At 36.7% G+C, this 72,089-nt stretch overlaps 5 protein-coding genes and 1 long non-coding RNA gene across 8 annotated transcripts; all 6 read left to right on the forward strand.

The window, feature by feature from the left end:
• The first annotated feature begins 5,835 nt into the window (after positions 1-5,835).
• LOC143543213 (uncharacterized) lies at positions 5,836-9,053 on the forward strand. The gene is made up of 5 exons (XM_077035584.1): positions 5,836-6,334; positions 6,416-6,493; positions 7,378-7,459; positions 7,573-7,715; positions 8,449-9,053. Exons 1-5 carry the CDS (start codon positions 6,089-6,091, stop codon positions 8,647-8,649), a joined length of 750 nt encoding a protein of 249 aa, XP_076891699.1. The 5' UTR covers positions 5,836-6,088; the 3' UTR covers positions 8,650-9,053.
• Positions 9,054-11,989: 2,936 nt separating this feature from the next.
• On the forward strand, positions 11,990-14,291 carry LOC143543214 (BTB/POZ domain-containing protein At1g63850-like). The gene is made up of 2 exons (XM_077035585.1): positions 11,990-12,919; positions 13,141-14,291. Exons 1-2 carry the CDS (start codon positions 11,990-11,992, stop codon positions 14,071-14,073), a joined length of 1,863 nt encoding a protein of 620 aa, XP_076891700.1. The 3' UTR covers positions 14,074-14,291.
• A 3,180-nt stretch (positions 14,292-17,471) lies between these two features.
• Positions 17,472-18,291, forward strand: LOC143543197 (uncharacterized). Of its 2 annotated transcripts, XR_013137034.1 has the most exons (4): positions 17,472-17,630; positions 17,734-17,856; positions 17,963-18,007; positions 18,105-18,291. It is a non-coding gene; the product is annotated as an uncharacterized LOC143543197 (long non-coding RNA). The 2 variants fall into 2 exon arrangements; XR_013137033.1 differs by having other exon boundaries at positions 17,472-17,856.
• A 3,822-nt stretch (positions 18,292-22,113) lies between these two features.
• On the forward strand, positions 22,114-25,184 carry LOC143543215 (uncharacterized). Its single transcript, XM_077035586.1, has 2 exons — positions 22,114-23,895; positions 23,979-25,184. Exons 1-2 carry the CDS (start codon positions 22,157-22,159, stop codon positions 25,003-25,005), a joined length of 2,766 nt encoding a protein of 921 aa, XP_076891701.1. The 5' UTR covers positions 22,114-22,156; the 3' UTR covers positions 25,006-25,184.
• A 14,702-nt stretch (positions 25,185-39,886) lies between these two features.
• LOC143543198 (homeobox protein BEL1 homolog) lies at positions 39,887-43,257 on the forward strand. Its single transcript, XM_077035569.1, has 4 exons — positions 39,887-40,553; positions 41,203-41,585; positions 42,140-42,200; positions 42,407-43,257. The coding sequence occupies exons 1-4, from the start codon at positions 39,978-39,980 to the stop codon at positions 43,070-43,072; spliced, it is 1,686 nt and encodes a 561-aa protein (XP_076891684.1). The 5' UTR covers positions 39,887-39,977; the 3' UTR covers positions 43,073-43,257.
• Positions 43,258-45,762: 2,505 nt separating this feature from the next.
• LOC143543216 (golgin candidate 6-like) lies at positions 45,763-51,137 on the forward strand. Of its 2 annotated transcripts, XM_077035587.1 has the most exons (19): positions 45,763-45,819; positions 46,038-46,091; positions 46,225-46,277; positions 47,014-47,141; positions 47,224-47,273; positions 47,356-47,502; positions 47,601-47,674; positions 47,752-47,821; positions 47,896-47,949; positions 48,028-48,123; positions 48,222-48,272; positions 48,352-48,438; positions 48,533-48,646; positions 48,711-48,782; positions 48,874-49,059; positions 49,139-49,242; positions 49,350-49,398; positions 49,482-49,547; positions 49,618-51,137. In XM_077035587.1, exons 2-19 carry the CDS (start codon positions 46,068-46,070, stop codon positions 50,947-50,949), a joined length of 2,757 nt encoding a protein of 918 aa, XP_076891702.1. In that variant the 5' UTR covers positions 45,763-45,819; positions 46,038-46,067; the 3' UTR covers positions 50,950-51,137. The 2 variants fall into 2 exon arrangements, with proteins under 2 accessions (XP_076891702.1, XP_076891703.1); XM_077035588.1 differs by lacking the exons at positions 45,763-45,819; positions 46,038-46,091; positions 46,225-46,277; ... (1 more) ...; positions 47,224-47,273; positions 47,356-47,502 and having other exon boundaries at positions 47,600-47,674; positions 47,759-47,821.
• Positions 51,138-72,089: the final 20,952 nt, after the last annotated feature.

Consider the following 72,089-nt stretch of genomic DNA (forward strand, 5'->3'; position numbering starts at 1 on the left):
CGCCTCTCCGTACCTTTAGGCTCAAGAAAACCCGTAAGTACAAACTTCCTTTATCTTTTAACTTCATAGTTTAATATCGTTAACACTTATCTTCTTTACGCAGGCGTGGATGTTGACGCATTCCAGGGTGGAGCGCAGAGGAGTACCTCTCCGCCAATGACGGTAGGCTTGGTCAGCCTACCTGAGGCGACGACCCAGGCGCCTGCGCCTGCTTTCGTTGGTTCAGTTGCTCACTCCTTTGAGCCGACTGTTCCAGCTGAGATGACGTCACCGCCGGCTGTGAGTGCTATTTTTACAGCATCTTTCACTGAGCCGGCGGTCACTCTTGCTGCGGATTCCGCGGCACCGACCGCGGCGGCTGCTACCATGCCCCCGTCATCGGCAACGACGGCCGATCCATCAGGTACGCATGGGGCTTCTCGCCAATCTCTGCCACCTTCCCATCTGCCTGACCTCTTGGATGGATTTCCCTTGGGTTCAGGTGATGGGTTCGGCGGCTATCGGCCTGTTATTGACCCTACAGGTGCGTAGGGTTCTTTTGGCCCTTTTCATATTTTTTTATCATCTTTTCCTAACTGCTTTATGTTTTTTGCAGTGTCGGATTCCAATGAAGTGTATGATCCACGATGAAACATTCGCCGAGGAACAACCATTCGCACCCCTGTAGAGTGCATGGAATGGGCTCGTCACGCTGCTCCCAGTGGTGCGTTGGGGGAAGCCATGGCTAGCTACCAGGAGGGTAGGCTAACCAATGAGCTTCGGGTTCTCCTGGCCCGGATGCAGCCGCGCGTCGAGCTGCTTTGTCGTGAAAACGACAAGTTAAAAGCAGCTCGCCTTAAAGAAGTGGCTCAGGTGCGGGCTGTCCGGGAGGAGAACCAAAGGCTTTCCGCAGTGGCTACGGAAAAGGAGAAGGCCTTCAAGGCCCTCGAGGTTGAAGTTCAGGCTCAACTCGAGGCCCGTTCCAAGGCTGCCCAAGCTGTTAATGAACAGCTTCGGCTGGCTAAGGAGACTGCGAGGAACGCAACCGAGAGGGCCACCAAGGCTGAAGCTGTTGCTGAGCCTCTACGCGTGGAGAATGAAGAGCTTAAAGCCAAATTAGAGGCTCTCCAGCAGGCTCATGATGCCTTGGCGATGGAAGACACCAAAAAGCTCCAGGAGATCTTGGACCAGAGGGGGGTGCTTGACCATACTGAGCGGAAGCTAAAGGGCGTCGAAGAGGCTGCGGCTAAAGAAGTGTTGCTTGCCAACCTCAACAAGAGTGAAGCCGAACGCGCCCGTAACGAAGCTCAAGCTGCCCTCCAAGAAGCTCTGGTTGCCAAGGAATGGCTTCTTCGAGAAGCGTTGTCTCAGGTATGTTTTCATGTCCTCACGCTTTTCTTTGTAAATAGAAAAGGTTTTTGACACTTGTATATTTTCTTTTGTAGGTTGTGCATCGGGTCTTCTCAGAGACATCTTATGACGATGCTATGAGCGCAGCCCTCAACGCTTCTCACGAGGATGGGGAAAAGGCCGGCTTCCTGCTTGGTCTAGGGTTCGTTGAGAAAGGCATCCCGCCTTCCAACTTCCCTTTATTCGATGTAGATACTGAAGCTGTATACGACCAAGCAGTAAATCAATACGCCGCCTTCCCGCATCCGGTGGTGGAGAAGGTAAACGAAGTTGCTGCTGCTGATGATGGGCTAGCTATCCTTAAAGCTTTCCTTGAACTGCCACGCTCTACTGATGGTGCTGGTCCAAGTGGAAGTGGCCCTGAAGCCTGATCCTGAAGATCCCTTCCCACTGCTAGGATAGATTTAGCTTGTATAGATTTATTTTCTTGTAGGCGGGTAGTTACCCGGCCATTCTTGTAATGATTCATTGTGAAATATAAATCTTTTTGCGGGTAAGACCGCTATTTTCTTTGGATTCCTTGCTTTATAAACGTTATATGACTTGCATACTTTAGTTTAAATTAGCAATTTTCCAAGTGTAGAATAAGTTAACCTTTGAACGTGGTAGATAATAGGTTGAAGTTTTGCTTCCTCTTTCGTGATTGTGCGGGTAGGACCGTCACTTGCACTTAGTAGGATGGCTAAACTTTACCTATATCTGACCTGCGTGTAGGTTTTCCTCATCTTTTTTGAAATTTCTAAGTGTTTAGGATAAGTTAACCTTTGAACGTGGTAGATAATAGGTGTGAAGTTTTGCTTCCTCTTTCGTGATTGTGCGGGTAGGACCGTCACTTGCACTCAGTAGGATGGCTAAACTTTACCTATATCTGACCTGCGTGTAGGTTTTCCTCATCCTTTTGTTAGAAATTTTCTTGAATAACCGTTCGACGCGCGGTTGTCAATAGGTTAGTGTTCAGTTTCCTCTCATGATTCATGCGGATAGACCGGCACTTTCATTTAATGGGATGACTGAACTTTTCCCCTTCGACTGACCTGCGTGAAGGTTTGCCGTTTTTTGGGTTTATGCGGGTTTTGCCGCCTTCCCCATGCAACGACTTTCCACGTAATTATGCGGTGAAAACCGGCATACCCGTGTTGAATAAATTAACCGTTCGACGCTTGGTTGTTGATAGGTTAGTGTTCAGTTTCCTCTCATGATTCATGCGGATAGACCGGCACTTTCATTTAGTGGGATGACTGAACTTTTCCCCGTCAACTGACCTGCGTGAAGGTTTGCCGTTTTTTGGGTTTATGCGGGTTTTGCCGCCTTCCCCATGCAACGACTTTCCACGTAATTATGCGGTGAAAACCGGCATACCCGTGTTGAATAAATTAACCGTTCGACGCTTGGTTGTTGATAGGTTAGTGTTCAGTTTCCTCTCATGATTCATGCGGATAGACCGGCACTTTCATTTAGTGGGATGACTGAACTTTTCCCCGTCAACTGACCTGCGTGAAGGTTTGCCGTTTTTTGGGTTTATGCGGGTTTTGCCGCCTTCCCCATGCAACGACTTTTCACGTAATTATGCGGTGAAAACCGGCATATCCGTGTTGATAGTTCATAAAAGTATAAATGTAAAATCATCAGCATCGATGTTTTAAGGAGAATCATTTCCATTAGAAGTGGCTCTTGGCCTTTTCTTTACAAATTTGGAATTGATTTACATGCAAACTGTGTAAATGAGCTCCCTTCCATGTTGTTGGGATGGGAGTGCCATCGAGCCGATACGCACCTGGTTCGGGATCTCGTTCTTTACGCAGCATGTAGTCTCCACATTGAAGCTGGAATTTTTATTCGTGTTTTCCCCAGCTGGGGTTCTACACGCATCAGCCTGCTCAGCGTTCATTGCGCCACTAGGTGCGCGAGCGTCCCATCTCTGACAAATGCTTCGACCATGTCTTTACGTCTATGCATTCTTCGGTGTTGTGGCCTTTTGTCCTGTGAAAGTCACAGTATTTATTCCGATCAGCATTGTGACGATGTCGGATTATTGGAGGCTTTGGCCATGGGAGCTCCTCAGTGGCGAATATCTCGGTGACGCTTTTGGTGAGCGGCGTCCATCTGGAGTTCTGGTTCGACCGTACGTTATCCCTTCCGCCTAACCGATGTTGCAAGCCGGATGAGGTGTCAAAGTTTACCCTTGACTGCCAAATGCCTAGCTTTCGCTTTTTGTTTAATCGGGCGGTAAGGACGTTGTCTTCCCTTGTTTTCTGGGTGTAGAGGTTTGTGCTCTGTGGGAGATCTCTACCCAGTTGCTTTTCCGTTTCCGCAAAGCGTTTTGCTGCTGTCATGATGGCATCCCATGTGGATGGCATGCCATCTTTACCCGTTAAGGTGCGGATGAGCTCTGGGTCGTTCGCGCCCTGAATAAAAGCAGCGCGAACAAGATCTTCGCTAATGTTACCCAGACTTAGCTTCTTCGAGTTGAAGCGAGTGATGAAGTCTAGCAAAGATTCATCTCTCTCTCGAATGCATTTGAGGATTGTCCATTGCTCCTCGGTATACTTTCTTTGCTGGCTGAAGTGTTGGCTAAACTTCTGTTGGAAGTCTGCCCAGTCGTAGATGTGGTTGACCGGTAGACGATCGAACCACGCTCTAGCAGCCCCAACCAGCGTCATTTGGAACATGTAACACCACGTAGGTTCCGTCCAACTACTGACGGTTGCCCCCGCTATGAATCTGTTCAAATGATCATCTGGGTCAGATATACCATCATATGTGCCTATGCTGGACATTTGTTTGGCACTTTTTGGGGCGATTGCTTCCGCAATGTCCCTCGCAAATTTGGACGTTCCCGCATTTGCAACGTTTGGTCTGAATGTTTTGGAGAAGTCACGTGGACTTCCACCTGTGTTTTTTGGTTTGAAGGCTTCTCCAAAATGCCTTCTCGGTTGGGAGTCCGTTTCCTTACGCTTCCCTTTTGCCCTATGGCGAGGGTTCGCGTCGGAGTCGGATTCCTCCGAGTCATCGTCCAAGTACTCTTCGAATTCGTCAGCCTGTTGGACGGAACGCAAGCGTTCGTCCAACTCAGCTTGGAATTCCTTTTGACGTGCCTCCGCCCATGCCTTAACTTCATCGAGTGTTTGGCGGGGGAGTCTTGTTCGTTTCTCTAACTGGGTATCGGTGAATCCCAGTGAGCGATTATTTACTGCACTTGCCTCAGCTTGGGTAACTGGGGTAGTGTTCGTAAAATTTACTTCACTTGCCCCGGCTTGGGTAACCAGGGTAGTGTTTGTAAAAACTGTGTAGCCGGTATTCCCCCCAGTAGCTGGGGTTGTGGTTACCGGAGTTTCTTTAACCATCTTAGAAGTTTGAAAAAACTGGAGAAAAATGTTCTAGCTTTATGCACGGATGGCGCCAATGAAGAAACACTTACCGGACCCATGACAGATTACGGATAACCTGAGGGTTAGATAGATGTTTCCCACGAGGGGTTAGACCCAGAGAAGATGGTTCTTCTGATAACCTGCAAAACAGACACCGTGAGCTTGTCACTGAGAAGGGGGGGGGGGGGTTCCTCCTTGTGACCACCCTCCGGCGTGAGAATCAGACTAGATTGCTCTTTAAATATAAATGTATATTAAGAGATTGCTAGAGCAGATATCAGGTATATATGATGATAATGTGATAAGATATGATAAGATGAGATGGTCATACCATTTGTGGTATTTATAGCCGAAGGTAGGTTTCCAAGGAGGTGTGGCCGGCTGAATAGTATTCATGTTCAACCAACAGTGGCCTACGCACGTGCCCTGCTGGTAGTTGGTGGGTAGGCAGCGGCTGATAGTGACCAGGCCTGCTGTGTACCATTCCTTTTCCACCAACTGCCGGCTATGCACGTGGTATGGCAGTAGTTGGTGAGTAGGCAGCAGCTAATAGTGACATACAGTAAAGGAGCATGCTGCTCGCCATACTGTTGTCAATAAGCTGTCGTATCTTTAGTCAGATCTTTTGCCCATACCTCGTCAGGTACAGTACAGAAGATCTTCCTGTATCGTACGGACTGGCTTATTTGGGCGGGAGTATTCCCCCTCCCGCCACTGTGCGGGATTGTTCCCGGCTTTGCTCATTCCTTCAGGTGACACTGAGTGATTGAGAGCTAAGTACCTTGTGCGTGTAGCCTTGCTGCGTGGGTGGCCTTCCCTGATGGCTTGTATCCGAGGCTGCGGGAACAGGCGGAGTCCTTCACCATTGGGAGGTATTTCCTGCGGGAACAGCTTGCGTACTGCGCGTAAGGACGTCACGTCTCTGAGCATGGTTGGTCCTGCGGATCCAGTTGGTTTCTGCGCAGACGTCCCTCTTCAAGGTGCGTCTTGCGGGTCCAACTGGGCTCTGCTGGGACCTACCTCTTCAGAAGTTTTATACGATGACTTTTTATTTTGTACATATTTCGGGTAGGTTGTTTGTACGCTAAATTGACCGTTAATCAATCAACTCTTACGAGAATTCGACAAGTGGTTGTAGATATTTTTAACAGATATAGACAGAATCTCTATGTGGTGGCTTGTGAGTCGTTAATTCATATTTGCTTTCCTCTGAATCATCACCTAAATCATTACCATTATTATTACGTCTTTCACTTCAAACATTCTTCTTCTTATTATTATTATTGTTCACTTCACTTTATTACTTCCAATCTTTATTCAATTTCTCAACCATGAGGCTGACCACCAATCCCTCAAGACCAATCTTGTTCACCCCTACAAAGTCCGGTTCCAAGGTTAACTGGCTCTATGGCCGTTACCGCCCACCGGGTGTTAGATTGCCCATGATGTGTATGGCCACCAGCTCTACACAAGACACCCATTTGCCCATGAATATAGCCGAGGTTCGTTCTTCAACCAAGCGTCATAACTCGCCCTTTACGGGGAAATCGCAACGTTGGGAGGAAACAATTGAGAAGGTCATAAACTCGTATTCGATTTAATTATAGTTGATAGGATAGCATGATGGTTGTGTTGAAGATTATATGTAATTGGTGTAGGTTATTTATAATTGCCGGTTCTTGGCTCTTTTTGCGGTTATGGGATCGTTAATCGGGTCTTTTCTGTGTTTCATAAAGGTATGATACTATAACAATTTGGTACTACCGTTATCATCATTCGTCATGTGGATGTTAAGTATATGAATCGGACTTGAAGAATTTGAAATTCGATTTTAATCAAATTCGAATTTGAAAGTTTGAATTCGGTTTTCAATTATTCGATATTTAGTAATTGAATTTCGAATAGAATACGAAATTATGATTTTAATTTTTATTCGATTTAAAATTAGTATTCAGTTTAATACATGTTCTAAAAGTTGGAAGTTCAACATTTTGGTTATTAATTCATAATACTTTTGTCGGTTGCTATTTACAGATAATTGGACGTTGTCGCTTTGAATAATTAGAGGATGTTTTGGATGTTGCAACTTTGAATAGTTTATTTGCTTATATATGTTTTTTTAGATTAAAAAACTTAAATTTGTAGTGGTTTTGAGATTAGAAGTACTTTTTTTCCCTAAATTCGAATTGAATTGGTCGAATCTATTTCGAATTTGAATCCAACTTCGAAATTTCAAATTCGAAAATTCAAGTCAAATATTCAAAATTCAATTCATATATTTGATTGAACAACTTTTTGTGTTGTTTTATGATGGTTTGGCTAGCACCACATACACACTTTAGACACCACTTATATGTCACACTTTAGACACCACTTATATGTTATATGACTTGATATGAGCCATATGGCATGCGAATCATACGACACATATAACCTATTTGACATATACATAAATGACTGATACGACACTGATAGTGACAAATGGCCTAGATGGCCATTATTTGCCCATATCATATAGCTTGTTTGACGTCATATGATGTGACAATATGTCTAGTGTACCCTTTTGGAAGTGTTTGTATAACATCGACCTTTTTATGATTGTGCATTATATGCTATCCAGGGTTGTGCCTACGTTGTGGCATCATTCCAAGAGTACTTTGTGAGACATAAGCCAGGGATCTTCCAGCTAGTGGAAGCCATTGGTAATATTTTCAAGCATATCAAAACCAGCCTTAAAGACCAAACTGACCTTTTGAGTTTTTACATAATATGTATTAACGTGCTATGTACATATCTATGGCCTTTTCTTAACCAGATGTGTATCTATTGGGAACTGTGATGTTGGTTTTTGGCATGGGTTTGTATGAGCTTTTCATCAGCAATCTTGACACTGCAAAGTCGGGATCAGATAGAGCAACTACTCGCAGATCTAATCTCTTCGGCTTGTTTGTTCTAAAGGTTTGTTCAGGGCTATATCATATAAAATATACCCAATTCATTAAAAATAATTTAATAAATGACCATTCTACGCTAAAGTTTACCTAAAACTTTATAATTTGATATAGGCCGATTTATTTATTCATTTTTAGCTTAAATATTTTTTGTACCCATTTTTAACTTCTTGTTTCTTTTTTCCCACAAACAATTTACATTTAAAACAAAAACGAAAAGAAGTCGATAAACAAATGTGATAAAGCGATGCAATAATATGCCCTAATGTGATAACCAGATGGATACATATGTGATTGATTATACTTGGTTCGACACTGATTAATGTTAGATTGCTTATCATTCGATTATACCTGGTTCAATTATCTAATTCAAGTTTGACTTACCTAATTTGAACATACAAGTTCACTTGTTCGATTATCTCTGCCGCAGAGAGAACATTAGAGGAGTGACGACAGTTTGGTTCGTTTGCTTATCGTTGATGTCCATCAAAATCCAAATAAAAAAGACGTAGGGTTTAAACAACTATATCAGAAAAGGGTAGAATGGTCATTAAGTATAAATACATTGAAGTTGGGGTATATACGAAGTTTTTACTTTTGGTTGGGTATATATGAGATTTATCCTTGTTCTACTGAATGAAATTTTTAAACGCAAATCCAACACTTTCACGCCTTATATGTTTAGATCTTTCCGTGTCATATACTGACCGGTTTTGTACTTGCTGACAATATTGTTTCAGGAAAGACCAAAATGGTTGGAGATAAAATCCGTTAACGAGCTGAAAACAAAGCTTGGTCATGTGATAGTGATGCTTCTGTTAATCGGATTATTTGAAAAGAGTAAGAAGGCAGCCATTCTAACCCCTACAGATTTATTATGTTTCTCAGGCTCGGTGTTACTATCTTCATGTTGCTTGTATCTGCTGTCAAAGCTTCACTAGACTCAACTTGATCCCATGGGTCAGCCACGTGCACTAAGGCAGACTCGTTCTCTTGTTTATGCAAAATGTATTCCATTATGTATAGTATATACAATATATATTACTTATTAGTGTCCTTACATAAATAAGTTGATGTTCTGTGTCCTAAAAACTATGTTGGATGTTGCCAATACAACAGAACCAACATGTTTATCCAGGCGATCTCTGGATCCCTAGGAACGTATGGACCGAAAAGAGTAGCATGCCTTTGAGGCGAGAGGATTGACCTTGTGGTAATGGGATGTTGTCCTCTTGTAAACATGACAATGGGGCGGATTTGGGATAGATATTGGTTATCAGAGATTCATACCTGATTGTAAAGTCATGTTCCATACAAGGCCAATACCCGTCAGGTGTTGGGTATACACATTTGCGTGTTAAAAACTACATGTTGATGTTTCTAATAACTTTTATACTTTTTAAATTTTGATATAACTTTATTACCGAAGAAAATTAATTATAGAAACTAAAAATTAAGGAAATAGTTGATTATACTATTACCCAATAACAGAGAAGAATAAAAATATATATATAAAATGCTTACGGGTATCATTCGTGAAAACGGGTATGCATGTTTCGGGTTATCGGGTGGATATCCCTTGATACCATACTCGTTATATGTGAAGGCCAAAATCTTATTAAGCTCGATCAAGTAGCAAGTTATTAGCCTGGCAAGAACAAATATTTCAATTACTCTATCTAGTTTAGTTAACTATTTACAAAAGGTTTGATCACAATTATATAATTTTGTAAATTGAGTAAAAGGAGTTTAAGAAAGTGTTTAAGCAACTTTATGAAACTTTTTTTAAAAGTTGTTAAGAAATTCAAACATGAAACAATTATGTAATCTGGTGGTTTAAGAACATTTGTAATGATTTTACTAAATAGTGTAAAACGTCTTTACTATGTCACCTTTATGTAAATTTCATTTGAAAAATGTCCCAAACTTCTAATTGTATAATGATTTCAACAGGTTTCATTTTTATTTTATTTGTTTTTATTTATTAATAAAGGAATATGATATGGTGGTTTTTTTATTAGTTTGTGCAATAAAATAAACAATTAAACACACTCTTTTGCATCCAACTCCTATTTTTCGTTCCACCCTCGCGGCCTTTGTGCCTGAAAAACGTTTACCTGAAATGGTCTGTGAGATGTTTCTCAGATAGTTAGCAGAGGTGTTCCCCATTAGGCCATTATTGATGGCCTAATAACTTTTAAAGCACTTTCTCGTTAATTATTAGGCTGAGTGTGGTGGGCGTGGGCTTAGGCGACAAACGGGCGCGAAGGGGCTAGAACACCCCCCCGGGGGGGGGGGGGGGGCGATAATTGGGCGAGAAGGGACGGGGGCCGGTTGTATTTGTCGCCGGTTGGAGAAGAAAATAATAATATTATATATAAATGACCGTTTGACAACGGTCAAATGTTAAAAAAAAATTATTTAATTTAAACTATGTATATATATATATATATAAACATACACCTTGTTCTTCATTTCATACACAATCCATACTCAAATTCTTCAAAAAATCTAGCAAAATGAATACACAAACAACCCGAACCAACCGAAACTCGTGGAACTCACCGCTGTCATGAGAGAAACCAACAAACAACAAGAAAAAATTGCCGCTATGTTGGAATTGCGGGAAATGAGTGAAGAATACGAATCCCTCAAAGCGGCCGGGTTACACGAAGAGGTCGCATTATTGCAATGACAACGAATTGAAAAAATGCGCGAATATTATGGATATTAGTATTTTTTTAGTTATGTATCTTTTTTTAGTTATGTTTTTTTTGTATTTCTTTTTAATTTTAATGTATTTTTATTTTATTATTTAAATAAATTAGTTTTTATTTGATTAGTTTAATTATAAAAAGAAAATAATAAAAAAAGATACTGTGGGCCCAACTCTACACCATTACACCCCAAAAACAAATTCGCTCGCTTTGCTAACTGGGCGCCACGAGTCACAATTCGCCCCCATTTGTAGCCCCTCCACTACACATAGCCTTATATTTCTTTTTTACTATTTAGTATTTGAAATTAGTTTGTAATAATTAAGCATATTTAACTTTTATTGTTTAAAAGGGAAAAAGTTGATATGATAATTATTCCTAAGAACATGCAAGGTATTAGGTAATAGGTATGGAAAAAGTGTGCCAACTATGTTCTTACTTTTTGAAACGGTGTTTATTGTTTCCTTCACTTTCTTCATGAACCTCCTTTATTAAATTGTGTTATGTTAAGATAAAATGCTGAGCTAAATATAACTTGGATTGGATATGTCAATCGTGTTAGTTTAGTAGGTTGAAAATTTTCAAGTTGACAGGCTACCAATTGAATAGATCATGCCGAACCCAATATATATATATATATATATATATATATATATTAGTGTTGTGTTTAGAGTCAAATATTCTATGATGATTTGCGAGTATGGGTAATATTAATTTAATCAATTTGATTACAACAACCAGACTCAATGAACCATTTTATGTAAATAATGTCTTTTCAAACTCTTAATTATTTTTCTTTCTCTCTTATTTACATTTAATAAACTTCAATTTATATATTTAGCTTGAATTATATGAATCAAATAAAAAACATTGAAATAACAAGAAGGTGAGAATGTGCAGTTGAGACTAATAAACACGGTTGATAATAATGAGAAGTTGGTGAAGAGTTCAAGAGAAATAATTTTCCTTTTTAAAATCAGCAACCGATTCAAAACATTGAGTGAAACCAAGTCACAAGCTTGATTTAGTCTTAACCACTTTCAAATCAGTCCGGTTTTTTCCCTCTCATAAACTCGTCTCTAATCCGATCCACTTTTGACTTTCTCTGACTCTATCATTGGACGGTAACGGCAGTAGTGTTACACACTTGCACCAGGGAATACAATATTACAATGTATCATGTATGTTACGTTGTTACTATGTTAGGTCTCAATATTCCAAAAAAGAAGTAACTGTTGAAATGGTCCGTCAAACTTATTATAATCTTGTAAAAAGGTTTATTATTGTTGATGATGACAACATGTATGTATGGATATGTATGGTAACTATGAGTCTATGACCTGTCTGTCTGTCTGTCTGTCTGTCAGTTTCTCTCTTTCACACATAATAACATAACATAACAACACACACTTTCTTGTATCAACCGCCATTAACAAACAACAACTACTACTACATTATTATTTCTTTATGTTATATTATATGGTAGTACAACTTTGATGCCAAATTAACCTAAAAGACGACAACAATATAGTAATATACCACCCACTCATATTCATATATTCATATGCATATGGCAGCTGCCACCACTGCCTCCTCACACCCCAAAAAAAAACCCACCATCAGATTCCGCCGCCGCCGTGTTATTAAAGAAACCACCATCTCCGCAGCCGCCCACCACCACCCCGCCGCCGTCTCGCCGGAAAACACCTCCTGGTGCTGCCCTCCCGCCGTCTCTTCCTACAAACCCACTTCAACTCCGCCGCCGCCACCACCGCCGCCGCCGGAAAAGTCGCCGGAATTTTTTTCCGTCGAAAAGTTTCAACCTTTAGACTCAGAAAAAAATCTTGGGAAACCCCAAAAGACACCCAAAATGCCTACCACCACCGCCGCCGCCGTGCACGGCGGCGCCGGCAACTACCAAGAAACATTGTCGCCATCTTTTACCCAATTCAACTCTGCACTAACTGCCGGGCTTTTGAACCCGATATCGTCACCGCCACCGACCCGATCCAGCCCGACTCTATTCGAAATGATGGCGAATGAACCCGATTCGAAGATCACCAACAATGGGCCAATTACAACCCTTAAAAGACCTAGTAATGGTCACGTGATCGGTCACGTGATGGAACAAAGATTGTTGGACATATTGTCCTGTGTTAGCCCTGGGAGTATGTTTAATGACCCGGTTTCGAGTGATGTGAAGCTTACTTTGAGCTCTAAAGATGGGTTGAGTGTTTGTATGAATGTGCATAGGCAGATCTTGGTGACTCATAGTCGGTTTTTTGCGGATAAGTTGGTGGATAATCGACGAAACGTTGGGCTGCAAGGGCAGCAATTAAGAGGGTTGATTGATAATAGTAATCCTTACATTGTTGAGATTGCTGATTGTGATGATATTGAGGTTTATATCGAGTCGATTCGGTTGATGTATTATCAAGATTTGAAGAGGAAGCTTATGAAAGATGATGTTTCTAAGGTTCTTGGTATTTTGAAGGTAATCTTATTCAATTTAAAATCAAGTAGTGTAATTATGTAATTGCGTTGTAGTTTAATTACACTATGTTGTATATATAATTACAATACTTGATTCTTATAGTTAGCACGTTAATTTAATTTGTATTTGATCCAAACCTGATTTAACATATACCTTACTATAGTTAGTTTTGAATAATGTTTATAACATGTAATGGGTCTTTACATTGTAATATAACATAGGTGTCGGCAGCAATAGGGTTTGATGCGGGGGTTTTATCTTGTTTGGAGTATTTAGAGGCGGCTCCATGGGCCGAGGACGATGAAGAAAAGGTTTCATCTTTATTATCCGAGTTGCAACTTGAAGGGGTTAACGCGGGAGAAGTTTTAACACGAGTATCATTTGATGTTACACATGGGAATGATGATAATGGTAGTAATAATAATAATAATCAAGAAATACTTCTTAAGCTTTTAAATGTAGTTCTTGAAGGAAAGGATGAAAAAGCAAGACGCGATATGAAGGTTTTGGTCTCGAAAATGCTTCATGAGAATTCATCGAAAGATGATTTGAAGAAAGAGACGTTATACTCTGCGTGTGACAAGTGTTTAAATTTGTTACAATGTCATTTCTTGAAAGCTTCTAAAGGAGATTTGCAAGATGTGGATCAAATCACACGACAATCGGGTAATTTACATTGGCTTCTTGATATTTTAATCGATAGACAAATATCAGAGGATTTCTTGAAACTATGGGCATCACAAACCGAGTTATCTGAAGTGCATTCTAAAGTGCCTGGGATTCATAGATATGAAATTAGTCGAGTTACTGCAAGATTGTTTGTGGGTATCGGAAAAGGTCAACTTTTGGCTTCAAAAGAGTCAAAATGCTTGCTTTTACAAACATGGTTGGAACCCTTTTATGATGATTTCACTTGGATGAGAAGAGGGTCAAGAGGGCTAGACCGTAATTTAGTCGAAGAAGGGTTGAGTAATACTATTTTGACTTTGCCTCTTGATTGGCAACAAGAAATCTTGATGTCTTGGTTTGACCGGTTTTTGAACTTGGGTGATGATTGCCCGAATATACAAAAAGGGTTTGAAGTTTGGTGGAAACGAGCGTTTTGGAGAAATCCCGAGTTGCGAAAAGGGTTTGCGAATGGCGGGAACTCGTGAGGTTCGGGTATGTGGGCTTCTTTGTTTCTTCTTTTATCATATAGTTTAGGTAAAATGATATTTGCATTTCTAAGTTCTAACTTAAGGTTATATGGAGAGGATGATTTATGAATAAAAGAAGTCATTTGGTCAAAGTCAAATCTTTTAAACATTTTCCTTTTTGGGGATCTTTTGTTTATTCATGATTTGACGATTTGTGGGCTAAAAATAGAATTGTTATTTAACTTTATTTTGGTGTTCATAGTTGTAAAACACACTTGATATTAAGTTTGACACTAAGGGATTATGTATTTATTGATATGTGGTTGCTCATGATACATAAAAATGTTATAAGTTGCTATGGATAATGACGAAAGTTGACTTTTCAACAAGTTCACAATAAATTTTCTTTTTTTATAATATATATTTAATATTTAGCTTAATTTATGTATCGTGACAATTTTACGGGGACTACACGAAGAAAGTATTTTTGTTAACCTTTTTTTTAGAGGTGGGCAAAAAAACCTCGGTTTCAAACCCGACCCGGAACCGTTCCTACATGAACTGCGGGTATTAACCAGGTTTTGACTTCTTAGAAAAAAACGTATCCTGACATGGTTTCACCTCTGTCCGGTCAAAATCCGAACCTGACCCAGCTAAAACCCAACAAACCTGGTAAAAACCTGAACATATCCGGATGCAGTTCCTACCTTACCCGTTTTTTGACTTTTGTTAACTATACCCAAAATTCGTTTCTTCCAGATTTCGGTATAAAAGCGTATCCGGATCCGGTTTCACCTCTACCCGGTCAAAATCCAAACCTTCCCCCAGCTAAAACCCAACAAACTCAGTAAAAACCCGACCATACCCCGATGCAGTTTCTACGCGACCCGGTTTTTGACTTTTGTTAACTATACCTAAAATTCGTTTCTTCTCGGTTTCGGTTCATGAAAATAACTTTTTTATGCGGCTCTACCCCCTTTTCTAATAAAAACGTTGGCCAACTCTTGTGGTCCCTCTAGTTTGGCCAATAAATTTAAGTTGATTACCTTTCCTTTCGGCTCATTCGTGATGTATGTTATGTCTAATTACATTTACAATGACCATGTGGGCTAGTATTCTGTTTGATTTGAATTGTTTCATTTGGGCTCAAACTATTGTATGGAATAATGGTATTTGTATTCATCATTTATTTTAATACCCTTGCTTAATAAATTGACACATACTCACCATATGTGCATTTTAATAAGAAAAGAAATTCAACTGAGGTGACCTAATTTGTTGCACTTTAAAACCTGCCCATGTCAAACAAATATATTGTTTATAGATGATATTAACTTTTTTTAATTTTTAAATACTAAAAGATTAAAGTTTTATGTGTAACCAAAAGAAAGCTTTATGTTCAAACAAAAGAAGTCTAACAAGTCACTCAAGTCAGATTAAGATTACAACTACAGATAAACTAGGCCATTTCTCTCTTGCATAATAGCCTTCTCCATAGTCCCTCATCAGTCATCACCCTCATGGGATCACTAGACATCACTCTCCATGTGCTAACAACAGAACTGATTAGGCGATAACAACGTTTAATCTGGATAATTTTGGAATTTTAGGGGGACGGGGTGGTATAAGTAATTGTCACTTAATCAATTGGCTCCAACCAATCAAACTATACCACCTCATCTCTAGTTCTACACTTTTCTTGGGTTGGGACGGGATAGTGATCATCACTTGATCACTTGACTCATTCCCAATAAATTCCCTCTATATTCTTCTCCATTACACATGTAATCACCATCACAAAAATCACCTATCAATTTATATTAAAATAATAAGTTTAAAATTTAAAAGGTTGAAAATAATCTAAACTACATTAAAGAACATACAGACACTTTATTTAGAAATAGTTAGGTAATTATTTGAACAATATGGCTTTATTCATATCAAGTTATAAGTTATTTTTTAAAGTAGTTGATGGAATTTAAACTTTTAACTTAAGCCATGTTAACATTGAAGTCAAATGGGTGTGTGTATACTATATATTATATATATATATTTAAAATGCATTCAAGGTTTATCTCACATATATCCCTGTTCATTCCTTTTACAAGCCATGATGCTTAGTGTACTCATTTTCAATGCACACCTATACATACACCAATACATACATCTATTACACATAGTCTGCCACTGAACACGTGTTTTGCTCTGTTTACAAATCAAGAAGCTTCCTGTATAATGATTTGTTTGAGATGCATACTAGGTTAAATAGAAGTAATGACATTGAGAATTTTGTTTGTTGTTGATGTTTTGGGTGCCTGCCAGGTGTTTGATGAAATGCTTCGTCTATGTTCATGAAATATATTCACTAAAATTGGTTTGTTTTAGATTCATGTTTACATTTTTGACGTTGGTGGTGCACACATAATCGGTTCTTTTGAACCTCTAGCAAGTAAGTAGGGATGACCTCGGGATGGTACCGGTATGGACGGGTACCCATCCCGAAAATCCAAAATTTTAAATATTTGGTACTATCGAAATGTTCGGATCGGGATTGGTACCGTTATCAGTTCAGTCATGGTACAATGCCCGGTTTGGTACCGGTAATTCGTCCTTAATTCGAGAAAATTTACTATATGAGGTAAATCTGTTGTAACACAACAAAGTAGCAAGCTATCATACACATTATAAAATAAAACACATATGAACACAAAACACCAATCGAGCCTTCAGGACTTATTGATTATGCATGTTTGTTGGTAACCATTTGCAAGCTTAGTTTACTTATCTTTAAATCCATATGCTGCCATGAATAAGCTGGTACGTTTTTGAAGCCCTGCTGGTTATTTACATTTTGATGAAATCAAATAGCACATGTCTTCATTTGTGTGTTCTCCGTTTGCTTTAGCTTTGTAGTCGGTATATACTCTATGTCTCAGGTTAGGTATCACTTTTGTTTTATGTTTCAGATTAGCTCGCACATTTCTCTAATTGTCACATTTGTCAGAAATTTCGTTTTCCAGTTTTGATTGGGCCTGTCGGACCGAAAAATAAAAAACTTTGTACCGGCAATCGGTACCGAAAACGCTCTTTCCTACTACCAAGTATGTAGCCAAAAACAAACAAACACCAACAAAACATCCACCCAAAAACAGCCAATGGTATTTTTAACAACCAACAAAAACTTTTCCAAGCCAAACTTTAATTACTTTTGTCATTAAGAATTAATTATTTTCGACATTAATGTTGGAAATCATATTTTATTTATAAAGTGGCTGCTGTAACAAAAGCAAATTGTTACTGCTGTTTTGATAATCTTAAACACAGTTCTATTAAAGAAATGTGACCCTTTGCTTTTACCCTCATTATTGAACATTTGTACATGTTTATATATATATACATACACTTCTGTTTCCTATTTGCATGAATGATATACTTTCTATATTTGTTGTTGCGTTATGTGCTTACCATTTTTTTAATCAGTTTGGATGTTGAATTATGCAGTTACTTGCATTCCCTTCCTTTGCCACACACGTTTATGTATTTTATGTTCACGAATCCCATTTGCTGCCAATGAGGTATTGTATTTGATTTATCTTCTTCTAATTTCAGTATTAGGTGCGGGTTTTCGAATATCGGGTAAAATTCATAATATTAGAGTTTTGGGGTATGTTTCTGCAGTTTGGTAAGGTGATGAGCACAAAGCATAGGTGGTAACAGTGACCATGGAGTATATCACTACGGAAGCAAATGATGGTGGTGCCATTAAGCCTACATACTGATTCACCTAATTTTGCTTGAAGGGTATTTTGGTCGTTCTTGCAGTATTGGTTCTGAAACAATTGTGGGTATATTATGAGTTTGTTTGTTTTGATAACTGCCTGTTTATTTGGCTGCTTGATTTGTGCAGAACCTGAAGAAGGCAGGTTAAAAGCTTTTCACAAGATAATAGAATGTATGTAATCTTTTCTTCTGCTTTCCTATTTTAGTTACTCCATTAAAGTGTGTATAAGCATGATTTGGATTCAACTATTTGATTTTTCTGGCTTTAGGTAAGTAAATAGTCCGCAAGATTTGAGAGAACCCCTTACTCGGATAGGAAGACACAAGACAATGGAGAATCACTATACCAATATCTCTTTGAAGTTCATTGTTAAAAAGTTACATTATAGGTTAGGTTACATTTTATTGATTAAAGGTCGAATTGACTTGGATTTTGTATATAATTGTGTTTTGTTGGTACATGTCAAATTGAAAATGTTGAAAATGTACATGAACAAATTCTTCATTGCCTTTGACGTGCCCCGCCGCAACTCGCGGGTACGATTACTTGTTTCTTTCAAATTGTTGACCTTTAGTGTTTCTTTCAAATTGTTGACCTTAAGTGTTTTTCTTATAGTTAATTATTTCCATGATTTTAATTATCTTCTTTTATTATAATTATAATTCAATTAAAATACATTATCATCGTCCAATTTTCGATAATTATTTTCGATAATTATTTTAACCCATGAGTGAACCCAAAGGGTGTGTGGTTCAGACAAACTGAAAATGATGGGCTCGTATTTTGTTGACCAACTCAAACTTTTGAATTTTTGATGGATATAAAATCTTTGTAGACTTTAATACCAACCTATCAATCATTAAATATGACTATAATGGAAACTTTGAAAATAATGTGTTATATTAAAAAAACACAGCCGACTCAATGGTGGTGTAAAATTGCAAGCTTAAAATTAAATTATTTGGTATGGGTATTTATTTATTTAACATGGATATCATTTAATAGGTTTCATTTTTTTTTTCTTTTGCTAGTTTATGATAGTATGGTATTAGGTGACACTAGAGTCGCTTAATTATCAAAACTTGTTTACCACCATCACGATTGCAAGTATCATTTTCTTTTTAATACCAATATAAAACTATTATTCAAACATTACCATTACACATAGAATGTAAACGAACCATAAGTTGTGTTGTTACCTTTTTTTAATTGCAAAACTAAGTTTTTTTTTTAAAACAATATTATTCTAAAGTCATAACGTTACTATGATATAAACAATATGTAAAAGTTTTAGACCTTTTAAAATATAGAATTGTTACTTGTTAGAGATGTAATTGATATTGAATAGTTTAAGTTGCTTTTCGATGGCTTTCAATTATGACCGAATAAACATCCTTACTGTTAAATTAATAAAAAACACATGAAAAGGTTTTTAATTAAGCAAATTGACATGTTTAAAAGTAATTTTAAGTTTTTAACACAACCTATTACATTCCTAAATGACATATAACCAAGTTTTAGGTAAGTAAATAATATCTGAATAATTTTCTTTTAGAACATTTAACTAACAACTAATCTTACTTCTAGATTTATATTTACCATCCTTATTAAAACACTACAATGAGACTTTAATCTTTGGGAAAATTCCCAAAATAGCATAGCTTGATCCAAATTTTTCAGAAATAGCCTATATTCTACAAAAATATCTAAAATAGCATAAAACTCCTGTTGGATCCGACGGAAACAAGAAGAACTTATCCGACGGATTAGTATAGCCTATCAGATGTTGACACGTATCCAAATTTTCAAGTGCATCCAACAATTTTTTAATCTATCCGACGGATTCGTGTTCTAGGCGACCTAATAATAAACAGTCGGATCCGACGGATCAGCTCATGCTTCCGTCAAATTTGACCATTCAACTTGACCGTCGAACCCTATATTTTCAATTAAGAGGTTTTAGTCTTTTAGATTTAGAGTTATAGAGTGAAATTGAAAACTATGGTTGTGTTCTTCTCAAAAAAGCTAAGCAATTTTCCTGATTTTGTGAAGAAATAAGAAAGATAAAGATTGGTTATGGAGGTTTAGGGTTTAAGAAATACTACCTTAGACTTATTAAATTTCCGCATAATCCATTAATACGTTGACACGTTGACAAGTGGTGCGATTTCAAAAGTCCACGAATTCCGTCGGACCGTGTTGAAATTCGGTCGGATAAGACGGGATTTTTAGGCCATTTTAAGAATTTTTATAGAACATGGGCTAGTTTCGAAAATATTAGAAATTTTCTTTACTTTTATGCTGTAAAAGAAATAAAAAAAAATCAATAAATGCAGTTTACTTATTTATAGGTTAAACAGTTATGTCGTTTGACTAGTAATAACAACAACACATGGTGGGTCAAACTCTTGGTAGTTGCGACAACATATCGTAATTCCAAAACCAACCCAAGGGCAAAACCGTCAAACAAATTAATTAATAAAAAAAAGCAATGACGTGGTTATTGGCGAATACACGCCACTATAGATACAAAACCCACTGTATATATATATATATACACACACAGAGACACATAGCGATAAGCTTACTTTTATTCCCACCTCTCAATTACTGGATTCGTTGCTTCATTTGTATCTCACTGATTATTTGATTTTCATTTTCATTTCGATTATCTTACAGGTATACAAAACCCTACTTTATTATTATTATTAGTTTGTTCATATAATTAGTGTTGTACGGTTGAGATTTGAACAGATTTGGTGTTTATATCCGTTCGATTAATAGATCTGTAATGAATTAAGTGACGGTTATTGGTTCGATTAACTGTTTTAGTGACGGTTTTGAACAGAGATTGATGCGCATGTGTATGATTTAATTATGTGAGTGTGTTGTTTATGATATTTTGTGGTCAACACTGCTGGATCTGCGATGATCCGTTGATTAGATTGGATGTGTTTGAAGGCTGTAACATTTATGGAATTTAATATTCTTAGGTGTTGGTTGAAAGCTATTATTATTATTATTATTATTATTATTGGGTGCAGAGTTACTGTACGAAAATGCTTAACTTACATTAACGTACGCTAGACGCTCAAAGGCAAAATACAAAGGCAAAAACCTAAAACGCTCAGAAAACTCTCACAAAACCTTAAACGCTCGTTAAACGCTCAAAAAAAAGTGAAAAATTGATCGATTAACCATCCAAAACTGTTTTTTTCGGTGAAGCAATGATTGATTGGATATGTATTGACGATTCCGAGATGTTTGGATGTGATTTCATAGATCGATTCGCGTACGTATTTTTACGTTAAGCATCTTCGTATTGTATCTTTTCACTATTATTATTATTATTATTATTAATTAACTATTAACTCTTGTTGAAGCAGTTAATTAACTATTAACTATAGTTAGGGTTTTTTGGTTGAATGATTGTGTATGCGTAAGTCGAAAGTCGGTGACTGCCAAGTCAAATTATATATGTTTTGACTTCGTATTAGGGAATTCAAGTTATGTAACTTTATCTGTTATGCCAATTGTTTGTGTTGTGTAGCGTTTTGAACGATTGTTTTTTGATCTGAATTTGCAGATTGACCTTATTTAGAAGAATTTTTATATGTTTTGAACCTATTAGTCGGCTTTATAAAGGAAGAAACTGTTGATCTGTACAAAAGTTTGTAAGAGATCATAAAGGAGGATTAATCATGGATTCAAAAGGGTTGAAATTGCCTGTTTCTGGATCTGACAAGGTGAACATCACGTGGTCCGACTAGTTTGGAATTTGGATGAAGGCTTGTTGATTATGTTGACTGAAAAGGTTGACTTTTAAACTTTTGTTATTGTGCTGTTTCTTTTTAACTGCAGATGGAAGCGTCTGTTCTTGGATGCCGTTTAAGTGAGAAAGCGGAACATTTACCGATCAAGAAACGGAGATTCTTGTTCATGAATTCGTCACCACCACATAACACCGACGGGACTGAAAGTGTTGCAGCATGTCTCCAATCTTCTGTTCAGGATGTTCATCCGAAACCGGATGACAATTGCCCACCTGCTGCGTCTTTGAAAGTTGCTGACTTGTATCTAAGTGAGAGTAGTGGTAGTAAACTGGATGTTCATCCGAAATCAGATGCCAATTGCCCACCTGCTGCATCTTTGAAAGTTGCTGACTTGTATCAAAGTGAGAGTAGTGATAGTAAACTGGATGTACAGAAGCTTATTGTGTATAGTAAGAAAACTATCGAGAAAGAAGGTATTGGTACTACATCTGTAACTCCTGGTACTTTAACTTTAGAATTGAAAGCAAAGAATGTGAAGTCGGAGAATATGTCTGCTAAAGAAACTGATTTCTGTATACCATCAGCTCCTGTTAAAGATGTTGCCTCCTCTTCGGTCGCTAATTCGACACTGAATGAATCTGCATTAGATAGTTCTTGCCCACGTGCTCATTCTGAATCAGAATGTACCAAGAGGGATCAGGTAATAAGTAATACACAACAGTTTGCTGCTTTGGATGATAGATTAAAGTGGGATTTGAACACTGTAATGGCATGGGAAGAACAACAAGAATGTGAATCTGGACATTATAAGCAAGGAAAGGAATGTGGAAGCGTTTCTGAAAATATACAAAATGAAACTGCGCCTGATAAGTTGAAAAATTTGATTCCGAAAGTTGAGCGATCAGAGCTGGAAGAGTGTAAACCGGTCGGAAAATTGTTGTCTCCTGTTGTTAATATTGATCATCTTGCTGTAATCAATAAAATAAGATCAATGCATAGTCAACATGCTGAAAGTTGTATTCCTGATACGGTTTCTAGTGCTCTCACATTGGGGAATCCAGTGTCTAAAATTTCTGCAAATCTGGCGAGTGTAATGGCCGCTGGCACAGGTTTTACATTTATGCCCTCAGGTTTTGGTAATGGTATGAGCATGCGTGAAAATGTTGTTTCATCTAAAACCAAAACCGTTGGTTCTGGGAGTAATGCTAATAATCATACTCTTGCTAGTGTGCAAAGAACCGAGAACGATAAACTTAATTTGTCACTTGTTACTGCTTCCTCTCTTGAAGATGATAAAGCTAATGTCAAAAGACTAATAACTAGCAATAGGGCTGCTATGGAGAATATGGTTTACAGCGGGACTGAAAGTTCCCAAAATGTACCTGTTTCATCTAAAAGTGTTGTTACTGGGAATAATGTTAATCATGCCATGTCGGCTGTACAAACAATTGAGAATGAGAAACTTAATTTATCACTTGTCACTGCAGCCTCTACAGATGTTGTAGCTCATCAAAGTGGTAGTATCTTTGATGATGAAGATGATAAATCTAAGGTCAAAAAAGTAATCACCAGCAAGGGGATCACTATGGAGAATCCACCGGCTGCAGTTTCTTCAATGCGTACTGTTGAAGTTCCACTTCAATCTGGAAAATCACGCACCGACATTTCCAATAATATTATTAATAATAGTAAAGAGGCTTGTGATAATGAGAATTTTCCAAGCGACATTCAAGCAGGAAGTGAGGTTGATAATGTAGATGAAGTAGTCTCATTCGGTTATGAGGATTCACAATTTGAAGACGGAGAATTTAGGGAATCAAACATACAAACATGGGAAGGGAACGAAGATAGACAAACTGAACACGGTTTAGAAAACAAGGATGCTTTTGGTACCCATGAAAACGGTTCCTTAAAATCCACTGATGTCGGGTCTCAAAAGGGAACAGATGAAAGTTCTAGTGTATTATTGCCTGAAAAACTTGACAGCGGTGACCAAATAAGTTCTGAACCAAATGTGACCGAAAACTGTACAACAGAAGTTACTATGAAAGATGCTAGCCAATCAGATCAATGGAAAATGAATGATTCAGAATCCGATCTCCAGCCCGAGAATCACAGCTCTTCAAGTAATGTAACTAAAATAAAAGATTTAAGTGGTATAAAATCATCGTCATCTAGGGTAGCTGAAGATCTTGAAACAAAAGGTGAACTTCCAAGACTCTATAGAAGAGAATCATCGACACGTGATGCATTTATTAGTAGGAGTAGATTCCGTATGCAAGGGAGGTAATTCAACTTGATATTAGTATTAATTATTAAATTATCATGCTTAATAAATAATGACAAAGTCACAATTATTATGTTTGCAGTTGCAGCAACCCTGATGACTCAGCTTCCCAGTCTGTTAGGGACCCAGGTGTCGTAAGGTCTGTTAGACATGGTAAATACACCGGTGGCGGCGGCACGTGGGACCGGTCCCCACCTTATCCCGGCTCGTCCTTCCGTCGTTCTTTACCAGAAGATGATAATTTGACAGACAAAGTCGGTGTTCGTGTCAATCCAAATGTGACACGTGGATCTTTCAGAACCAGATTGACAGTGAATTCTGAAGAAGACGAGTTTCGTGCGCGGTTAGGGTTGAGACCAGTTGGTGAAACGTGTCATAACCGGTTTGTAAATGTAGGACGGGGGAGATCGTTGAGATATGGTTCAAGGCATAATGATGTGGGCCCCAGAGACCGATATTATGGACATCCTGCAAACGATGAACCGCCAATGGAATATTCGCATTCTTTTCCCGCTAGACAACGTTTCTTCCATTCTGGTTCAACATCTCCTCCAAGATCCCGAACCCGCTCTCCAATCGGTGAAGGTTTTAGAACACGTAGCAGATCTCCTATGAGACCTGATACTAGAATCCGAAGGGAACCTGGTTATCGACACAGTTTTGAATCAGACCATGCCGGTGGATACAATATGGAACAATCTAGAAACAATAACTCCCCTCCTAGTACACGGTTTTTAAAGTACAAACGCTCTTTTGTTTTCAACAGATCACCGCCACCACCAAGTGGAGAACGAGAACGTGAACGTGAACGAATTGGTTTCTATGAATCTTCTAGAAAAACAAAACTGAACGAAAACTATAGATCCTCACGGTTTTCTGAGCTTCATGGTGGTGTGAGAGACGGTGATGGAATGGATCATGGGTATAGGCGGGGTGGGTTTGCTAGGCCATGTGACATGGGTCGGCCCGTTAAACATATTCAATATGAGGAAGACGGTTATGGTCCTCCGGTCTATGATTCTCGTGATAAGGATGACTTGGAGTTTCATGGACGAGTGAACCCGAAACCTTACCCGAGGAGGGCTAGAGAAGACCGAGACAAGTGGTGACCAGTCGTTTGAAATGACTCGATGAGTGAGATTTTATCTGGTTCTGGTCCTATTAAATTTGCTACTTCCTTTTTCAGAATTCTGATTCATGTTACAAATAGATCTCTTTGGACTTAGGGAAAATGATGTTAGTCACCGAGTTTGGCAACCGGGTTATGACTCGACTCGACTTGACTCGTTTCATCTCGACTCCCCGACAACCATCTAAGGTTGGGTTTGGTTCAAAGTTGAAGAGAATCACAAATATATTATCTTAATTAATTAAATTTTATGTTGGTCACATTCTTGATGATAGAATCTTGAGGACGAGGGACGAATGAAGAACTGAAAGCGTGCTCGTGTTCGTGTTCGTGTTCGTTGATATTGAGGACCATCTAGAATGAATGAATGAATGAATGAATGAATCATTTAAAGGACTAACTAGTTTGGTAGTCTATTGGATGGTGGATGAAAGAAAGGTGATTGAACATACTGTGGTCCAGATCTTGAGGGGTCGGTTTGTCTCATTTGTCAATTTCTATGGGCTAAAGATGAACTGATTGTTCGTATTTATATATTTTCTCAAAAAAATAAAAAAATAAAATTGATGTGTGCTGCATTTTCTTTTTTATTTATTTAATTGCTTTCTATTTTATTACAAAGCTAGAAAAAAGCAAGTGGACTTGTATCTATAGTTACTTTCCAAGCTAGTAAAGATACACCGGTAATTCACTCTGGTCGAAAATGGGGGTGTTCGCTACGCATAAAGTTTTTGGGGAAAAAAAGAGGGTAAAATTGCACTAATGCGCAAAATAAACAGGGGGGCTGGGCCCACCCCTGACCCTCAGTATGCTTCGCTCTTGATTCTATCTCTAGCTTATATCGTCTGTTAATATGGACTTGAGACCTTAACCGATAATAGACAATACAGTAAGAATTGCTGAAACATGTGAGCTGCCTATGAAAAGAATCCAATTAAAAGGATCTAGAACAAAATCCGGTATTTTACCAATATAATATTACATGATGATATGTTCGTGTACCTGTGTAGTTCAATATTTTAGGTCTTACATCCTATTTGAACACTATCGAATTATTAGTTTCACAATTTTTTCTTTTGTTCATCTATAATATCGGTCACAAAATTTCAAGAAAAAAAAACATTTTATGAGACTTATTTGAAAATAAATATAAAAATAAAAATGCACCAATCACATGGTGATAACTGACAAAATTCTAAATATCCCAATAATCTTTTTATAGAATAAAAAATAAACAATTAAAAGTGATTTGGACCAAACACCAAATGATGATAGCATTATGTTATAAGTGATGGCTTCTCTTAACAAAAGATCAACACATGAAAGTCCAATTACCGACCCAAGTGTGTGTCCTTTCTTTCGGGAATTATCCTATAATATATTGAAATCTTAAAAGTTAAAAGTAATACGAATAAAAACTAGTCATTTCAACATAAAGTAGAGTCATGTAAGACGTAAAATATACTAGACAGAGTGGTAGAATTATACCCTTTCTTTTTCTTTTGAAAACATGGAAATTGGACAAACATCATAACGTGCAATTAGAAAAAAAAAACTGACATTGTTATACGCGACACAATGCAATACCTTTATTATTATTATTATTATTATTATTATTATTATTATTATTATTATTATATACTTAAATTAAAGATAAAAGTTCGATTTTATATATAACTCAAAAAATATTATAATGCATAAGGAGGTTATAAAAGTTCAAAAAAAATTGAGAAAACCTAATAAAAAAAGTCGATAGACTTCTCATATTTTGTCCTCAATTATGTGAGTTCGCTCATTATGTCCATGTAACACGTTGTTATCATCTCAACCGTTAAGTTATTTGATTAGATACCTAAATCTATTCTTACTCTTTTGATTTATTATTATTATTTTTTAATTTGAGTCTCTCCTTATATATAGGATCAAATACAAAGTGATTTTATACTATAAAAATGTAGGTGTGTCGAGCCGAGCCAACAAGCCGAGCCATGATCGGTCAATTTTGGCTCGGTTACAAAAATGAGCCCACTCAGCTCAGAATGTTTCAAATCAAATTTTTTTAGCTAGTTTTGTTTGAGCTTTTATCAAGCGAGTCACGAGCTTGAGCTTTGAGTCTCGAATTTTTTGAATAACCCTACTTATTAAAATAATAACTTAGACAAATTGTAAAAATTAAGTAAATTAATATAGGCCCTAGTAATCAACCAATAGGGCTTTGACATACACTATGCACCAATCATCATAAATCACATAAAGTTCCATAAATCATTGGCCTCTTAACAAGATTGGTTGATTTGAAATAAATATTTCTTTATTGAAAATTGTGTATCCTACAATTAGAGCCAGGGGCCACTAATGGGGTTGTTTGGCTAGAAAGAATACTAATTAGTTATTACTTAATAAAGATTGCTATTTGTATAAAGAGCACTACCCTTAGTCTCAGTGAGTTTGGTTCTACCCTCTAGTGTGGACTTGAGGAACTCGAAATTCAATTCAGATCGCATTAGAATGTGAAGGTTTGAGTTTGGTTTTTAATAATTTTACTGTTATTATGTATACACGTATAGGGAAGATACATAGGGTTGTTAGATATTCAGATACGAAACCATCCAAAACTACATAGTTTTGTTAGAAAATCTCAAAACTTTAATTCCTTAGAATCAATTTGTTCTAAATTGGAACCTGGATATCGTTTTACAGTATGTCGTCTTCTTTTTGTTTTGCCAGTCGGTCTCCATCAACTTCTTAAACAAATGTTCTTGTTCTTCCCATTCAATCTACAAATTTTTTTTATTAATTCTCCACTAAGATTAATCTTCTTAGTTTAATTAAATAAACATAAAACAAATTGAAAAAAGTTCAACAAATAAATCATTCTGAACCTAATTAAAAATAAACTTACTATTTGTGTTAGATTTCAAAACCTCTCATTTAATCAAAAGCTACACCAAGGTCTTCCAATGGGCCATCAAAACAATACCCCCATAGTCGATCACTTAGATCGGAACATCAAAACTAAGTTGTTTGAATTGAGGTACTACATATTGGTTTTGACGAGTGGATTGATCGAAGAAGTTAGTTGGAGATTGATGTTACTCGGGTTGAACTTTGGAGATGGTGATTGAATTGACAGAAATTAATCAATAACAAAAGCATATTGGATTTTAAAGAAGTACAAACAATTTTTGATATCTGATTATGACAAAACTACGCCATATTCACTTTAACCTTCTTACACACCTATCAACTCCTCATACGTAATTAAGCATGTTGCCATATGCATTAATGTTTCTTGAGCATAAAACTCATCATTGATAACAGTTAGTTATACTATTTTACTTGACATCTTAAACATCTAACATATAATTAAAGACACGCGAAGATCGATACAAATAGTTAATTCCCCCACCGAAATAATAAATAAAAAAAACTTTATTGGTAGGTTGTACATCGGTATGATCTAAACAAAACATACGTTATTACTTATTACATTTTATTATATGTTGTTAATTTTTGTTATTTTGTTATTTGTTAACATATACTTTTACAACAATATAACTTTTACTTTCATGAAGTGGTCTATGAGACCCATGTGATATCTTCGACGACCCACGAGGACCAAGTATATATGGCGTCTCAAAAAGACTGTTCTTGCAACTAACATTGACTATATTTATTATTTATATATAAAAAAGATGTAAAGATTAACATTTAAATAGAAAAAGAGGGATTGGATGCACCAATACCATGTGTTGTAATTTGTAAAGTAAAGTGATAAAGAAGGTACTATCAATTTGTGATGGTCCGAGAGGATATGATTAACGGACCCCTTCCTTTATTGCTCATGACTAACTTTTTTTACAAAAAAATAAATAAATAATAATAATAATAATAATAAATAAAATTTACATTTTTAAGTCATTTGAACTTTACTTTATTGAAAGTTAATCTTGAAACGGTTCATCAAAAAAGTTGAAGGGGCTAAGTGAAAGAATTTTATTAAGTTTACTTTAGTACGTTTATTTAGTATGGTAAAAATAAACTAGTTATTTAGTTTCCTACAATGAGTTGTCTTGTTTTGCAAGTTGTTAGTTTAGTATAAATAGATAGTTAGGGTTTATGTAATTTATAAGAGTCAAGAATTATAATAATAAACAGAGAAAAAGTCGATTTTGATTGAGATCAAATATTGTGTTCTTGGGCCTGATTTCCAACATACTTATGATTAACGAACTCTTATAATACACATCACCCAAATGCATTAAAGGTCTAATATTTTACACCTTGTGCATCACAAGATAGCTTTAAAATAGTTTTAACTAAAATGTTAATTTTTAAGGTATGATACATACAACTATTAATGTAAAGTTGTACATGTTTTCATGAATTTGTTTTGAATCACACAAAGCCCATTCAATATACGAGTTCAATTATTCTATAGAGTCTCCTGAATCTAAGAATGTTATAAAGGCATAATAGACAATAAAGATGAAACATAATGTTGAGCAAAATATAACATAATGCCGAGTAACATAACACAATATCAAGGAACATAGACACAATGATAATAATTAAACAAAAACACAATGATAATGAGAGGTAGTTGTTGTATGTATCATACCTTAAAAATTAAGGTACGATAACGGTTGCTCTTTGACACATCGTAGGATCAAGCCAAATAACAATCCCACAACTTCGCACATCATTGATTAAATAAGTTGTATAAAATTAGTATTTTAACATACTTTTCTACCAAAACAATAAAAACATCGACCAGGGCTAAATGATGTCTAAGATGTTTTTACGATGGTTGACGAACCACATGGGCAAAACATCATTATCGTAATTCATTAAACTTGAAGATGAGCTGCTGGTTGGGGAGGGGGGGGGGGGGTGTCTGTTCATTTAGGGTTAGAGATAACCTTTTAATTGTAATATGTTATATATGTAAACTCTTTTTAGTTTGCTTATGTATCCAAAACTAATCCAGATTTTCAGTTGCAATAAATACAGAAAAGTATACTAAAGTTGCGTAAATAAACGAACCACATGTATGAAAATGACACTTAGATCAAAAGAGAATAAATAAATAAAATAAATGAAATTACCAATTTACCCATACTTCGCGGACAAATAGATGAGGTTAGAAAAAAAGGTACTATAATGGAAAGTTTTAGAATAGTAAAGTAGCCATTTGAAATAAATTCAAAAACGGTATTAAAGTTGCGTAATTGAACAAATCACAAGTATTAAAGTGACACTTAACTCAAAAAATTATCTTAAATATATATAAATGAAACCTTTAAAAAGCCCCTGGTCGCTCCTCATCCCTCTCAAGCCACTAGATTGTTTCATTTCTAAATAGAGGCCTCTCATGCATTTAACCCAAATTCACGGGTATGAGTCTCACCAAACCCATATAACCCTTAAACGGGTTATAATACGTCATTAAATTAAAAGTTAATCTCACCAAAGATTTGATATGCAAATTATATAAAATAGGGTTTGGATATACAAAAAATTAATAACTGATTTAAAAAAAATTAAAAGTATATTATTTATAATTAAGAAACAATTTTATAGTAAAAAGAATAAGTGGGTCATGGGTCTCACCAAACTCGGATAACTTTTAAACGAGTTATAAAATCTCATTTATTTGTGAAACACTTTCATTATCAAACCTTAATATAATTTCTCAATATGGTTTAATTACAATAGTGATATTTCTACTTTTAAGTTTAACTTAAGTTAAATGTGTCACAAATAATATTCAAATTATTACAAATGAACATAAACAAACAAATATAAAATTAAGTAGACGATTCATTCAATATTTTATATAAAAATAAACATAACTTAACATAAATGGATTAAATATATTATTAACTTTCTTATAATATATAAAATTAAAATTAAAAAAATATATATATTCACAATATTAGAAACAAAAAAGTACAGGAGATAAAAACTAATATTTATGTATTTAAAATACATTCGATAGTATATACTAGGGCTGTGTAAAGGCAAGTAACCGGACCGACCCGGGTTTAACCCGACCCGGGAACCGAAATTGTATGAAAACTAGAACCGAAGACAGGACCGGCATGTTCATATCGGGTTTTGTTGATCTCGGTTTCGGTTACCTATTTAACGGGTAATGGACCGAGACTGAGAATGATGAAGATAATGGAGCTACAATATCAAACTACTAGTAGAATAGAGTGTCCAAGATAACTAAGAAGATTTAGTAGAGCCAAAGAAGATGTTTGAGTTTCACGGTGGTGCAATGCTTCATTGCGGTGGTGGTTTCTCTTTATTCTTCGTTCCTCAAACAGTTACCATGGTAGCACCTTTGTTTAGCTTAGCATACATGAAATTACAATGGTCCAACAGGTGTACTAGCCATGGCCGCTCCATCCTTTTTTCAGGGAAGCTTAATTATTATTTGAGAGAGGATTAAAGCAGGTTGAATTTGATTAAAAACATGATAAGGTCTAAATATAAAGAAAGTATTTTTTTATGACACTAAAGAAATATTTATTACCATTATGGGGACTCGGGAATGTAGCCTCCAGTACTAATTATGGCTCAAATTTCAAAGAACCCAATAAATCACATTTCACCATCGTTTCAAGTCCGCTGTGCAAACTCTTCATATCGGTTACTCGGGTTTAACCCGAATTTGGTTGTTCAGGACCGATGACCCGACCCGACCCGACCCGACCCGAAACCAAAAATTATGAATTTTGAGGACCGAAATAAAACAAGGAACTGTAGGGTCGGTTCGGGTTAGGGTATTTTAGGGTCGGTTTTCTCGGGTTTTTCGGTCCGGACCTAAATATGCTCACCCCTAGTATATACTTCTTAATTATATACGGATAGTTACTCGAGTCCCCAAATAACTATATTTTTAAAGTTCTCAAACAACTAAACAAACTTATTCTTTTTTAGTTAAACGTTTTTAGTAAGTCTACATATATTACTAAATTTAAAATTATCCGTTAAAATATTAAAAAAAAACAGTAGAGTAATAATAATAGTTTTTTATGAGTGATTTCTAAGTCATAAAATATTCAACGTGGATGGATTGTTTGAATGGTAAAAATACAATGTGTCAAATAATAATAATAATAATAATAATAATAATAATAATAAAAAGAAAATAACTGGTATAAAAAAATCCAAGTTTTTGTTCTCAATTTTTTATATGTATTTATATATCTATAATTATATGTAAAGTTAACTTAACTGTGCTAAATGAATATTTAAGAATACACTCTAATTGAAATAACATTTTTATCAGTTATATAAAAAATTGAACAGGATTAAGAAAATGTATAAAAATTAAGTTAACATAATCTGTAATTGTCATCTCAAATTGTTTTCTTTTTTTCATTTTATATATTATTTTTTTGTAAATACATGTATTTACAACTGTATGTGTTAACTGATTATATTTAAATTTTTTTGTAAATACATGCATGTGTTAACTGTATGTTTAATAAACGGGTTTATTCAGCCGTGTAATATGTGGGTTTTTAAAAACCATAATTTTTATTACTATGTATTAAATTAGATTTATTTGTGTTGAACGTCTTGGGCATCACCTATCGCAAATTTCAAAGAGGGGGGGGGGGGGGGGGGGTAAGGGTATGTGCATGGTTAACGACTCCGACGTGAATGGTGGTGGTGCCCCTTAACATTAATCCATAATGTTTAGCCTTACTCTCTGTAATATATGAGATTCTAAATATTCGTTAAACAAATAAACGCATTAGTCAATTACAGACGTCAGATAAAGCTTGGGGTCATAAAGTGGACCACCCCCTTTAAATCAACAAAATATATAAATTTTGTACGAGGGTCAAACTCACATGTCACTCGCGTAACATTGTAGTCAATTTGTGTTTTGTCTTCTTCCCCCAAATTTTGCTACCTTTTACCCCTCTAGTTTATACTTTTATGAGCCACTCTGTAATGGAGCGTTTTGGAGGGGGAACGCCCCAAAACGATCGAGTACGTCGTCCCCCGGGGCATTTTTGGGACGCCTTGAAGGTTTAAATGTTGCCGAGCGTTGTGTATAACACGCATGAAGTTGAATAAGGTGGGACAAGTGTATTTTGGACCAATGAAGGAGGGTTTCTTTTTATTTTTTTTAACAATCCACCTATTGCCGCATCATAATATTGTTCGCTTTGGTCGGGACGAACCACCATCGCCTCTTGGATTTGCTTTTGGATGCACATGTGGAGACTTCCCAGGAGGTCACCATCCTGATACTACCTCACATTTGAGCACAATTAATTGTAGAGTTCTCCTCTTATCCCATTATCATTAAGCGTCTAAAACTCAGTACAATAAGAAATGTACGTATCTACCTCCTGTTAGCAACCAGCGATAGTATATAGGTAACGGGACATGCATTTATGATATTCATTTGGAAAAAATGCAGGTATACAATGAAAATACTATTAGGTGATACCTGACCTAATTTTCTGAAACATGCATACTGTTTACTCGAACTATACACAAAAAATACTTTTGTAATTATGTTTTTATTGTTAATTGGCTAATAGAATAAATGGGCAACTGTATAGAATAGTAATTAAGTTTTGAAACTGTTTCAATCAGGTCACTTATAAAATTTTTTGTTTCAATCAGGTCACTAAAGTTTTCTTTTTGTTCTAATCCTAGATATTTATTCTGGATAGCAGGTCATGTAGTTTTTTTTTATTTTTAAATAGTTTGACTGCAAAACATTTTTTAAAAATAGAGAAAAATAAATTTTAAATTATGAAAAAATTCAAAAAATAAAATTAATCTGGAAAATGAAAAAAAAACTGAAAAATTGGAAAAAAATCTTATGTTTTTTTTTTTAATTTTGCAATTTTCTAGTGTATTTTTTTATTAATCTGGAAAATTGCAACAAAAAAATTGGAAAATTATTATTATTATTATTATTATATATTTTGCATTTTCACAATTAAATATTTATTCTCAATTTTTACCAATTTTGTCACTTTTAAAAAACTATTTTGAAATGTTAAACTATTTAAAAATTAAAAAACCTACAAAACCTACTATCCAGATAAAATATATAGAAATAGAACAAAAAAGAAACATTAGTGACTTGATTGGAATAAAAGATTTTATTAGTGACCTGATTGGAACAATTTCAAAACTTGGTTATTATTTATAGAGTAATCTCTAGAATAAACTAATAACTTTCTAATTAAAATTTTAGTTTATTTCTTTTTATTGGGCAATAAAAGTATAATAGTAAGAAATATATTTGAAAATGTCAAAAGGTAATTTTAACAAGCTAACCTGTATAAACCACACTGTAACACCGCGTCTTTCAACCTCTTTAAATTAAGTCTAAATGTACTAACTTAGAAAGTTCAGGGACTAAAAATGAAAATTCTGGAAATCGCCTCCCGTCGCGGTACGCGACGGGATAACAATCAAACCCATCGCGTAGCGCGATGGGGTTGCTGAGTCAGTGGACACGTATTGAACACCGTGTCGACACGTGACGCATCATGACAGGCCACGTGTCACCACCGCATAAGGCGGTGTATTTTTGCGGCGTCGCGGTACGCGACCAGTCCCAAAGGACCGGGCGCGGTACGCGACGGGGTCCCGGATTTGCTATAAAAGGGGGGTGACGGGCATGAACCCATTTCATCCCAAACACACCTTTCTTTACACACGCATAGCCTTGGAAAACGTGCCCCGTCGCCGTAGCAAGCCGACGTGCTGTTCTCTCGTAATACGTGCAAGAAACGAAGTTGGAATTAAGCTAGCAATCACATAAGCGAGTAGATTAAGTCCTGCCTTATCGTGTTATCATTTTAAGCATCCAATCTAAGGTAGGAGTTATGTTTAAGTTATTTGAATTATAGCTTAGACTATCAATCGAGGCTATGGCCTTTAACCTTGATCGTATTTTAAAAACATTCATTCACAATCAAGTTTTCATAAACGTTACTTCATGACGAAGTAATGTTAAACGAAAGATATATTTTGACGGGCATGTAGTAACTGGAAGGGGATATCACTAGTAGTAAGTTTCTTGCCTAAGGAAAAGTAATTCGCATAAATCCCAATCAACCGAGGGACCCGTTTACTTACCTGGAGAAACTTACCAACGTGATAGAACCTAAAATTAAGTGTTTTCATTCACAATCAAAGATAAACGATTTCAAGGTTAAGCTTACAATCATAGATTAACTTCATTCAAAACATTCATACGAACCTATTTATGTATAGGTTAATATCATTCACAGTCGATCAATCAATCAGTCAAGGTTTACAACACCGACGGTACAGGTGGATACGTTCAAACTTTTTTAATCAGTCAAAACATATTTATACTCAATGAGACGAACGGGTGTTTGTCTTAACGAGTCAATCAATGTCTACATGAGATAATGAAATCTCTAAAACATTATAATACAAAGTAGAGAATAATATCAACTCAGACCGAATACGCATGTGTCTGGATCCAAACATAACTGTTAAAGCTCAATCAATCAATCAAAGGCAATGAAGCCGCGAGCTTAAACGGTCATGACCAGTTCTCAGTTTAGGGCCGTTTGGCTCGGGGAATACCGTTGTGTGTGTAGGGCAGTGGTACATATACCGGAAGTAGAAATGCTTCCGCTGAGATTGTCAAGAAAACTAAATTTGTATTGTAATCGTCATTCAACATGTTTTATTGAGTCAGACGTGTTCACCAGCATATAGCTGACGTATTTTTCCAACCCATTGCAGGTAATTAAGCTTAAGTAGCATTAGCAAGGATTGGAGTTTATATGAAGATAGAAGAGCGTACCAGATGGCTCCGTTTTTTTGATATAAAATCCTTGTAATATGAAAACATATCTTTTGTAAACAAATACTCGGGTATTTAATTCCCGAGCAAATTTTCAATGTAAATTAATATTATATTCAACCTAAAGTCTTCCGCTAAAATTAATCCATAAACTCTGATATATTTACAAAACAGGTACCAACTTGTAGTCACACGCCTAGGCCCTAAGTCGGGGTGTGACACACACTAACAGATAATTATCTAAGAATTTCGTGACGAGTATTGAGTCGGTCCTGAGACACAGTTTTACAAATCGGGTATGAGGTTGGGATTACTTCAGTTTTCTATTGATGTCTATCCTGTAGAGGTACTCAAATTGGATCAGTGATTGATTTCTAGGTTTAGTCATAAACGTAATTGGTTACTTCCAATTACGTAAATCAATAGTTTAAACCGCACTCAAAGGTAGTGCATTTCCCATTTTTATAGGAACTTCTGTAATACACATTTTAAACATGCCCAATTTTCGTCTCTAATTGTTAGGGGGGAGAGGGTCACCGACGACAAAGTGAAAACGAGTACCTAAACCCGATAGGTAACACCGCCGATGTCACCTTAAATGGCTTTTAAGGTACCAAATATAGTGGACTACTACCCGATGAAGTTAGGAGGAGAAATATGACATGTGTGTGTGTGCGGAGAGAGAGAGAGAGTTGGGGTAGTTGAGTGGAGTGTTGCCTATTGATTAGTTGTTTTAGGTTAGTATATGAGTAAATTGACTATTAAACTTTAATTTCCTCTTATATTCTCATATACATATGTTTTTTAGAGCTGAATGTGTCTCTGGAAGTCACCTCTATATCCCATTGGATAGATGTACGGTCTTCCTACATCCCACCCTCCCCATACCCTACTTGTAGCTTTGCTATTTGTGAGATTCTACCGGGTATGATTGATTGATTAATTGATATGAGTTAAATGACATGACACTGAGGGATTGGTGGGAGGGTACCTTGAGCGACCACCCCACTTGCTCTAGTGTTAGTACGCAACGGATACAATGGGTGATCAAGAGGCTATGATCGGTGCTAGTGGTTAGGTTACTCTTCATTGATTGACGTTTAGATTAACCAGCCATACGGTCGATCATGATACAAAAACTTTAGAACATATATAGTTGGATCAATTTTCTCATGCATTTGATCTCTTATTGCAACAAATCATGTATTATTTGTTTCTTCATTTGCTTATGGCTACTCCAAGAGCAAGATATTGAATTTCGAATTGGAATTACGAGGAAGGAGGTGAATGATTACAACTAAAATCGGTTTAAATCATGTAAAAATGTAAAGCACCAAATGATATAGTGTGGCATATCTAGTCAGAGCTTGTTATTTTTACAAACTTAATAAACACTTTAGCAATTAGCATTTCATTTTCATTATTTTGCAAACTTCATATAAATAAATAAATCATACCCACAATGTCATGTCATTTAACTCATATCAATAAAAAAGATGTAAGCAAACGGCATGATAAAGTTGATTCAACTATATATGTTCTAAAGTTTTTATTTCATGATTGATCGTATGGTTGGTTGATTTAGACGCCAATCAATGAAGAGTAACCTAACCACTAGCACCCATATATTAATCAGGTTCATACCCACAATGTCATGTCATTTAACTCATATCAATAAATAAATCATACCTATATCTCATCATTCCAGACCCTACTTGTAGCTTTGCTATTGGTGAGATTTCATTGGGTATGATTGATTGATTGATTGATATGAGTTAAACGACTATAACATGTAAGCAAACGGCCAAAAAGATGAAAGTGAAGAAAAAAAAAATAATATAAGTGGAATAGTGATGGTCCTATTTTTGGGGAAGATATGGTATGAGACAATTGCTTCTTTAATAGCTGTCTTAATTAGAATTAACTGGTTATATAGGACCACTCACCACCATTGATCGATGACCATTTAAAAATGCAACTTAAATTCTAAAACTCAAAAGAAAGCCGCCATAGATATATGCACATTAATTACCTAGCAAACTGTATAAGTTGTAAATGGTTTTGTAATTAGAAGTTTGAACCTGATTAATATAAGAACACATTGTACTGCATGATGGGTTTGTAGGTCTTTTTGTTTAGGCTCAAATTTTAGTTGAAGTCAAAGAGAGGAGACATGTGTAGCCGTGTAGGGTATCCGATTCTTAGTCCTACTCGTTTGATCTTTTTTGGCGAGTTATAAACCTTAGACTAGTTCAGAAATCATAAGTCACAAGGGTTTGGTATTTGAATTTGCTTCTCGAATTCAATATGCTTACGTGTGTCTATAACATAGTTATCTGAGTTCTTCTTAGCCGACTCTGATCTTTCCAACACTTCATACATGTTTTAATAAAACATCATCGAAACAATGGAAAGAAAAAAATAATCAATATCAACTAGAGATACAAAAACCGGATCACTTAGCAGAGACAGAGAAGTCCTATGTGACGGTTGTTAATGGTTAATCAAGGGAATGAGATTAACTATAATAAGGGTCCATATGTTCATGCGACAAATCAAATAAAAAAAGTTACGATGGAAACTTATGACATGTTGGGTTCAAATGATGTAAAATTTATACCGTTATCTATATAAGGCGTGTTTAAATGATGGTTTTAGTGAAACTTTGACTCATTGAATCATGACGTTCAATGATAATAGGTTTGGTTGGATTTCTAGTTAGTTTAAAATTGTATATAAGAGCATTTATCTTTTATTTTATTCATATTTTCATGTGTGTGTGATAAATAAAAATTAAAAATTTCTGTAGGATAACAAAGAGAAAAGCCATGTTGATGTTGTTTGGTTCAATTTAGTTCCATCAATTTTTTGAAAGTTAAATAACTTTTATATATTTTTAAATATGTATCATAAAATCAAGAATTTATTATCTTTATTCTTAAAATAGTACTGCTATATTTTATTAAGTGACTTAAAAAAACATAATATACATATTAATCATATGTTATCATAACATCGCAAGTTATACACATATGTTGGGTAATTATGGGGCCCCTCTATATATTCATATGTTAATTATAAATAGGTTGCATAATACATGCGCTAGGCATAACTGATATTTTCAGGCATATATCTACTCTCGGCTAAAAGTAGGGGTGAGCAATAACCTAATCGTTAGCCGAAACCAAACCAAAAACCGACGGAACCGAACCAAAGTAACCGAAAACGAAATAGCCGAAACTAACCGAACCGAACTCTTCTTTTTATCATATTTTCCAGGCTTTTTTCTTCTATTTCATGTATTATACGTATTAATAGTTTAGTATTATCATAATCATGTATTTATATCTCCGTTTCATGTACTAATATCTCAATTTCATTTTTTATACCTTCATTTTAGGTAGTTTTACCTTTATTTCATGTATTTTTAAGCAAAATTTTAGTCCGAAACGAACGGCGCACACCTCTAGCTAAAATACACATAGCATACAAAAAAATGACTTCGTATACCTAAACTGGATATGTATATAAACACTTATACACCCCACAAATTAAACTACTATGTTTTAAATTAAAGTATATTGAGTTTTGTTTTTATGTTATTATTATTTAACGTAACAAAGTTTTCATTTCATTTAATATGATTCATATGCTGTAACCGTATATAACACCCTTTATTAGTTACTACAAAATGGTGGCGTGCATTGATAACATATTTTCTTGGTTACATCAAGTAAATATATAGCATTTGTAAACTCATTCTATATATGAAGAAAATTTGTCACTCTAGCTTCCACAACCATTAACCACCACCGACACCTACACATGTGCTAGTGAAGCTCAGTCTCATAATATATTATCTAGGGTTTCTTGGAAGAAGTGGATCAAGAACTCAGGTTAAGATCATATATAAAGATTTTTTTTTTTCTTTTTGCATCTTTTTGAATCTTTTTTATGTTTGATTTCATCACCATCACCATCACCATCACCATCACCATCACCATCACCATCACCATCATCATCATCATATTTATCATCACGTTATGATAAGTCATCAATAATCTCTTCCTGAAAACTCTGATTTTTCCCTTCATCTTCTTCCAAACCGTGTGGTCATGATCGCGGGCAAAGACTCCGGAGATTCATGTCAGTTTGATGAATTACCTTCTCTCCAAAGATGTGTATCAATCCCATGTGAACCAAATGAAAGACCAAGTAAAGGTCTTTCTCTTTCTCTATCTTCCACTAATCCTTCATCCATTGGACTACAAGCCTTTAAGCTTGTAAGACAACCACAAAATCATCATCATCATCATAATCACCAAGTCATGTATTATGGGAAACCCATGAATATATATGAGCAACATGATCATATGATGACAAATGATTATCAAGATGAGTTCTTAAGACAATCAGGAAGTACTGATCAACATGATCAAAGTGCACAGTTCAACTTAAGTAGTTCAAAGTACTTGGTACATGCACAAGATCTCCTTTATGAGTTTTGCAACCTTGGTACAAAGCAAAATGATCATTCTTCAAAGGCAAAGGCTCAAAGAACCAATCAGTGTCAAGATCATGATAATTTGAATAATATGAATGCTAGTTCTTCCAAGAATATAGCTTTAAATTCTCTTGAATTCTTGGAGTTGCAAAATAGAAAATCAAAGCTCCTTCAAATGCTTAATGAGGTATTATTAATTTGTATTTTGAAACTTTAAACAATATTCAAATTGAATATTATACTGTTTAACATGATTTTTTTTTGAACGGCAAATTTTATTAGAAAAAAACCAACTAGTCTAGCAAGTAGCTGGACTAGAACAACACACCCAAAACACATACACACCTAACAAAATTACATATAAAATGAAAAGGAACACCAGTAAGCCCAACCCACATCCGTTAGTTTCGCTCTACTTTTGACCCATAGGAAGCTATTTCTCTTAATTTCCTCCTTTATATGATTAATCGAGACCTGTTTGTTATCAAAGAGAACCATGTTTTGCATCTTCCATATACATCACAAAACCGCGAGGATCACCGATTGAATTGCTTTTCTTTTGTTCCTTGTGCGCCACTAGTTAAGTGAATTTTAAGGTCACACATGATTTTGTTGTAAATGTTTTATTTTATTTTATTTCTTTAAATTGATAATTATATAATGAAGTGACCACAATCTTTCTATTATAAATGCCCACATGAAGTTTGCTGCTTCATTTAATTTGAGAAACCTCTTTTCTTGTTAAATGTTTGTTACTAAAAGTTAACTAATTTGTGTATATTAGTTAAAATCACATGAAAGATTTACTTTTGGTTTTTATTGTTTGACATATATAGGTGGATAAAAAATACAATAATTATTGTGATCAAATGAAGGCATTGGTTTCATCATTTGAAGCAGTGGCTGGTAATGGTGCAGCAAGAGTTTATTCAACCTTGGCTTCAAAGGCAATGTCTAGGCATTTTAGGTGTTTGAGAGATGGGATTGTAGGTCAGATTAGGGAGACGAAGAAGGCGATGGGAGAAAAAGACATTTCTACCCTTGGTGCAACAAAAGGGGAGACTCCTAGGCTAAGGCTTCTTGATCAATCTTTAAGGCAAGAAAGGTCTTTACAACAAATGAACATGATGGATAGCCACCCTTGGCGGCCTCAACGCGGATTGCCTGACCAATCTGTGAACATTCTTCGTGCTTGGCTGTTTGAGCACTTCCTGCACCCGTAAGCACCCTTATCGACATCACTAGTTTAAAAAATTTGTAATTGTTATCCAAACACATTAAAGATAAAAACAAATTTTTGTAGGATTCTTATGGAACCTACTTTGTGAAAAATTCATCACAAAATTAATTGGTAGTTTGAAAATTAGGTTTAATTTGTTTGAAAAATAATGCTTATCAAAAATATTTCTTTTCAATATCTCCTCAATTGTTGTTTTCATCCCTATGTTGATTCCTAAATTATTTTTTGTCATATTATATATCCCATCAAATTTCATTTTATTTATTATTTTTCTCTTGGGCCTTCCTCTTATGTTTTAATGTGGATTTGATTCTTTTGCACCTTTCTTTAGGGACCATATTAATGTGCCCTTTCTTTAAGTCTCATCCACAAAAGTTATTTTAGTAAACTTCTTTTTTAGTTCCTTAAATTATTAAAAACATAATTTTAATTTACTATGTTACAATTGAACCTGTTTAATTAATGTTATTTCAATAACTTTTATTAATCTCATATAGTTCCATATACTAATTGTATATTACATGAAATTACAGGTACCCTAGTGATGTCGATAAATGCATTCTAGCCAAACTATCTGGTCTCTCAAAAAGCCAGGTATGTCAATATCACCGTCCTTTTAACGTCAACACTTAATTCACGTATATTTTTATTTCTAGAAAATGCTAAAGTCACTTATTATTTCTAATCACATGATACAATGCCGACACTTTCTATAGTCCTAGTGATGGATACTTGCATGTTGCATCACGTACAAGGCACAATTATTCTTTCTTGTAACAATTTGTTTTACTTGAGCAAAGGTATCAAATTGGTTCATCAATGCAAGAGTTAGGCTATGGAAGCCCATGGTGGAGGAGATGTATATGGAAGAAACAAAAGATAATAATAATAATAATAATAATAATAATAATAATAATAATAATAATAATAATAATAATAATAATAATAATAATAATAATGAAAACAATCAAGGTGTCGCGGTTAGATTCAACGCAACTGTTAACGAGAACATCACATTAATCGCGCAAATGGAGCAAAAACCGAAAGTGGATCAGCTTATCCAGAGAGACTCCGATTGTCTTTCTTCCTTAATAAATCACCATGACCACCATATCACAAAAAACCTTAGCCATGACTTTCACCATAGTTTTCCAAGGGCCACAGCTGATTCTTTTGGAGCAGTAGAGCTAGACTTTTCAGCATACAATCATAACTTTGGTAATAATAATGCCGGTATTCGCAATAGTAATGTTTCTTTGACCCTAGGATTACAACAAGATGCTGGTGGTGCCGGTGGCGGTGGTAGTGCTGGTGGAGATGGGATGCCATTGTATTACCCTAGAGACAATATGGAAGATTGCCAAACTGCAATACAATACTCTTCACTTCTAGAGGGTGATCAAGGACAAAATTTGCCTAATAGGAATTTAATGGGGGTGCAACTGCTTCATGATTTGGCTGGCTAAGAAAATGTTTATATCTTCACTATATATTAAAATTACTAAACGAAAAACGTATATAGTGTTTATATATATAGTGTTAAGATCAGATACAAATAACAATTACAATGTGAAATATGCTAAGTGAAGAAAAAGTCACATGGTGGCATTTTTGTAATTAATTTGAATAATGTAATTATGCTACAAAATAATATAAGTTAAGGAATAATAATTAAGCTACACACTATGTATATTTTGTTGTGGTGTAATTAATTTGTTGTCGTTGCGTGTATTTTTGTTTTTGTTTCGTATCATTCGCATGTTAAAAGTGATTTGTACATGGTCTCAACTACATATATATATATATGTAGGAAACTGAAAGTATAAATATTAATTTTGAGTTCGGCATGATTAAATACCTTTCGGGTTTTATAAAAGTTTACTGAAATAGCAATATTGTATCTTTGAACTTTTAATTTATATCGTATTTCTAACAAGATATTGATAATATGTTTTATGGACATTTAATTTATCTCTTAGTAATCATTCATAATTTTTATAATGATTTTGAGGGTTTACTCAGCTCCCACATCTACGTATTCACAATGGGATTGCAAAATTGGGTTCAAACCCTTAAGACCATTAACTTGTGTGTTTGTGTCTATGCTATTAATAGCGGTGCTATAGCGTTTATCGGTCCGGCGGTAAAATAGCAGTTGAAATATCGGTCCAAATAGCGGTTCCGATATTTGCGGCGCTATTTACCGCTATTTCGCCGATATTTTGCCACCGATATATCAGAAATAGCGGTGAGATTATCAGTTTAATATTTTTGACTCAATTTTGTACTTTTGTTGGCCCAAACTGTAATCCCATAGCCCAATTTCATTATGATTATTATTGAACGATCAGCTTATTGCCCTAAAAATACCTCAATCGCTGCTGATGCTCATCTCCGATACCCGTTTCTTCAGCCGCTGCTGATGCTTATATATTTATGGCTTTCGATTAAGTGATTAAATCATGTCTTAAATTAAAAATATTGTTACTTTGTGTTTTGAACTATTGACTTTTATGATTTTGGTATTAAGACTTAAGTATTATTATTAGATAACTTTTGGTGTTATATACCGCTATCCCACCGCAATAACCGATATCTCAGATATCGGTCATTGACCGATATCCGCTATTTTTTGGCATTAACTGCATAGGTTTGTGTGCATATGCGACTTATAGATACGGATGTAGCGTAACATTTATCTTTAATATTTTTAATAATAAGAATTATTATTATTATTTTATGTATAATAAAAGAAAAAAAATTAATCATCCTTTCTTAACTATCTTTTTTGGTTCAACTGACTTAAGACCATTGCTTCTTTGTTGGGATTTGATGGGTTGTCAATTAAACCGACCGGTTCCAAAACTTAATCGGTTATTAACAAGTATATTAGAAACTGATTTGTAACCGATATTAACCGCATGTAAGGGTCTGGTTGGATAATGTTGAATACGAACCAATTGCAAACAAGTTTATAAGGTTAGTAAGTGGTTAACCAGTTATGATTATTTTCTAACGGCTATATAGTTGTTTTCTCGCCATTAGAACTTGGTTTTCCCATTTTTCTAAGCTAGTATGAGTAGGTATTAGGTACACTAGTTTGATTACATCACCTCTCTAATGCTCAAAAAACTTTCAAAAATGCAAAAACCGTTCATATATATTCAAGTCTTAATTCTGAAAATGCCCAAGCGGAAAATGAAGCACACATCATCTTGATACCGAGAAACCCCAAATTTAAGAAGTTCGATTTATACTTAATGTTAGACAATACTGAAATGGATCGTCACAAGAATTGTAACGTGTTTTTCAAAGCAATGTCCAATTAACTCTACTTTAAGAGTTCATTTGACAAAACACTGTTATAAGTTGAAAGCTTAAAATGAAGCACCAACGCCAATCACAAAGATAATTATATATCATTAAATAAAACGTATTGTTTTTCTTCTTATTTTAACAACGTTATACATTGTCATTTATTTTGTTTGTTTGCAATATTCAGTTTAATGATTTTTCGGTTCAGATATATGACACACATTTTTTTAATTTTGTCTGCTTAGTATATTCAGTTTAATCGATTAAATAAAATAACCAAATCTCTGTATTTTTATTTTTTATTATGCAACTATCGTCTACGTTCGAAAAATTAATAACACAACCCAGTTGAGTCCAATTATTAGACCATCTAATTGCACATTTCATATTAAACTAACGTCTAGAACAATACCAGGTAGCAAAACAAGGCAAATATAATACCCACTTAAATTCCTTGTTTCGTTTTTTTCGATTAAATAAAATAACCAAATCTCTGTATTTTTATTTTTTATTATGCAACTATCGTCTACGTTCGAAAAATTAATAACACAACCCAGTTGAGTCCAATTATTAGACCATCTAATTGCACATTTCATATTAAACTAACGTCTAGAACAATACCAGGTAGCAAAACAAGGCAAATATAATACCCACTTAAATTCCTTGTTTCGTTTTTTAACTCATACCAAACAAAATTGAGTTTAGTTGAATTCGGTTCGGTTACCAATTCGGTACCCACAAATTTCATAGTATTTAAATAAACCGATCCAAACTAACCGAATAACCAAATATCTTACCTGGAGTACTAGACTATGTGTTCGATCCCCTGACCATACACGATTATTATTATTATTATTATTATTATTATTACGATCTCATCAAGCTCAAACTCTAGCAGGTGCGTTTATTCAAATAAATATCGGTAATTAGGGCTTTTTATTATTACTTATTGATTTGTTAATTGATCTCAATTCACGTTACTACACACACAAGTGGATCAATTCGATCGGTTTTCAGTTTTATTACATTGCTAATTTACTCTGCATTGATTCGTTAATTGATCTGAATATTATTATTATTATTATTAATCTGGTTGTTTATTTTGTTATTAATCAGTTTCTGAATTGCTTCAATTTTGATGAAAAGATGGATTTGGTGTCTGGTTATAAGGTAATTATGGAGCTAGCTTTAGTGTTTTTAAATTACAGTGCTCGTGTAGTCGTGTTCGTGTTTGATACTTTGCTTTGGCTTTAAGGTTGTTATTATATTTATACATGACATTGAGGTTTTACTTCATGTACAGGGAGTTGTTGGGCTTGTATTCGGAAACGAGAATTCGAGTTCGAACGAAGATAGGTTTGTTTCGCTTTTTCGGTTGTTAGTTGAGTTTGTGTTGACGTAACAGAATTATGCATTGTGAATACTATGTTTATCCTTTTCTTTGAATCGAAACACAATAGGTTATATGCATAGGTTATTTTAGGCAAATTGGATTTTAATAATCAAATCGTTTTGCAGTTGGCCGAGCAAATTGGATTTTAATGATCCCATTTCAGAAATAGTTGCCACTGGTCCGACCTTTCACATTGATTGTTTTCATTGGATTTCCGTTGAAAAAAAAACTTTAAGTTTTTTCGGAATTTCAAACTGATGTTCTAGGGATTTTGATCAGAAGCAGGATACGGATCATTTCATGTAAAACATACTTCGAAACACTGCTCCAAACGGCTTGATTTTTGTTAATTGGAAGTTTAAACACTGAACTGAAGCACCGTTTCATCGTTTGGGAAACCATTTCGAGGTAAGTTTTACATCAATCGACTCGTATCCTCATTTCGATCAAAAGTTCTAAAACATCAGTTTGAAAATTGGAAAACGGAGGTCTGATGAAAACAATTAGTGTGAAAGGAAGGACCAGTGGCAGCTATTTCTGGGGTGGGATTATTATCGGCCAACTGTAAAAAAGATGGGATTATTAAAATCCAATTTGCCTTTATTTTATGTATGCACTGCTAAGTTATAATCTTGTTAAGTTGTGGATAGCTTTTATTTAGCTTCAATGGCTAATGGATTTTATGTATGTGAATGGCAGTTATGTTGAACGCTTGCTTGATTGTATAAGTAACGGTAAGCTAGCTGAAGACAGAAGAAATGCCATGGCTGAGCTCCAATCTGTTGTTGCAGAAAGTCATGCAGCCCAGCTGGCTTTTGGAGAAATGGGTGAGTACAGGCCGGGTGTATAGTGGTTTTCAGTCTTAGGCTTATATTTGTCCATAATACAGTTCTTTCTCCTCTATTGCAGGTTTTCCTGTACTATTGGGAGTTTTAAGGGAACGTGACGATGTTGAAATGGTTTGAATGATATTGTTAACAGATTTTATGTTATGTTTTAGCCAGGATGGTACATATAAGCATGTTTTGTTGATTGTTGAAGGTTCGAGGGGCTCTAGAGACTCTTGTGAGTGCATTAACACCAATTGCTCATGTAAAATTGAATGCAAATGAGGTTCAACCGGCTCTGATGAACACTGATCTTCTATCAAGAGAAGGGCAAAGTATTTCTCTCTTTTTAAGTCTGCTGGTAAGTTTTCCATATCATGGCCGTCTTATAACTCAAACAATAAGTGATAAAGTTTGTTATTTTTTGATTCTGCGATTGATAGTTAAATATACTTGCAGGAAGAGGACGACTTCTATATAAGATACTATACACTTCAACTTTTAACTGCCCTTCTAACAAACTCTCCAATTAGGTAGGTGGTTTATAATATGTTTTTCATAGCTATTGTTTGGTTGGAAATGTATATAAGTATATTATGGTATCCTTCAGGTTACAGGAAGCCATTCTTACCATCCCACGTGGCATAACTCGGCTTATGGACATGCTTATGGATCGAGAGGTATGATACTGGTAATCTGGTATATTCATGAAATCTTTAAATTTTTGCATTGTGTGATGTTTCTTTCCATGTAGGTTATAAGGAATGAAGCCTTGTTACTTCTCACCTACTTGACACGTGAAGCAGAGGTAAAAAAAATCTCTTATTTGCTATCATAAAATTACTTTTTCTATTTTCCTTCATAATTTTCTATTATAACTTTTTAGGAAATCCAAAAAATCTTGGTTTTCGAGGGTGCTTTTGAGAAGATTTTCAGCATCGTTAAAGAGGAAGGAGGTTCAGAAGGTGGTGTTGTTGTGCAGGTGATTGACTTTTTAAACAATCTTTTCTGTTTTTTTTATCAACTTGTTACTTTTAAAGTCTACTCTAAAACGTTCTGATAATATTTTTAATCTCACAGGACTGCCTTGAATTGTTAAATAATCTCCTCCGTAATAATTCATCTAATCAGGTTTAAGTTTCTCTGTTGAGCATTTGTATTGAAGCTTTACTTTCATTATTTTTTTTACCACTTTATAGATATTGTATAGGTGTTGCTAAGAGAGACTATTGGCTTTGACTCGTTAATATCAATTTTAAAGCTTCGAGGAACGTCATACAGCTTTACTCAACAAAAGGTTGATAACTACTTTTCACCTTAATTATTATACTTTTGCAGTTACAAGTTTCTAACTTCTTTCTTTTATCTTTTAATCAAACTAATGCATGTAGACAATCAATCTACTGAGCGTCTTGGAAACAATTAGTTTGCTTATGAACAGAGATAAAGAATCTGATACTGCAAGCAACACTAACAAACTGACAAACAAAACAATTCTTGTTCAGGTTAGTTTTGTATAAATAATATTGTATGCATCATCTTCACTCACATTTTTCTTTATAATTGTAGAGAAAAGTTTTGGATCATTTACTAATGCTAAGCGTTGAAAGTCAATGGGCCCCCGTTTCTGTACGCTGTTTGGTAAGATATGTTCATAGTTATTAGATTTGCGATCATTCAGAAACATATAACAATTTCTAACATGCATTTATCATTCATATAACATGATCAGGCCTTTCAATGCATAGGTGATCTGGTTTCTGGACACCGTCAAAATCTTGATGCACTTGCAAGTAAATCTCTTGGTGATGGATCAGAGGTTGAGCCTGCTCTTAATTCAATATTAAGAATTATCTTAAGGACTTCAAGCATGCAGGAGTTTATTGCAGCTGACTATGTTTTTAAATGCTTTTGTGAGGTTAGTGTTTTTATATATTTTCTAATTGTTTTTGTATTATACTACAAGCCAACTTCGTTTGTATACTTTGCTTCAACAGAAAAATAGTGATGGTCAAAAGATGTTAGCATCTACTCTAATCCCTCAGCCTATGTCGATTACCAATGCTCGGTTTGAGGAAGATGTAAACATTTCCTTTGGAAGGTATATCATATAATCATATATGTAAATATATTTATATCACACATACACACACGCGCGCACACAAACACAAACATGCCATATCCATCTCAAACTTGCTAATTTTGCAGCATGCTATTGCATGGTCTTGTTATGAGTGAACATGATGGTGACCTAGAGGTAATGTGAATTTTTGCATTTACATTTTTTAACTCATATTATATTAGAACACGAGTAACAATTATACGGTTCGTGTTATGCAGATCAATAGCAGGGCTGCTAGTGTTCTTTCTCATGTGATGAAGGATAATATTCAATGCAAAGAAAAGGTATATATCTTTTTTTCTTTTACATTATCCACCATTTATTTATATTCCTAAAAATCCAACTTTTATGTAGGTTTTACAAATTAAACTCGAGTCATCAATGCCATCATTAGAGTCCGCAGAACCCTTATTACACCGTATGGTAAAGTACTTAGCTCTCGCATCTTCCAGAAAGGGTAAAGATGGAAAATCAGCCACTCCAAGAAGCTCATGTTTTCAACCAATAATATTAAAATTGCTCGCCACGTGGCTCTACGATTGCCCAAACGCGGTACAATCTTTTCTAGATTCACGTCCTCATTTGACATATTTAATCGAGTTGGTATCAGATAACGAGTCAACCGTGTGTGCAAGAGGTTTAGCAGCTGTTGTTTTAGGTGAATGTGTTATATATAATAAACTCAATGAGTCTGGAAAGGATGCCTTTGCAATAGTCGATACAATAAGTCAAAAAATCGGGCTTACGTTCTACTTTTTGAGGCTTGATGAGATGCAAAAAAGCTTTTTGTTTTCATCTGAAAAGTCGATTCATGTTCAACCGCGTAAACCGTTGACGAGATCAAATGCTAATAGTATGACAGAGATGGAAGATATTGAAGAAAACGAGTCAACCGATAGTCATAATGATGACCATCCAATGCTTGCTGCAATATTTGACTCCCAATTCGTCAACTTTATAAAGAATCTAGAAGGTGGTATTAGAGATAGTATTGTACAAATATACAGTCATCCAAAAAGCAATGTGTCGGTTGTACCTGCAGAGTTGGAACAGAAAAAAGATGAAAACGATAAAGATTATATTAAACGTCTCAAGTTATTTGTCGAGAAGCAATGCTCCGAGATACAGGACCTTCTTAATAGAAATGCAACATTAGCCGAGGACCTAGCCAGCACAGGCGGCAGTGGTTCAGACCACACCGAGCCTAGACCGAACAATAGCTCGGAGAGGGTGCAAATAGAGACACTGAGAAGAGATCTTAAAGAAGTCTCACAACGATTAGAAATGGTCAAAACTGAAAACATTAATATTCAAACCGAGGCGCTATCATACAAAAACTTGGCTGAAAAACTGGAAGCTGATTTGAAAAGTTTATCGGGTGCATACAATAGCCTCGAACAAGCGAATTATAATTTGGAAATGGATGTAAGGGCATTGAAGAGTGGTGGGGCGGGCCCGGGGGTAGATGTTGAGAAAATAAAAGCGAAAGCGAGAGAGGAAGCACAAAAAGAGAGTGAAGGAGAGCTTGGTGACTTGCTAATTTGTCTTGGTCAAGAACAAAGTAAAGTTGAGAAGTTGAGTGCGAGGTTAATCGAGTTGGGAGAAGATGTTGATGTTTTGCTTGAAGGTATCGGCGAAGATGACACGGGATTATTGGATGATGATGATGATGATGATGAAGATTGATGTCTTATAAATTTTGATTGAAGGTTTATAGTGTGTTTAGAGTATTTTTTGTATATTCTTTTATGTTAAGGTGTATAGATTGTCATTTTTGTTTTGTGTACACTTGAAGTTGAAATATGTTACCATTTTGTTTTTATTGAATAAATCAGATTAAACTTGGCAGACTGCATTCATCTTTTCTAAGATTTCAAATATTTATAGAAAAGAATAAAGTTGGGTTAGACAAGGGCCAACAAGAGTTTTTATCAAAATAAAAATGAGTTTTATCAAAATAAGTTTGGACAAAGTAAACCTAAAAGTTAAATTGCCTGCCTAGTTACTTTTATAGATTATTGTACTCTTTCCTCTTCCTCTCGTTTATTATGTATCGAATAAACAATGATTGTGTTAATCGAATGTATGGGTTCGAACCTTGTTGCAGATGTGCATCAAAATAGTTTGAGTTGCTGCCAACCCAACCTTGCCTTCGGCTTATCGAACCTAAGTACCTAACGGTGATTGCCAAATCGTTTTTCACATGAGCGTATGAATCGCTGGTGCGTCTACGATCGCTTATTTACAGATCAATACAATTTATTATTTACAGACATCTATGTAACATAAACAAGAAGGAAAAATATTGATAATTTATTTAGTTGTATGACTTAGTAACAATTAAAACAAACAATAGTAAAATGATGAAATGAAAACGGTGTACATCAATCACTACATGTTCTAATACTAAAATGATGATGATAAGAAATATATACATTATCGTACTATACTACTATGTACTCAGGTTTTGTCCCCCCTAAACAATTGTTTGTTCCATCAATCTATGTGTCAACCAATTTGCCGTTGGATGGAACCAATCCTAACCGTTGGATGAATCTTCTTCTCCACGGGATTGCTTACTTCTCCTTTTTCTTCTAGATTCAAATTTCAAGTTAACTAATTGTTTTTAATGAATAAATGATCTTTAATTTGTTTGATAACAGTTACCTTTTGAAACTTTAAAAAACAACATAGTGTATTTGTTACCACGTATTTATTTGAAGGGGAAAATTTAGTTATTTTACTGTTTTAAATACTTGTTAATGTTCCATCATTTAATTAATGAAAGAACATGATCAACGGATCTCATTCGATTAACTAAATGAATGAACACTAACATAAGCCATGCATGCCCGTCCAGTTGTGTTTGCTAGCGTTCTATAATGCGTTTTACATTTGTTTGCGTCCGATTATGTTCGTTAATGTTTGTCTGTAAACTAAAACTAATCACTTTCCTAATATTATCATATAGATTTAAGCAAAATTTTTAACTACAAGCATCTTGTGATTTTCTATAATTATATATAATTAACATATGAATATGAATGTTAAAAAAAACAACACCACCAGCCGCACCGAACATTTGGCACTAACAATTATTGATCAGTTAGCCAGATCAAATAAAACATTGTTTGTGTTTGTTTGTTTGTGATTTGGTGAATCGTTCACGAACAAATATGGTGCAATGAAGTTGATCTTGGCATTCTTTTTTATATTTTCTAAATACATTACTTAATTAGTGTATGTATGTAAAAGTAAAAAAAAAAATAAACAGCTCATATAAATTCATGGTTATTTGTTTTCTCACTATGAATTAATGTTTAATAAGTAATCATAATATGTTAGATGACGACTATCACTTAACATATTGATAAAAAGAAATACCATTTTCATATCATGTATAAAGATAAAAATCGTCAAACAATACAAATTAAAAATGGTTTTCATCATTTAACATATTTGTATTTCTGGATACCAACATTAGGGCTGTCACTTTTACCTGAAACCCAACCCGAGAAAACATGTACCCGAACCGAACTAACCCGACCCGAAAAACCCGAACCGAAGTACATCTGGTTGGTTCTCGGGTTTGATTTATAAGTTTCGGGTCAACCAAAATAAACTTTTATTTCTTAAATTAAATATATATTTAGGTATACTAGGCTTAGTATTAGCCATTAACGTTATCAGAATATTGTCCTAATCGATTGTTGTCATTAAAACTATTATAGATCGATTGTTTATTGTTAATTTATGTTTTCCGTTTGTTACTAATAGCAACCGTAATCGAACAACCAAATCACACCCGATTAAAGAAGATTATGGTTCAAGTTAGTTTTACTCTTCTTTTGAATTGTTTTATCAAGTTATGTTGGTTGATTATCTGATTATTTGCTTACGAGCAAAGAATAATATGTTGTTTTAATTTTAGCATTGTAGTTGTTAAATTTTTTTTTTGTTTTGTTTTGTAGGATACTCGAAATCTGATTAACCCAACCCGAAAAAACCTGAACCCGGATTACTCGAAACCGAAAAACCCGTGAGAGATTCGGGTTGGATTTCGGGTCAAGATTTAAAACTTTGAAAACCGAAGAACCCTACCCAAAAAACCCGAAACCCGAAAAACGAACCCGAAGAACACCCCTAACCAACATAGTCGATCTGAATTCCAATTTTGTTGTTTAGAAAACCTCAATAAGAGGGTTGTTAAGTGTAGTCTAGATAAAGCTAGAGCATATATATATATATATATATATATATATATATAGTCATATAGCGTGGTTTTGTAACATATATATGTAATATAGAATATTTACATTTATACAAATAGTAATAGTTGCAAAAATTTATACAAATAGTAATAGTTGCAAAAAAGACTCAAACCCATGCCTAGCAAGTTAAAAGAGCCGGCTCAAACCACTACACCCAATAAGAATATGAATACTGAAAAACATACAAACGTACACAAACTTAATTAGTAGTCGTGTCGAACAGTTGACACAAACCTTATATAAATAAATGCTTTAAACCACAAATATTAACCCCCCATATATGATTGACAGTTTTCGGTGATTTTAACACAAACATATAATCATAAAACAATAAAGAAGTAACATTTTGACATTTTCCTATGTATGGTGATGCCGTGATGTAAATGGCCTATCACGTTCTTCGGGTTTCGGGTTTTTGGGTTTTAAAGTTTTAAATCTTAACTCAAAACCTAACCTGAATCTCTCACAGGTTTTTCGGGTTCGGGTTATTTCGGGTCGGATTAATCGGGTTTCAAGTATCCTAAAAAACAAAACAAAAAACAAACAAATTTAAAAAACCACAATGCTAAAATTAAAACAACATATTATTTTTTGCTCGTAAGAAAATAATCAAACACTAAACCAACATAACTTGATAAAACAATCCAAAAAAAGAGTAAAACTAACTCGAACCATAATCGTTTTCAGTAGGGCGTGATTTGATTTGTTCGGTTACTGTTGCTATTGGTAATAAATGAAAAACATAAATTAACAATAAACAATCAATCTTGAATAGTTGTAATGACAACAATCGATTAGGAGCAGATTTTGATAACGTTAGTGGCTAAGAATAAGCCTATTATAGCTAAAAATATATTTAATTTCAAAACTAAAAGTTTATTCGGGTTGACCCGAAACTTATAAATAAAACCCGAGAACCAACACGAATTACTTCGGTTCGGGTTCGGGTTAGTCTTTTCTAGGGTTCGGGTTTTTCGGGCCAGATTGGTTCGAGTTCGGGTACGTGTTTTCTCGGGTTGGGTTTCGGGTAAAAGTGACAGCCCTAGTTGGTAGGTACCGAAGGGTGTAAAAATGTGTTTTATATATCCTCAAATAATTAAAGTGTAATAACATTAACAAACACAAGAACATTTAAAAGAAGACATGCATGCATATATTACCTTATAATATTCAAAACCCTAAAGCACTAAAGTGAAGAACGAGCCCTGGAGCGATAATTAATAAGATATATGTTACTAATTAAGAATTCTAAAGATCCTCGTACGACAAGGTTTCGGTTACGTACGCCGACCTGAATCTACAATTTTGATACTTATTAATAATATAAAATATTGCAGATAGTTTGTAGAGAAAATCCTCAAAATGTTCATTTCGGGCCGCTACAACTTTTATAATATTTATAGGTTCCAAAATTTCCCTAAATATCCATTAGAAGCCCGTCGAACCGTCCTTTTTATTTTGCCAGCTGTCGATTTTTGTCACCCTATAACATCAAGCCGCGTGTAACAAATTTGTCCGGTTTTGAATAGAACTTTTAAATTTTAAAATTAGTTGGATCGAGTGGATCTCCATGTTATGTAATTTGGTTTATACCTCTGCTAATTTGTTTGGTAGTTTTTAGTTGTATATATAATTCTTCTTGGTTTGTAAAAAAAAAAAAACAAATTTGTTTCGTCTGATCCTTTTAAAATATATATTAAGCGCAATCCAACTAAATTCAATCGCAATCCGACCAAATATATTGTGGTTTCGAGTAAATTATTGTGAGGACCGACGGAATATGTACCACACTAGCAATTACATAAGCTCCTTGTTTAATATACATATGTGAGAGATGGATCAAATAGTAGCGATTACAACCCAATGATTAATGGTGATACTTATAATATTATAAGTAGTTACATAATTATCACCTCACTATTGGATGCTCCTAGCTTGTTCTCTATTGATTTAAGACAATATAACATTAACGATGCAATGTGGTGAAATAATCAGTTTGTGTTTCTAACACGTATGGATAATAAACAACTAAACTAGTTTAAATATAAGAAAATTAGTAATAGAAAAGTCAGCTGATACTTAAAAGAAAGCAGCTGGTTGATCAACAATTAGCTTTTTCATGGTCAAAAGGAGGTGTTGCATTTTTTTAGCTCTTTTGCTGACAGATAATAAAATAAAATAGAACAATAGAGAGAAGTGTTTTAACAATATAAAGGGAAATGAGTGAAATGACTGCAACTCACCTTTTCTTCTTACACTTAACTATGAATTACAAAAATAATAATTAATTATGTGTACATGCTCCATCTTAGACTGAGGGGTGTGGGGCTTTAACGGGGGCACTAGAGCCCCTCCGCTCGCGCCCCCAGGCGCTAACACCACACCACCAGGGGCGCTAGCGGGAAAAACAAGGCAGGCGTGAGCTGGTTAGCGGTAGAAGAGAGAGAGGAGGCACACCTTTTGATGTTTTTTGGACCGTTTGGGAGCCGAAAAAAACAAAAAAAAATATATTTTCTATATAATTATACTCCATTTCATCCATTTTTATACCAAAACTTCAAACCTTCACCCAAAATCAATTCATCTTCTCAACTTTTTTTAAAAAAAATGGCTGGAAATTGGTTCCCAAACCTTGATTCAGATTATCTTGACGACGATTTATGGTCGTCACCGCACCAACCGATGTTTTATTCGGAGCCGCAAGAATCATCCGGCTTTCAACCATCCAACACACAACCGTCTCCTAACTTTGTTGTTCCGGAGACACAAGAATCACAAGGTGAAGCTACGGGACCAAAAAGACGAGTCCACCGGAAAAAACCAGTTGCAACGGACGGGTCGGGACCGGCTTCGACTCCGAGGACGAAACGGAAAGCCACTCCGTGGTCATCGGATGAGAAGGAAGCCTTGTGTCGGGCTTGGATAGTCATTTCTGAGGATCGGCGTTGCGGTAATTGTTTTAACGTTTTTAAAAAAGATTTTTAATAAAAAAGTTAAATAAAAAAGTTATATAAAAAAGTTAAATGGAAATCTAATTTATTTATTCATTTTGCAGCCGACTACCAACAGAGAAAGATTTTTTGGACAAAGGTTAGGGAGACGTTCTACATGCTCGTTGGGAGTACAGAGCGGAACGCCGATATGATTTCGGGTCGGTGGTCCGAAATCAGAAAATTTGTCGGCTTGTTTACTAATCTTTTCAACAGGAACAGCGGTCGTATGAGACCAAGTGGCAGTGATGATTTAGCGGTTTACAATTTCACGGTCGAAGAGTGGAAACAGGAGTGTTTGCGGAGGTATGGGATGGTGAATACGTGGGACGATTTAAAGTTGTGGGACAGGTTGAAAAGGTGCTCCAAGTGGGTTGATGTGACATCTGCCCCGATCCGACCCGACCCAGGTACCCGTTTCTCTGATCCGATCTCTTTCTGTTATGATTTAATATTTATTTATACTTATATTTTACTTTTAATAATAATAATATATTTTCCTTCCCGCCTCTTTCTCTCTTTCTTTCCGCCGTCCCTCTTCTCCTCCTTTCCGCCTTCTTTTCCCTCTTGTCGCCGTCCCGCCCTTAAGCCTTGAACCCCTTAACCTTTTTGTCTGTCCCTTGTTCCTTCCCGCCTAAGGTTGTCTGCGCAGCTCCACGCGCCAGACTCCTTACAAGGAAGCCTGCGTGAAGACCAGTTGTTCCTGCGATACGCGAGGCGAACTGTTCTCGCAGCGCGCTAAGAATTGTAGTTCTTCTCGCAGCGCGCTAAGAACGGTAGTTCTTCCAGCGACGCGCTAAGAATTGTAGTTCTTCTCGCAGCGCGCTAAGAACGGTAGTTCTTCCCGCGACGCGCTAAGAATTGTAGTTCTTCTCGCAGCGCGCTAAGAACGGTAGTTCTTCCCGCGACGCGCTAAGAATTGTAGTTCTTCTCGCAGCGCGCTAAGAACGGTAGTTCTTCCCGCGACGCGCTAAGAATTGTAGTTCTTCTCGCAGCGCGCTAAGAACGGTAGTTCTTCCCGCGACGCGCTAAGAATTGTAGTTCTTCTCGCAGCGCGCTAAGAACGGTAGTTCTTCCCGCGACGCGCTAAGAATTGTAGTTCTTCTCGCAGCGCGCTAAGAATTGTAGTTCTTCTCGCAGCGCGCTAAGAATGGTAGTCCTTCCCGCGGCGCGCTAAGAATTGTAGTTCTTCTCGCAGCGCGCTAAGAATGGTAGTCCTTCCCGCGGCGCGCTAAGAATTGTAGTTCTTCTCGCAGCGCGCTAAGAATGGTAGTCCTTCCCGCGGCGCGCTAAGGATCGTTCTGTCTGCCTTCGCCCTCGCGCGTGCGCTCCAGCCTTCTCGCGCTAACCCTTTGAGTTTTCTTCTGTTTAATCTAGCATGTTTGCTTTTGTGTTGTCTTCTCTTCTGTGCTGTTGACCTGACCTATCTTATGTCTGAAAAGCCACTTTCGGCGCAGCATGCGCACCAACCCCATTGGTTGACAGAAAAAGTGACTGACATAATCTTTTGAGATCTGCTTTTTCCATGCTTGACCAGTACCTTTATCTGACCCGCCCATGCCTGTTTACTGTTCCCTGTCAGCTTTATCTTGCCCCCTGCAGCTGCCATATCTTTTGATATCTTTTGCTTTTGGAATCTTTTACTTTTTGGAGATCTTTTCCCCTTTTCTAGGGATTGTGTTCCCTAGGGTTTCTCTATAAATAATAATATTATTTTTCCTAACACATCACACACAAACACTTAATTTAACCTCCTCCTTGCTCTCTCTGCCGTCTTCCTCTCTGCCTCCGTCTTCCTCCCTGTTCTGCCCTGCTTTTCCGGTAATATATATTATATATAATAATTTACTTATTAATGATGCTAACTTATAATCAAGACTTAAAACCAATCATTAAAACAATAATCTTATTTATAGGTTAACTTGTGCTTGTTTAAAGTTGGTTCTTGCTTTATCTTACACCGCATCGTTTATCAAGTGAGTAATCTCGTACCTAATCCCTTTTTATTTTAATGTTTTGGGATGTTCATGTGTTCGTACAAACTTAGAGTCTTAAACTTGTTTATGAACTTTAGTCGCGCAGTATCCCATATGTTGAGGACGTTTACTTGGCTGTTTATTTGTATGTGTGTATCATTAACCGCTTTGTTCGGCCTATTCCGAAGTTTTCATGGATCCATTAGATGAACACGGGAGACCTATCGTTTACGGTTTTCTTTGTTTACACTTGCACAGATGTTTTCTCGTTTTTGTGCTCATTTGGGAACACGGATTGAACTATGAACTATGATCTATTCAGGCTTGATCACAATCTTATTACACCCTTGTTAAACACCAGACATACACGTGTTGCGCGCAGTGATTATTGTTATCTATTATCTATTAAACTTGATTTCTCACCAACACGCAAGTGTTTGACGTTTTATTTTAACACATGTTCAGGTTTGCAGTAGCTGTTTGGAGCTTGTGGACACGTAGGAAGTTTTCTTTATTTTGGACCTAGATTAAAATGTATCAAGACAAGTTTTTGCTGTTCGAATATTATGATTTATAATATATTGATTTATGATGATTTATGTTATCTTGTTTACTTTGCGCGTGCGCGAATGAATGTATTTATTAAATATTGACACCCAATAGTGTCACGAGTAATGTAACAATATGTGGCGCCCCGATGTATAATCCGCCTTTGGTCGGGGTGTTACAGATTGGTATCAGAGCTCGTTGACTTTAGGATAGGTGGTTAGACGTAACGGCCTAGAATACCTAAGAGTCCCTTCTCGCGCATGAGAGAAATCTCATGTTTGCGCGCTTATTGTTAATTACTCGTTATTTATGAATATGCTCACGCTTGCGTAGTATATGATTTTATGTTCTATTCCGCGATATTTCGATTTTTGTTGAATTTCGATTTTTATTGATTTTACTTACATATTCGTTTGTTGGATTTGAAAATCCGAAAAGTCATGGTGATACATGAATAGTTGATTTTCAATTTCCATTTACGATTATGTTCTGATGTTGGAGACTTGAAAAGTCATGGTGATACATGAATTGTCAACCTCCAATACTCATTTTCTTGTATATTTTATATTGAAGATTGAAAAGTCATGGTGATACATGAATCGTCAATCTCCAATACTCGTTTGCTCGTATATTTTGAATTGGGAATTCGGAAAGTCATGGTGATACATGAATTGTCGATTCTTGATTCGAATTTGTTACCTTTATTAAGTCTGCATTTTGGGTCATTTATTTTACTTTAACTTTTGACAGTAACTGACTCCGCGAAACCAAGCTTTTCGAGGTTATACTTTGCGCTAAAACCAAGATATTAACTAAAAGTAAAACTTTTATAGAATGCCTCCGCTATCAGCTCGCCATCTCAAGAAGAAAGAAGCCGCGCGCAGACGTTCGCTGCAACGTTCCCAGGAAATGGCCGCCGCAATTGCCCAAGCTTTGAGCCAAAACAATACCAACACCTCTGGTTACAACATTAAGTCCTTTAACGCGGGTAACCCTCCAAAGTTCACAGGCCTTGAAGGAGCCACCGTGATGCTCCAGTGGCTTGAGAAAATAGAAAACACTTTCCTCCACACCCAATGCCCCTCAGACAGACGAACCCTGTATGCTTCCAGTGTCCTGGAATCTAGAGCGCTTACATGGTGGAATGGAGTAGCTCATGCGCGTGGCGCAGAAGCTGCTTCTAGCATGACATGGGAGGAATTCAAGGAAATTCTGACGCGAGAATTCTGCCCTCCCAACGAAGTTAAGCGCCTGGAGGAGGAATTTTGGAATCTTAAGCAATACAGCGGTGAAGCACGCGAGTACGCGACGCGCTTCCATGAACTAAGCCTGCTTGTCCCTCACCTTGTTACCCCTTCCCGCCGAGCCATAGAGAAATTCCTTGGGGGTCTCCCCATGGAAATTCAAGATTCTGTATGGGCCAGAAACCCAGTTACCCTCTCTGACGCTATCGAATTGGCCGCTGTGCTCAGCGACAACCATGTCAGAGCAGGAACCCTGTTCCTGCGGGGATCTGAGAAGACCAAACTCACCAAGACTGTTCCTGAACCAACAGAAACCGAACCAGAACCCTCAAACCGTAACAACCTCAAGCGCAGGCGCAAAGCCTATGCGCTTACCAACCCGCCCATAGTCCAGCAACCCGTCTACCAACCTCCAGTTTACGCGCCTAACCCACTGTCAGCCTACCCAACACCTCCTGTAGTCCACAACTATGCCTTAACCAATCCAGCACTCCCTGCCCCGCCACCTAAGAAACCTTACACAGGAAACCACCCCTTTTGCCCAACATGTAGACTCCACCACCCACCTCAAGTCCCATGTCGACTTTGTAACCGATGTGGCCGCGTTGGTCACTCTGCCGAGTTCTGTAGAGTCCCTCCCGCCAACCCAATCGCGCAAACACCACCAGCCTACCTGCAAAACCCACAACCAACCAACCAAAACCCACGACCCAGGTCGTGCTATAACTGCGGTGATCCCAGTCATTTCCGGAACGCATGCCCGAGACTACAAGTTCAGATTACGCAAGTGAACCCGGTGAACCAGATTTCGAACCAAGTGGCACGCGGACGAGCTTTTAACATAACCGCGCACCAAGCGCAAGCGAATAATGACGTAGTTAATGGTACATTTTTGCTTAACGGATTTTATGCTTCTGTACTTTTTGATACTGGCGCCGATCGAAGTTTTATTTCTCGCGCGTTTGAGCAGAAGCTTGCGCGACCGCGCAACGATTTAAAAGAAAATTTTTCAGTTGAATTGGCTAATGGCGAAACTGTTTTAATTAACTCAGTGATTAAAGATTGCACGCTTAACCTTAACGAAAACGATTTTCTGATCGACCTCATCCCCATGCCCCTTGGAAGCTTTGATGTTATCATTGGTATGGACTGGCTTACGCATAATCGCGCCGAAGTTATTTGCGCCAAGAAGTTGATTCGCATTCCTCGAGAAAATGGTGATCTTCATATCTACGGCGAGAAACCCTCCCGCGGTCTTAAACTTATGTCTTGCGCCGAAGCCCGAAGGCTCATGCGGAAAAGGTGTATTGCATTCTTAGCCCATGTGGTTAAACCTGCTGAAGAAAAGAAGAAGCTTCGCGATATCCCTGTTGTGCGTGATTTTCCTGAAGTTTTTCCTGATGATCTTCCTGGTATCCCTCCCGCTCGTGAAGTCGAGTTCCGTATTGATCTTGTCCCTGGTGCTTCCCCCGTAGCTAAATCTCCTTACCGTCTTGCGCCCGCTGAGATGCAAGAATTGGCAAGCCAACTTCAAGAGTTGACTGCTAAAGGATTCATCCGCCCTAGCTCTTCGCCCTGGGGTGCTCCGGTGTTGTTCGTTTAAAAGAAAGATGGATCGTTTCGCATGTGTATTGATTACCGCGAGTTGAACAAACTCACCATTAAGAACCGGTATCCCTTACCGCGTATTGACGACCTCTTTGATCAACTCCATGGTGCCTCTTGTTTTTCTAAGATTGATCTCCGCTCTGGCTATCACCAGTTGCGCATCCGCGATGAAGATGTTCCGAAGACTGCTTTTCGAACTCGCTATGGCCATTTTGAATTCTTGGTCATGTCCTTCGGTTTAACCAACGCACCCGCCGTTTTCATGGATCTAATGAATCGGGTGTGTAGGCCTTTCTTGGATAAATTCGTGATTGTGTTTATCGATGACGTTCTGATTTATTCTAAGACCAAGGCCGAGCATGAGCAACATCTTCAGTTGGTATTGCAAAAGCTTAGAGCCGAGCAGCTCTTTGTCAAGCTCTCCAAGTGTGAATTCTGGTCTGATGAAATACTGTTTCTTGGCCATGTTGTGAACAAGATGGGTATTCATGTCGACCCATCCAAAATTGAAGCAATCAAGAACTGGATTACGCCGACCACTCCTACCGAGATCCGTTCCTTTCTGGGCTTAGCTGGTTATTACCGGCGCTTCATTTCGAACTTCTCAAAGATCGCTTTGCCTTTAACAGCTCTAACGCACAAAGGTAAACCGTATATTTGGGGCTCGAAGCAAGAAGAAGCCTTTCTGACGCTCAAGCGTTTGTTGTGTGAAGCTCCTGTCCTTGCGTTACCTGAGGGTAATGAAGATTTTGTCGTGTATTGCGATGCATCCAACCAAGGTCTCGGTTGTGTTCTTATGCAACGAGGCAAGGTTATCGCTTACGCATCAAGGCAACTTAAGGTTCACGAAAAGAATTATACAACTCACGACCTCGAACTAGGCGCAGTTGTTTTTGCCTTGAAGATCTGGAGACACTACCTTTATGGTACTAAGTGTATCCTCTACACTAACCATAAAAGCCTTCAGCATATCTTTGATCAGAAGGAACTTAACATGAGGCAACGCCGATGGAACGGACTCATCAGCGATTACGATTGTGAGATCCCGTATCATCCTGGTAAGGCTAATGTGGTAGCCGATGCGCTCAGCCGAAAACCCTGCCAGCTTAACTGTATTTTGCCGCGCACGCAGCTTCACTTCGCGCCGATTCAAAGCAACCTTGAATCGCGTATTCGTGACGCGCAGCGCGCATCCATCAGTAATGGTAACCTTCGCGCCGAGTTAGCGTGTGGCGCGGAAGCACATTTTGTGCCTAATCTGAGTGGGATTCTCTGCTATCTCAATCGCATCTGGATTCCCTTTGATGAGAATCTTCGCGCTGATATCCTGAGTGAAGCGCACAAATCTCGGTATTCTATTCATCCTGGCGCTGATAAGATGTACAAGGATTTGCGCATTACTTATTGGTGGCCCGGTATGAAGAAGGATATTGCTGTGTTCGTAGCTAAATGCCTGACTTGTTCTAAGATAAAAGCTGAACACCAACGCCCATCTGGTTTGCTCGAACAACTAGAAATTCCTACGTGGAAATGGGAAAGTATAGCGATGGACTTTATTACCAAGTTACCTTTGACAGCAAGCAAACATGATAGCATTTGGGTAATAGTGGATCGTTTGACTAAGTCTGCTCACTTTCTGCCCATTCGTGAAAACTACCGTGTTGAGCAACTCGCGCAGCTTTATGTCAAGGAAATTGTCTGCCGCCATGGTACTCCTTTGAGCATCATATTCGATCGCGATGGCCGTTTTATATCCCGCTTTTGGAAATCTCTCCAATCTGCGCTAGGAACTCGCTTGGACATGAGTACGGCATATCATCCTCAGACTGACGGTCAGTCTGAGCGAACTATTCAAACTCTTGAGGATATGCTCCGATCTTGTGTTCTTGATTTTGGAGGTAATTGGGATTCGCACCTGCCTTTGATCGAGTTCTCTTATAATAACAGCTATCATTCCAGTATCGGTATGGCCCCATTTGAAGCACTTTACGGTCGTAAGTGCCGCTCCCCGATTTGTTGGAGCGAAGTGGGAGAAGCTCAAATCACAGGACCCGAACTAGTTCAAGAGACAACCGACAAAATCGCCAAGATCCGTGATCATCTGCTGACTGCCAGAAGCCGACAGAAGAGTTACGCAGATCGCAGGCGAAAGCCTCTCGAATTTCAAGTTGGTGATCTTGTTCTCCTCAAAGTGTCGCCCTGGAAGGGTGTTGTCCGCTTTGGGAAGAAAGGTAAGCTTGCTCCTCGATATGTTGGACCATTTAAGATTCTCGCGCGTGTAGGAAAAGTTGCCTACAGACTTGACCTGCCGCCAGCGCTCAGTAATGTGCATCCAACGTTCCATGTATCCAATCTCAAGAAGTGTTTAGCTGACGAGAACCTTCACATTCCACTTGATGAAGTTCAAGTTGATGAATCTATGCATTTCGTTGAGAAGCCTGTTGAGATTATGGATCGCGAGGTTAAGCAAACCAAGCGCAGTCGCATCCCCGTCGTGAAAGTTCGCTGGGAGTCCAAGCGCGGAGCCGAGTTTACATGGGAAAGGGAAGATCAAATGAAGATCAAGTACCCGCACCTGTTCTCTGCGCAACCTACTTCGAGATAAATTTCGGGACGAAATTTCTTAAAGTAGGGGAGACTGTGACATCTGCCCCGATCCGACCCGACCCAGGTACCCGTTTCTCTGATCCGATCTCTTTCTGTTATGATTTAATATTTATTTATACTTATATTTTACTTTTAATAATAATAATATATTTTCCTTCCCGCCTCTTTCTCTCTCTTTCTTTCCGCCGTCCCTCTTCTCCTCCTTTCCGCCTTCTTTTCCCTCTTGTCGCCGTCCCGCCCTTAAGCCTTGAACCCCCTAACCTTTTTGTCTGTCCCTTGTTCCTTCCCACCTAAGGTTGTCTGCGCAGCTCCACGCGCCAGACTCCTTACAAGGAAGCCTGCGTGAAGACCAGTTGTTCCTGCGATACGCGAGGCGAACTGTTCTCGCAGCGCGCTAAGAATTGTAGTTCTTCTCGCAGCGCGCTAAGAACGGTAGTTCTTCCCGCGACGCGCTAAGAATTGTAGTTCTTCTCGCAGCGCGCTAAGAACGGTAGTTCTACCCGCGACGCGCTAAGAATTGTAGTTCTTCTCGCAGCGCGCTAAGAACGGTAGTTCTTCCCGCGACGCGCTAAGAATTGTAGTTCTTCTCGCAGCTCGCTAAGAATTGTAGTTCTTCTCGCAGCGCGCTAAGATTGGTAGTCCTTCCCGCGGCGCGCTAAGGATCGTTCTGTCTGCCTTCGCCCTCGCGCGTGCGCTCCAGCCTTCTCGCGTTAACCCTTTGAGTTTTCTTCTGTTTAATCTAGCCTGTTTGCTTTTGTGTTGTCTTATCTTCTGTGCTGTTGACCTGACCTATCTTATGTCTGAAAAGCCACTTTCGGCGCAGCATGCGCACCAACCCCATTGGTTGACAGAAAAAGTGACTGACATAATCTTTTGAGATCTGCTTTTTCCATGCTTGACCAGTACCTTTATCTGACCCGCCCATGCCTGTTTACTGTTCCCTGTCAGCTTTATCTTGCCCCCTGCAGCTGCCATATCTTTTGATATCTTTTGCTTTTGGAATCTTTTACTTTTTGGAGATCTTTTCCCCTTTTCTAGGGATTGTGTTCCCTAGGGTTTCTCTATAAATAATAATATTATTTTTCCTAACACATCACACACAAACACTTAATTTAACCTCCTCCTTGCTCTCTCTGCCGTCTTCCTCTCTGCCTCCGTCTTCCTCCCTGTTCTGCCCTGCTTTTCCGGTAATATATATTATATATAATAATTTACTTATTAATGATGCTAACTTATAATCAAGACTTAAAACCAATCATTAAAACAATAATCTTATTTATAGGTTAACTTGTGCTTGTTTAAAGTTGGTTCTTGCTTTATCTTACACCGCATCGTTTATCAAGTGAGTAATCTCGTACCTAATCCCTTTTTATTTTAATGTTTTGGGATGTTCATGTGTTCGTACAAACTTAGAGTCTTAAACTTGTTTATGAACTTTAGTCGCGCAGTATCCCATGTGTTGAGGACGTTTACTTGGCTGTTTATTTGTATGTGTGTATCATTAACCGCTTTGTTCGGCCTATTCCGAAGTTTTCATGGATCCATTAGATGAACACGGGAGACCTATCGTTTACGGTTTTCTTTGTTTACACTTGCACAGATGTTTTCTCGTTTTTGTGCTCATTTGGGAGCACGGATTGAACTATGAACTATGATCTATTTAGGCTTGATCACAATCTTATTACACCCTTGTTAAACACCAGACATACACGTGTTGCGCGCAGTGATTATTGTTATCTATTATCTATTAAACTTGATTTCTCACCAACACGCAAGTGTTTGACGTTTTATTTTAACACATGTTCAGGTTTGCAGTAGCTGTTTGGAGCTTGTGGACACGTAGGAAGTTTTCTTTATTTTGGACCTAGATTAAAATGTATCAAGACAAGTTTTTGCTGTTCGAATATTATGATTTATAATATATTGATTTATGATGATTTATGTTATCTTGTTTACTTTGCGCATGCGCGAATGAATGTATTTATTAAATATTGACACCCAATAGTGTCACGAGTAATGTAACAATATGTGGCGCCCCGATGTATAATCCGCCTTTGGTCGGGGTGTTACAGTTGAGCTGGTGGCGCCGGACTTTGATGCGGAAGTAGGGCCGAAACGGACTAAAACTAATTCGTCTGGAGCGTATAGCACTTCAACCGGGTCGGATTGCCGCGTTAGATTCGACCTAAACATTGCGGAGGAGGAAACGTCTTCACCACCGAGGAGGCGGCCATTGGGAAGGGACGCCATGGGGAAAAAACCGGCTGAGGGGGAAGCCGTAAACATCGCCAATCTTTTTGAATCCCTCAATAAATTCAACAAAACCATGGAGGTGGTCTCTTATGGCAAAAAGGAAAAAACTCGAATGAGAGATTTGGACTTTCTTACTAGAGACTTAAGTAACCTAAATCCGGTCGATCAAATGCTAATGAAAAGCAAAAGGAACGTATCCGAAAGAGGTTGATCGAAGAAGACCAAGCCGAAGAATAAGAAGAATGTTTCTTTTTAGTACTTTAATTTTTATTTTATTTTTAGATATTAATGTGTTTTTTTATTAATGTGTGTTTTTTTAATAATTTATGAGTTTTTTTAATAATACGTTGTTTGAATATATTTATAAAAAAATTAAAAAAAAAATTTCGCTGGAGCCCCTCTACACTAAGGGCCAGGGGCTCCACCAGAGGCTCCAACACCCCCCTTATCAAGTTTCTCTCTCTGCCACACGTCATAATATTATTGGTTCTTGCCCCCACTAAAGCCCCCATACCCCTTAGTCTTACTCTAACCCCCCCCCCTACCCCCTATTAATATTTATTATTTGAATAAAATTCAATCCATTTATCGATCTTATAAATTATAATAATTAATATTCCACTTGTTATTTTTATTTCACATTGTCAGTTTAAGAATCATGGTTAACGGTGTTGGATTTATTAATTTAATTTATCTACCCCGGCCACTTCATTGTGTGTTTGCTAAATTGTTATTAACTATTCCTCTTGGAGTCATGTGTTCCTTTTCCATAGATTTTATGTAAAGGGCTTATAACACAAACTAAGATCCATGAATTAACCCGAGGAATATCTACTAAGTTTTTGGAATCGTTTTTCGAATACAACTCGATCAGTTGCTATTCGATAGTTCGGTTTAGATTTCAAGTAATTAAACAAAGATCATATATTGATAGAGCACCCACCCATGAGCCGGCCAATATTTGATAGACCAACGCAACATCAAGAAATATGGTTACGCATTAAGCTAGATTAATGGGCGGGACGGAAGGAGTTTTGAATTTTAAAAAATTAATAACATATATGCAATATATATAATGTTAAATACGGTATTATACTAAAGATACAATATATAATAATAAGGAAAATTAGATTTTAATAATCCCTATTGAATGATATTGGCCAATAATAATCCATATTCATTTTATCGCCACTGGCGGTCCCAAATTCAAAAAAGTTTGCCCCTAATGGTCACCCCGTTAAAAAGGACTTAACGACGTTATACTTTTTTCCGAGTTTCAAACTAACTTTTTAGGGCTATTAATCGGAAGGAAGATGTGAGTCGAATGATATAAAACTTAACCAAACAATGATCCAAACGACTTGAATTTGGTTAATTGTAAGTTCAAACACCCGAATGGAAGTATTGTTTCGTCATTTTGAAGCACTGTTTTGAACTAAGTTTTACACCAATCTTCTCGTATCCTCCTAACGGTCAAAAGCCCTAAAACATTGGTTTGAAATTCAGAAAAAACTATAACGCCATTAAGTCAATTTTAACGGGGGACCATTGGAAACCAACTTTTTTGAATTTGGGACCGCCAGTGGCAATAAAATGAATAGGAATTATTATCAGCCAATACCATTTAATAGGGATTATTAAAATCCAATATTCCTAATAATAATGATGATGATGATAATAATAATAATAATAATAATAGTATTTTCACAAAGCTAGCTAATAAAATAAAAATGCGATTAGTAATTATTATAAATAAATATAATGTAATACATAAAATTCAGTGGTTAATTTAATTCATGTATAAAATGAGTTTAGAAATAATAATAGTAATAGTATTTATTAATTAACATGAAAGAGAAATAGAAATGGATAGATGCATAGGGAAGGGAAAGGAATAATGGGGTAGCTGGTGAGCCTAGGGTGCATATGTCTTGTCTCATGCAACAACTACTACTACTACTACTTTATATATAAATTATAAACCGCAGGCCATGGCTTTCTTCATTTGGGCAAACCAACCCTGCAGCAGCTTGAGGGTGGCAAGGCACGACGCACCAGTAACATAACAACACCCCTCAACCAATGATCTTCTTGTCTCAATATCAAATAGTATATACTAATTATAATACCACCTCGCTATAAGTATATTATCTCACACACTTTTACACCTACCAGCTTACTTTTACTAATTTTCCGATGGCTTTTAGGGCTCAACCCACCGGTGCTTTGAAACACAAAACTAGCTTCATGATCAACACGATGGTGATGACGAAACAAAAACAACCACAACAATCAGCCAGCAGCATGGTCATGAAGAGGTAGGTTCCAGCAGAGCCCAGTTGGACCCGCAAGACTCACCTTGAAGAGGGACGTCTGTGCAACGACCAACTGCTTCCGCAGGGCCCACCATGCTCAGAGAAGACCTTACGAGCAGTACGCCAGCTGTACCCGCAGGGAAAGCCTCCCAATGGTGAAGTACCCCGCTTGTTCCCGCAGTTGCGGATACAAGCCATCAGGGAAGGCTACCCGCACTAATAGCAAGGCTACACGCACAAGGCACTAACTCTTGCTACTTCAGTAGTCACCTGAAGGAATGAGCAAGGCGGGAATACTGCCGCCCAAATGAGCCAGTCCGTATGTTTCTGGAAGATCTTTTGTACTATACCTGCCAAGGTATGGGCAAAACAGACGATCTGACCAAAACAGCCCATGAACCAATCACAGGGTGACAGCTCACCGACAACAGTACGAGGAAGAGCACCCTCTAGTACTGTTTGTCACTATTAGCCGCTGCCTATTCACCAACCCTTACTATGGGACGTGCGCAGCCTACAGTTGGTGGAACAGTGCATAGCCGGCAGTAAAGGAACAGTATACAGCCGACCTTGTCACTATCGGCCGCAGCCTATCCACCAACCAGCATGGCTTTGTGCGTAGCCCACTGTTGATAGAACAGGAATACTATTCAGCCGGCTGTACCTTCTAGGAAACCTACCTTCGGCTATAAATACTCCAACACCTTGGAATGGTAAGGACATCATCTGAGATATCATTATCTTATCTTCTCTAGCAATCTCTTAATATACACTTATATTCAGAGCAATCTAGTCTGATTCTCACGCCGGAGGGTGGTCACAAGGAGGAACCCCCCATTCTCAGTGACGAGCTTACGGTGTCTGTTTTGCAGGTCACCTGAAGAACTACCTTCTTTGCTGGACCTCATCCTCTTGAGAAACATTACTTAACCCCCAGATTATCCGTAATCTGCCCAGGGTCACTTAGTGTTTCTTTAAACCGCATCATCAAACTGTCGAGGCCGTTACATGTTGTTTGTTGCCGCCGGATGACGTCACCGCCGGAGAACAACCAGCAGCTGCCGGATCATCTTATCATCAACAATGATTCTGTACGTTCGTTCGTTCTTTCTTTCTTCTTCTTTTAATAATAAATAATAATATTTTATTTCTGTACAGATTATCAAGTATCTGTACATCTCCTTGATGAAGAAACAAGTAGCTGTTCATCATAAGAACTTCTTCCTGGGATGCATCAATGCATTCAGGGCCGTCTCCGAGAATTTAAATACCTCGGCCGAGCCAAAATAAAAGGCCCATAGGCCTTAACAAAACTTTTTATTAGCTAATGTATATGTATAAAACTTTTATCGACCGATTTATTATAAGCAGAAACCATTATAAGCATCTAATTATCTCATAAACATTGCAAATAACCTTATTTTTAACAAAAAAAAAACATATATATGTAATATGTATGAAAAAGTTTGTGCCTCCGAAACTTAAGTGCCCCGACCGATGGTGCGGCTCGCCCGCCCTCCGAGCCTCCCTTGAATGCATTCATGAATCTGAAAAACCAAGCTGTTGCCGCTACTACTCTTTGAAGCATCCTTCTTCTTATGCTTCTTCTCCTTGCCGCCGCTGCTTACTTCGGTAACATTCCAGCCACCACCGCGGTGGCAGATGCTGATGATGGTCAATCAGAGAACAAGAAGATGAAGATTCCTGAGTTTATTGCCTCGTCACTTGTAAGTACTTATCACATAATCTCTAGTTTATTTTCTTTCTTTCTTTCTTTCTTTCTTTCTTTCATGTTTCTATTCATCTAATTAAATATTATTATTAATTAATGTTGTTTATTCTGTTTGAATTGGTTCATTTATTCCAGACGAACTTCTTCGTCACACAGCTTCCTAAAGGGGTAAATAATTGTTCATTTTATCTTATCATATCATATATTATTTATTACCTTGTTCTTAAAATTAATTCCGGTTAAGCATCTCCTTGTTTAATTTCCAGCTCTTCAAGCTTGCAGCTTACCTACTGCTGGAGTTATATGCGGCCACCTTCGTGAAAGATGCTAACAATATCTTCCCGGCACTATCTTATCATCAACAATGATTCCGTAGGTTCCTTCTTTCTTTCTTTTAAACTGTTTCCTCCTTCTTCTTCTTCTAATAATAATAATAATAATAATATAAATAATAAATAATAATATTTTATTTCCTTGTTTTACTTTATCCGTACAGATCATCAAGGATCTGTGCATCTCCTTGATAAAGAAACAAGTAGCTGTTCATCATAAGAACTTCTTCCTGGGATGCATCAATGCATTCATGAATCTGAAAAGTCACATGTGAATTTGTCGATGCATCTTCTGAACATTAATTCAATTCTACTACTCTTGGAAGCATCCTTCTTTTTATGCTTCTTCTCCTTGCCGCCGCCGCCTACTTCGGTAAACAGGACAACACCACCGCGGTGGCAGATGCTGATGATGATCAGTCGGAGAACAAGAAGATGAAGATTGATGATGTCATTGCCTCATCACTTGTAAGTACTTATCACACATGCATCATCATTTCTTTCTTTCATTTACTTTCCTTTTTCTAATCATCTAATTACATATTATTATTAATTCATGTTGTTTATTCTATTTGAATTACAGACGAACTTCTTCATCACACAGCTTCCTAAAGGGTAAATATTACTTTATCATTTTATCTTATTATATCATTTATTAATTATTGCCTTGTTTTTTTTTCCTTATTTTCTTAAAAACTTTATCATGTATGTTTGTTTGTTTTAACTTGTCTCTTTCTTTTTCAACTCTTCAAACATGCAGCTTACATGCTCTTGGAACTTTATGTTGAAATCCTAAACAAAGATCTACAGGATGATATCTACCCTTCACTATTTGTGTTGAAGTACTGTGTGTTGATGATAAGGAAAGCAAAGTTTACAAGTTTGATCAAAAGTGTTTATCCAACAATAACTTTGGACAAAGGTTTGATTAAAGTTAAAAATGTTGATC

This window comes from Bidens hawaiensis, unplaced genomic scaffold, assembly GCF_021521415.1.
Source record: "Bidens hawaiensis isolate Kalapana, Puna unplaced genomic scaffold, B.hawaiensis_p1.1 tig00013078_1, whole genome shotgun sequence".
Lineage (NCBI taxonomy): Eukaryota > Viridiplantae > Streptophyta > Magnoliopsida > Asterales > Asteraceae > Bidens > Bidens hawaiensis.

Bases quoted from the DNA above. Each gene is read 5' to 3' on its own strand.
- LOC143543216 (XM_077035587.1), top strand. From the start codon at position 46,068: ATGGATTTGGTGTCTGGTTATAAG. The intron at 47,503-47,600 runs GTAAGTTTTCCA...ATATACTTGCAG, and splicing joins CTCTCTTTTTAAGTCTGCTG to GAAGAGGACGACTTCTATAT. The intron at 49,399-49,481 runs GTAATGTGAATT...CGTGTTATGCAG, and splicing joins AACATGATGGTGACCTAGAG to ATCAATAGCAGGGCTGCTAG.
- LOC143543213 (XM_077035584.1), top strand. From the start codon at position 6,089: ATGAGGCTGACCACCAATCCCTCAAGACCAATCTTGTTCACCCCTACA. The intron at 7,460-7,572 runs GTAATATTTTCA...TTTCTTAACCAG, and splicing joins CCAGCTAGTGGAAGCCATTG to ATGTGTATCTATTGGGAACT. The intron at 7,716-8,448 runs GTTTGTTCAGGG...ATATTGTTTCAG, and splicing joins TCGGCTTGTTTGTTCTAAAG to GAAAGACCAAAATGGTTGGA.
- LOC143543215 (XM_077035586.1), top strand. From the start codon at position 22,157: ATGTCTGCTAAAGAAACTGATTTCTGTATACCATCAGCTCCTGTTAAA. The intron at 23,896-23,978 runs GTAATTCAACTT...TTATGTTTGCAG, and splicing joins AGATTCCGTATGCAAGGGAG to TTGCAGCAACCCTGATGACT.
- LOC143543198 (XM_077035569.1), top strand. From the start codon at position 39,978: ATGATCGCGGGCAAAGACTCCGGAGATTCATGTCAGTTTGATGAATTA. The intron at 41,586-42,139 runs GTAAGCACCCTT...ATGAAATTACAG, and splicing joins TTTGAGCACTTCCTGCACCC to GTACCCTAGTGATGTCGATA. The intron at 42,201-42,406 runs GTATGTCAATAT...ACTTGAGCAAAG, and splicing joins CTGGTCTCTCAAAAAGCCAG to GTATCAAATTGGTTCATCAA.
- LOC143543214 (XM_077035585.1), top strand. From the start codon at position 11,990: ATGCATATGGCAGCTGCCACCACTGCCTCCTCACACCCCAAAAAAAAA. The intron at 12,920-13,140 runs GTAATCTTATTC...AATATAACATAG, and splicing joins AGGTTCTTGGTATTTTGAAG to GTGTCGGCAGCAATAGGGTT.